The sequence below is a fragment of the Ostrea edulis genome, chromosome 3 (genome assembly GCF_947568905.1).
Source record: "Ostrea edulis chromosome 3, xbOstEdul1.1, whole genome shotgun sequence".
In the NCBI taxonomy this organism is placed as follows: Eukaryota; Metazoa; Mollusca; class Bivalvia; order Ostreida; family Ostreidae; genus Ostrea; species Ostrea edulis.
Window position 1 is genome coordinate 46,684,411 of NC_079166.1, and position 72,089 is coordinate 46,756,499.

A 72,089-nucleotide genomic window follows, 5' to 3' on the forward strand; every position below is an offset into this window, starting at 1 on the left:
AATCATCTTCCAAAAGAATATTTGGTTATTGTGTAGAATGTAAGAGGAGTTCTGGTAACCATATTTTGCAGAAAAACGTCGTTTTTTCCTTCAGTCCTGATTTTTCTTACTCACTGATTCAATATGCTAAGATTGGTTTAAAAATTCCTTTTAGTTCAGATGATCCCGTGGGGTATAGAATAAGTCCTCACTACCCTTGATTGTCGTAAGAGGCGACGAAATGAGGTGTCCATCGGATGAGACCACACAAACCGAGGCCACGTGTCAAAGTAGGTGTGACACGATAAATATCCCTCCCTGCTCAAAGGCCGTAAACGCCGAACCAAACTCCGTACAGCGTCAAATTCTCCGGGACTACTTTCCCCTATGATATTGGAGTTGTAGCGTAACGGAATATACTGAGCTGACCGGAGCTTGACGCCGAACATAGGCCTAAATTTTGAAGCCCATCACCAGCAATGGTGACGTCTTCATATGTGTGAAAAATCCTCCAGACGAACGTTAATCAATAAACAATCAATCAATAAGATGATCTGATAGGATGGAAACTTGAAAGCCATAGGACATCTATAAATTTCTTAACTAAACTAGTGTAAAATATGTGTATGAACGTCAACATGACATGTAAATTGAATTAAGGTATTCCATGTATAATGAAAGGATAATGAACAATTTTGAAGGATTTAGATCAACATAAATGTTTATTGTGAAATAATGACGAAAGTGAAGCAGATGAAATTCACATGAATGGTAAATGATTAGAAGCTGACCTTTTTGCAGTTAAGACTTTTTGAAAGAGTTGTCTGCCCTTTGTAAAAATAAGAAAAATCTAATTTTCTAAAAATGTGTGTGGTCAATGATTAATTTTATTTCATATTTTCACTAAGAGAAAGTGTTTGTAACTTTCTACCAAGAGATTTGTATGAAAATATAATTTCTTTTTAAAATATTGTAAGAAAACATGCTTTTCCCATATACTTCAATGTTAAATTCTAGGTGAAATAAATCAAGCAGTAAACAAAATTTTGAAAATTCCTATGGTGGATTATTTTTATTTGATGAACCCTTCAAAATGATATCATGATTACAAAAATTCCACCATCCATTTATTAGATATGAAATATGGTCATTATACATTGAATACCTTAATGCAAATGATTGCCACAAAAGATGCAGGGTCTTAAACGGGTGCAGCAACTCATTACAACTTTTAACAATTTTTAGAATATTGTTTAATTATTTAATATTAAATATAAATTATTACATTGTATTAATCTGATAAAGGTTTATATACATGCATCAATGAACGCTACGTCACCTTTATTCCTGTGTTTTCCCCTGAAATTACTTTTGTTTTCCCATTTCGACGAATTCGCCATCTCGTTGCCACATTTTCCTTGCATTTTCCCACCGCATTTCTTAACTTCAATCTCCATGTGCCTACCAGTGAGAACACCTGTTGAGGTATGAAGTAATAAGTACAACATTAGAACATAAATGTTTTATTCAACAAAATATAAAGCCGAAGTATATAATGATGCAGGGGGAAATTAATGAAATAATCAGCATCAATCTTAAGATAGGAATACAAAGCTGGTGACTTTTCTACCAGAGTAAAAAAAATCCTGAATGGGGTGGCAAAACAAACATTACATACGAACGACACCTACCTTGTTTACTGGGGATGCTTTCAGACGGCGATTCCAAGAATTTCCATTCTTCCTTTTGACTTTTTAATGTTTTCGCCTCATCAGAATCCGCAAAAGATGTATCTAGAATTTTTTCTTGATGGTATTTTTCCTCATCCTCAAAACAGCCCTTTCCATCATGACACACAAAATCGACATTTTCCTTATCACCTGCAGTTAATGTTACAGTCAAATTAGATTTTCATTACTATTCTGATGATAGAATGATCTGCTTCTAGATATGATATCTCATTGCAGAATATGAGTAAAATAAAATAAACATAAATTTTATAATCAACTTTTATCGTAAAATATACCAGCAAACTGTATAATAATTTTGTTGCTATTCACAAAAATCAAGCTAGATTGTTGTTAAAGACTTGACAGAGAATCCTAATATAAAGAGTAAATAGATGAAAACTAGCAACATTGTACACCAGTCGGATTTATACATGTACATGCAAGGTCATACATATTTTGTTTGTGTAATTAATAATTCTTATCAATGGTCTATACGTGTATCAATGTTCTAATGACATGGGTAAAGCAATCTAAAGCCCCACACGTACGCAGAACACCGAGTAATGATTTGTTTTTCAAAAGGCATTAACGTCGGCATGCTTCATCGAACAAAGGATCGTTTTAATATCAACTTCAGAGTACTTGTATGTAGAATCAGAATCATGTTTAACAAAGTAATTAATTGGATGATTGATTACAAGATATGAATATGTCCAAGTTCCTTATCTATTTAAAACACCAGTTGTTTGTAATGCCAAAAAGATTATTCTGTACGGATGAATGTGTGAAATATTGAAAAGTTGTACTGTTGATTTTGAAAAAAAAGTTTTACTAAAAGTTCTTTGAAATTTTGAGAAATCCACAATTGATTTACACCGCTTCTCAAATATGTTGTAGCACTATACGTCTGAAGTTTGTATTTAACATCAGTTAGGCCTAATATTTTAATGAGGATTATATGAAAGACATTTATTTAGTAAAGAGAGTAACTCTAAGTGCATTTAGAATACAATATGTGTCGTCATAATTACATACATCTAAATACATGTTTTTATGCATAAAATATTCTTACATATAGCTTCAAGTACATGTATATGACTTGGAATGGATTACTAAAGAAGTTTAGGAAACATTGACAATTACAAAATTTTTTTATACGCCGGTTGTATTTTGCATTACAACTACATGTACAATGTATATATAAACACAATCCTTTCGATGTACAATGTCTTGCGTTTTCACATATAATTTCTGTAAATATCTCATGTACATCTAATCTAGAGGTTGCATAACCAACCAACAGATGTTCGCGAATGGTAATTACATGTATATCAAATTTATTTACCCCAAGGAGATGCTCCGGTGGTCTTCAGACAGTCAGGATCCTGACTATTGATATCCAACGGTTCTTTGAAGAAAAAGTATAGAACATACATTTTTAAATATTTCTAGAATGTATCTGTCTAGATCTCCTAAAGTCCAAATGTTTTACAATACATTAGGTAAGGTGGGTGCCCATATTCATGATTGTCTGTAATAGTTTTGTTGTTTATATTTGGATCATTACTTGATCGTAACTGAGATACACATGTTTCAACTCTTTGAATCCGTCGCTTAGAATTATATCTGTAAATATATTTGTGAAGTTTTCAGGAAATTATTAGATATATAACATCACAGTAAATTTACCTTCAACTTGGAGTGTGGCACATGTAGAGACGTCGTCGTTAACAAAATTAGATCCCACACTGCAGTCCTGTTCAGTAATGTTCTGAATAAGAAAACGGAATCAGAAACTTCACGTAAACTTTAATAATTTCATGCATATTTCATAGGACATGTATTTTAAGATTGAAGAAGAAATTGTTGATACAGGCATAGATAAATTTTGATCAGAAAAGTTCAATTAAGCCTTCAGCTCAGGTGAATTGAAAATACGTACATGTACCTCTGTGGCATATCCAGTTTTCTGCTTTGCCTTAAAATCTTTCATGTGCTGGGAATCCTCGAAGATATGCCCTATGAAAATTATGCTTGTATGTCATTTTTGTAATAAATATACATCTAATTAGGAAATCACATATATGCTCTGCATATTGTAGATAATGCTTCTAATTCGCACGTGTACGTGTAAGTATATATGGAGTTCAATGTATGCAAAGATGATGTACGTAAGTGATACACCATACATATATCTGAAACCTCATAGTTCATCTATACATACATCCTCTTGTAAGCCGATCTATACATACATCCTCTTGTAAGCCGATCTGTGGGAACGTTTTCCTTCTTGTATATACACTCCAACACATCTCCATCCCCTGAATAATATAAAATGAAAGTGAAAAAATATATGAAAAGTACTTCTGTAAATTATATAAAATATCAGTGGCCATAGCTTTTTCAAAGAGTTTTCCTATTTGTCAGCATTTAAGATCAATTCTATGTAAAAATCAAAGAAATCAGATAGGGTCTGGCCACTCAATGTCACAGATTTCTTTGATTTTCACAGTATTAACTTTACTTGCACCATCTTACATAATTTCAACCCCACCACCGAATTTCTACCATCCGTTGCCATGGAAACCGACAGCAGTCTATGAGGGCTAATTGAACTGCAAAATTCAGCCCGTTTTGCCCATGTTTTGTCCTTGTGGTATATAAAAAATTGAAAAAGACAACTAATTTTCTCCATAAATCTCGATTCCCCATAAAATTCCCTCCTCATTTATGATATCTATATCCACCTATGGTAAAGAGTGTGTTACTGACCGCTGTACCAATGTATTATAATTTGGCACTTTGCCAAAAAGTGATTTTTTGTTGGATTTCATTGATGAATTTAGATAATTTGGAAAATACATACAGCATAATCAACTGCCATCAAAGGATGTCCATATCAAAGACTCTTAATATATATAAAAAGATTAATGGTGAAACGTAGTGTAATTGATCTGTAGTAGCATGAAAACTGTAGATTTGGACATTTTGCCAAAACGGGATTTTTTGTTGGATTTCGTTGATGAATTTAGATAATTTGGAAAATACATACAGCATAATCAACTGTCATCAAAGGATGTCCATATCAAAGACTCTTAATGTATATAAAAAGATTAATGGTGAAACGTAGTGCAATAGATCTATTGTAGTACGACATCTGTAGATTTGGGCATTTTGCCAAAACGGGATTTTTTGTTGGATTTTGTTGATGAATTTAGATAATTTGGAAAATACATACAGCATAATCAACTGTCATCAAAGGATGTCCATATCAAAGACTCTTAATGTATATAAAAAGATTAATGGTGAAACGTAGTGCAATAGATCTATTGTAGTACGACATCTGTAGATTTGGGCATTTTGCCAAAACGGGATTTTTTGTTGGATTTCGTTGATGAATTTAGATAATTTGGAAAACACATGCAGCATAATCAACTGTCATCAAAGGGTGTCCATATCAAAGACTCCTAATATATATAAACATATTAATGGTGAAATGTAGTACAATTGATCTATTGTAGCAGAAAACTGTAGATTTGGGCATTTTGCCAAAAATTCATACTAATGACAAATAATACAACCTACACTATTTTCAGTTAAAATGAACAATATGAGCAATTGATATTTCAAAAATAAACATATAGAAATTTAACATATTAATAAAAATCAGTTAGAGTGATTAAAAAAAAGCATGTAAACATAAACTGTAAACTGTAATCCAGTAGGACCCCCCCCCCTCCCCAAACACCAAGTAGATTTTGCAATCATTTCCATAAACGAGCTATATTACATGTACTATATTGTCATGTAAACTATTATCAATAACTATAAAAAGTCTTCTCAAGATATTGGGTAGATACCAATAAATTGTTCATTGTACTGCCTTGTATTTGTTGACCTTTGACCTGGAAATCATTAGGGTCATCTACTATTCATAACCAACCAACATATGAAATATCATAATTGAACAACAGGCCCAAGATATTGGGGGGACACCATTGCATAGAGTACTAGCTACATTGCACCTAGTCATTTTTAATTGATTGATTTATTGATATTTTCCGCCACACTCAACAATTTTTCAGTTTTCTGGTGGTGCCCAGTGTTTATTGGTGAAAGTGAGAACCCAGATACAATGTACCTGGGAAGAAACCACCGACCTTCCGAAAGTAAATTGGGAAACTTTCTCACTTAATACCAGCGCGAGCGGGATTCGAACCCGCGCCGACTGAGGCCGTGTCATTTTGAACGCTATGCTCCAACCACTCGGCCACGGAGGCCCCTGCCATTTTTAATCTTTTGACCTGAAAATCAATGGGGGTCATATACTACCAGTGACCAACCCCTGTATGAAATATCACTATCAATCAAAGGGTTCTGAAGAAACTGGTCTGACATCAATTGTACAGAGTATTGTATTGCACCTGGTGACCTTTGGACCAGAAAATCAATAGGTGTCATTTTCTACTGCAGAAACTGCATGAAACTTTAAAATTTATTGAAGTTTGTTCAGTGTTACTGTAATCTATGTTGACATACCAGTAATTAGTAAATTTATAATATTAACACAGAACAACTCATTTTTGCAAAGTTGTTTATTCAACAAACATGGATCACAATGTTATCCAAACAACACAATCATCTTTTTTTAAAAATCATTATAATAGTGATTTTCCTTCAACTGTTCAGTAATGAATCCTTATTCAGTAGGCTCACATAAGACACTTGCAGGTTAATTTTGCAATGTTTTAGTAACATTAGTCTTCTGACACCAAAACTTGATCTTAATTAAGTCATGGTGTTTCCTTAGAAGAATAGTTTACTGAATCAGGATGGACTTGTGTCGTGAGGTGTGTTCATTGACTGTAAAACTCGCAGTTTTTTTTTCCATTCTCAAGAGCTCTTCTTTGTCTTCTATATCACATAAGAGTCATGGAATACATCTTCTGCTCTTCAAGTTCTACAAAATGTGTTGAACAAATATTGAAAAGTTCATCTTATTTTTCACATTTTCATACAGTACACACCTAATTCAATTTGATTAAACTAAATTTACATGTACAAGATCATTCATGATGCTAGAATAGTAATTTTACCACTTAATTAATTACTTAGTTGATAGATTATCATGCCCACCCACCCGCCCCTCAAAAATCATCTGTGAAATAACATAGATTTATATATCTGGCATTAAATCATGCACTTCGCACTTCTGTTGACAAAAACTCGTTTGTCATCAATATATTTCTCAGAAAATAAAAATTTAAAAATAAAATCTTCCCACAGTCTGCCCCATACTTTTTGGTGACCCAGGATGATAATCTTACTAATTAAGTTGAATTGGCCTAAAGGATGTTATGTTTTGATACAGTTTGTATACATGTGTTTATGCTGTATTGAAGAGCTATTAATAGTGTTAATACTCATAAATTAACAAGATGTCCACAAACCTTATTGGTTACCTGAGTATTAATCAAATTTAAAAAAAATCAAAGTATCACTATAGCTCTATGGGCTACAAAATCCATGTTATACACTATATGACTCTTTTGGACCCGCATTCACAACCCTGTAAATATTAACTATAGTCCTCAATTTCTTTAGATCAGAATCATGATGTCCTTAGTATATCAGCAATTCTTCATTATTAATTTCTATCAATATTTTCGACAACCAAACACAACAAAACATGCAATAAGATATGCCTAAAACACATGTACAACCAATGCATACATGTATATTATCTATTTATCGTTTCACAATGAACAACACTACTTGTACACCAGATGTCAATAAACAAAGCATGTTAATTATCTTGAATTGGCATCTCTAGTGTAAAATTTTTGTTAAAATTTACTTGTTAAGAATTTTCAGGCATTATTATGAAGTCACCCCCCCCCCCCCCCTCTTATCACATGTATGCTTTCATTGTGCTCTTAATTCTAGGTGTCTGTTGTTTTAAAAACAGACTACTACTGAAATCCTCAGTATGAATTGCATAATTTGGACACAAATAAATGTCAAATACACTTATAACCCCCCCCCCCCTGTTCCCCAACTCTACAATTTAACGAAGTGTATATCTGAAAAAGTTTTCTCCATAAAATTGAAGAAATCAAACCCTGGTTCTAAAACAAAATTCTCAATTTTGGTATAGAGCATTTTTAAAAGTACCGTCAATCCAGAGTCCTTAGATTTACAATCTATGTTAATTCCCCTTGTCCCAAAGATGTTTAAAAGAAATTTGAAAAGAATTGGAAGGGTGGTTATCAAGAAAAAATATTAATGTTCAATTAACGTCTTATGATGACTGACGCACACAAATAGCAACATGTAGGTCACTTGAGTGATTCTCAACATTGACCTAATTAGAATTAATCATTTTTACAAATGATACTGAGCTCATACACATGTGTACATATATATGTGCGTCATTGACAACAAAACAATTAGTCTTTTTGAGTATGCTAATTAAGTGAAGTAATAATTTTTTTTAGGAAGTTGTGATGAAAACGTTTCAAGTCATCATGTCGCATAAAAAATGGACGGTCTCCTGTGATTATTCTAGAGAATTCAGTTTCCATGCATGCTCTATAACCAAGAAACCAAACCCAATGTACCACATTCCCCACATCAATTAATTTGTTTTAGGATTTATAATACTGGGATTCAAATTTGAATTTCAAATTATGTATTCAATGTGTATGTATTAATGCTGAATATTTACCTCTTCAAAGTCAGCAACTTGGTCAACTCCATCTTTAGGTGATTTGCACAGTATGATGCTCATACAGCTGAAACACAGAAAAGCACACATTAATTACATAAAATAGTGGTCATGTACTTTGGCCAAAATATGTGATTATTGGATGAAAAAGTAAGAATTCAAAAGTATTTGAATATTTACAATTTACATTTAATATTTTTTGATTTACTTCAGTTGACAGGACCTACATGTATTAAAATTTGAGGGCCCAGTGACAGGACCCAATTCAAAATCATCAATTTTTCATCATTTAATTTTTCCAAATCAAGTGTCCTAAAGTTCATAATTACAGAGATGAGAAAACTTTAAATCCTAATAGTATTTGTGTGATTTCTTCTGTAGATTAGAACCATCACATATTAGTGGGGGTTGCCACAGGTAAACAAACTTGAAAGTAGCCTGGCTCACCAATATATATGATTTTAACAATCTTTATCTAGAATGCACACAGGCATTCACATGTTTGTTTTTATTGTAAACTTGACAAGTCAGAGAGAGAGAGAGAGAGAGAGAGAGAGAGAGAGAGAGAGAGAGAGAGAGAGAGAGAGAGAGAGAGAGAGAGATAGAGGGGGGGTCATCACTTAGGATTACATAAATTAAGCCTTGTCCTTTTGAAAATTTCCACATGAAACATGATTTTATAAGTATTCCCAAATTTTTACAGATCCTGAACTCTGTAAATGTGATAGGAAACTCCCTGAGTGAATATTAGGTTGGGGACATACTTAACTAGTATTCTATATTGTACACCCATGCAGTAAATGACAGGACTACTTACAATGTTCAGTCTACATGTATACCACTATAGCTGAATAGCCTGGATGGCAGTATAAAATAAATTGGGGTTCTCATATTTTTACTAAAAGCCAAATTTTCTGATACATTATATTCAGCCTTTACTTTAGAATTTGGATTCTAAATCAAATAGAATACTTACGTCAATACAAGTTCCAACACGGCAACAGGCAGGGCTTTTTCATATTTTCTATGAATATGTCTGTCAGCCTTCTTTTTCCCTGGTCATGTTTTTAGTCGGATGTGATGCAATAAAGCGTTAAATTCCACAACATTTACTTTTTCTACGAATACGTAGACGATTGGATGCTAGAGTCCGGTGACTATGACAAAGATCAAACGGATTTGTATTCCATGAAATAAACCGGAATCCTTTAGCACAATTGAAGATAAAGATCGTGGTAGTGAATTAAGTGAACAAAGAGCATCTGATATTGATAAACTTCGGAAGAACAAATTGAATAAAAACTCAATTTCCACCTCCTGCCATACTGAAAACAAATGAAGGCTGTTCATATCTCCAATACAAGAGAGTGTTACAAAGGGCAATAACTCTTTCTGGTGTATTTTGGTTTGTGACCAGAGAAAACTACTGGTTAATGTGTTTACCTTTGGTTTCTCCACAAATGTGTTTCTGTACTTTTTTAAAGTAAGATTCAATACATTTTACTAGCATGTGAGTTTACACCAAATGACTGGGCAAATATATTTTATCCCTCTCTAAAAATTACATTTTTCAAACCCTTATACATCATAAAAATAATTATTTCTATTGTTTTCAAGGATTAAATAGATACAAAAAATTTCCAAAAGCTAGAACCTAGCTCAAAATAATTTTTACAATTGTTGTTTTTATAAACAATAGCGTTTAATTTTTGATTATTCAAACTATAACATACATGTGCATATCTTGTCCAGCTGCTGTTAGAGGATCGGTTTCCATGGCAACCGTTGCTAAGTCAAACCTTTGCATGTCCTTTTTGTTTTATATCTATCATAATATTGTTACACACAAAGTTTCATAAAAATCTGTGACATACCGTGGCCACTGAATTTTGATAGTTACATAGAATAGACTTTGCTCCCCTATTGTGGCCCCAACCTACCCCTGGGGATTATGAATTACATGTATACAAACTTGGATCTACACTATGTCAGAAAGCCTTCGTGAGGGTCCGGGTCCGGGTCCGGGACCCTCACTTTTCTTGCCCAGTAGTGCTTTTTAGAAGATTTTCCCTATATACTCGCATGTAAATCCTTGATCCCATATTGTAGCCCCTACCTACCCTCGGGGGCTATGATTTCTGCACTATGTCTGGAAGCTTTCATGTAAATTTCAACTTTCCTGGCCCAGTGGTTCTTGAGAAGATTTTTAAATGGTCCCACTACATTTTTGTATTTTCGTGATTATTTCCCGTTGGAGAAGGTCGTTGCCCTTCATTTGAACGAACCTGAACCCCCTTTGCCCACGGATGCTTTTTTGCCACAGTTGGTTAAAATTGGCTTAGTGGTTTTGAAGAAGTCGAAAACGTGAAAAGTTGACAGACGGACAGCGGGTGATCAGAAAAGCTCACTTGAGCTTTCAGCTCAGGTGAGCTAAAAAGTGATTCCCTCCCCCATAGAACCTTCTAATAAAATTAAATTCTTTAGGTAATTATCACAACTTTATTTGTATAGTGGTGTATTGAAGGAACAGGGATGAAAGAGACAAGTGGACAGGAGTTTTGTAATTTTGTTAATTCTTTTAATTGATTGATTGATTGAATATTGTTTTACGTCTCTCTCGAGAATAGTTCACTCATATGGATACGTCACCACTGCCGGTGAAGGGCTGCAAAATTTAGGCCTATATTCGGCGCTTATGTCCATTGAGCAGGGAGGGGTCTTTATCGTGCCACACCTGCTGCGTCACGGGACCTCGGTTTTTCCGGTCTTATCCGAAGGACCGCCCCATTTAGTCGCCTCTTACGACAAGCAAGGGGTACTGAGGACCTATTGTAACCCGGACCCTCATGGTATTATTCTTTTGAAAGTATGTTTTTTAAATTCTACACAGATAGGAAGTTATCATAAAAAGAGAGAAAATAAGGGTCATAGTGCTTGTGTAAGAGATGTATTTTTATACTATTTCTATGTATGTGTAGAACAATAAAGAAAAACTTTTTTGGCAAACCTGCGATTTGAACCAGGGTATAGTGGTCTTCTATTGTTAGCCATGCGCATTAGACCACTTGAGTATTGAAGCTTATGGTTGCATTCTTTTTACGAAATAGTTTTTAAATCTTCAAACTTTCATATTTTACACTCTCAAATAAATGCAGTTATGTAAATTATTTTTGTCTATGTTTCAGAATATTGTAATCTGTATTTTTCATCATTTACAAGTGTAAAATGCTATTGTTCAAAATTCTTCAGATTATTTTTCTTGTGTGGCACCATAGTTTTGGAAAACGAACTACGAAGCATGGTAACAGTCATGTTGCAAACAAAGATTTGTATTTAAAGTACCACTGTAAGTATCGATTGAAATCAAGATGTATATAGAGTGTGTAGTATTTGTATAATATATATTTAAGATACATGTATGATGAAAGTGTTATATGTGAAAAAGGGATTGTTTAGCAGAAATAGTGTGATACTTTGCTAGCTAGGCAAATTACTAGAGTAATGCCAATCTTTTAAAATTATTTTATTGATATTGTAAGTTATTGAGATAGAATATCATTGTTTACAGACAGATCAGCTTAGGGTGGAAAATGATAGTTCTAGGGGTATCCTTTCTTGTCTGTATATTCATTTAAATTAAGTTGTTATTAACCTCCATTATGACCCTACATGATGTAAAATCATGAACATTCCGTTCAATTGCCCTTAAAGGCCCATGTGACACTTTTTAGGGTTCTATTTGTCTAATTTCACTGCTGTCTAGTCCTTTATCTGTTTTATCTTATTCAAACACCCTTTAGTAAATCTAGAGAGGTCTGAAAAGTGGTCCACCATTTGGAGGCCCCAGGTGGTACCCCTACAGCCCCAAAATGAGGGCGGAAAATGATACCCCTAGGAGTCCCCTTCCTTGCCTGCATATTCTTTTAGCGGACTCTTCAAAAATTAAGTTGTTATTAGCCTTCATTATTACCCTACATGATGTAAAGTTAGGAACTTTCAGGTGAGCTCAATTATACTTTAAGGCCTATGTGACCTTTTTAAGGGTTCTATATGTTTAACTCGTTGTTCTCTATCCGTCTATCAGCTTTCTTTCCTTTCATCACCCAATGTGGAATTATTAGAGAGGTCTGAAAGTGGCCCTACCCTAAGGAGGCCCCTACAGCCCCAAAATGAAAGGGGGATGATAGTCCTAAGGGTCCCCTTCCTTGCCTACATACTCCTTTTGTGGACTCTTCACAGATTATTTTCTTATTAGCATTCATTATCCCCCTATACGATGTAACGTCAGGAACTTTCAAGTGAACTCAATTGCCTTTAAGTATGAAACTTGATACAAAGAATGTGAAAAACTATTATGTGCTACTTTTTAGTATTCCGTCTGAGTACTTTTAGTACTTTGATGAACTTTCTTATTGGCTGCTAGCTTCTACGGCTTTATTGGCTGCTGGTTAGTGGCTGCTAGCTTCAGCCTATTGAGGAGTGTTCATGGTTCAGAAAGCATGTTTAGCACGGTTTGGCGGGAAACCATAACAAGTTTCTTTCAGTGTGCATTCAGTGAAATAAAACGAATGGAATGGCTCAAAATATAGAAGCGCATTAATGAAACAAAACTGATATATTTGTAAAAATTAAGTCTCTGGGAAGTTTTTCAAAAATTTCTGCTACTGTGAATACTGTGTCCTACTCAGTGATTTGAAACTGTTTATATCTAATAGTTCTGGGTCTAATGCATTTTAGTAGTGAATTGTGACATTAGCAAATAGTTGTGAAAATAGTATCAGATAATATCAGCGTTATTTGTTTATCATTCATAATTGTTTCGTGTGTGGAGTGAAAGGAGTGAACGTAAATATCTTTTGTTTCATTTTGTTTAATTCAATAAATGAATCTATTTTGTTCATTCTGCAATTTATCATTTTTCCGCCTCAATCTAACAAAATCCAAAAGAACTTATTACACTATTTAAAAAAAGAATAAGCGTTCTGTTAAAAAACAAATATATCAATACAAATGTATACAACATTGGGATTATATAGTCCCAGGTCTCTACTTGTATCATAAATTGAAAACACATATATAGGAATATAAACATTGATAATACATTAGATATTAGAAATGGTAAAAATATGCATATATAAAGCGTTTTCTTCCGACACAGAATGTATTCCTTTCAAAACCAAATCTGAATTTGAACTGAAATAAAATATCAAATGAATAGGGTTAAGTAACAAATATATGATATATTTGGATCAAAGGAATATATATTAAACTAGTTTCTAAATAGTAATAGTATCTTGTATGATTTTGCTCAAAAGCTGAGGCAACACCTTTCTTAAATTCTAAAAAATGATGCATGTAACTCTCTTCCCTGCTTTCTTTTCCCTTATACAAACACAAATACCCTAATTATGAAATAGGACACATTTCGCGAGATGATTCTTGTGCTCGAATTAGGAACTTTTATCCGGCACTGAAGACTAAACAGAAATGTCTTTGAAACTGTTATCTTAGTCGTGATTTGTAAAAAAAAAAAAAAAAAGAAAGAAAAAAAAAAAAGAAAAGAAAAAGTACTTCTCTATGTTTAAGTGTCATTGTAGCGAGGAACCTTAGATTAATATGATATACAGTGTATGTACAAATGACCCATAAAATCAGTTTCTTTCAAATGACAAAAATGGGTACAAATACTAAGTGAAATGGCTGCATGCTTTAGGATATTGAATATAAAACCTTGGCATGTTAATCTTGATCTCACATATATCTTTCACTTGATGTACGTGTTATGACTATAATCTCTTTATTAAGCTTACATGTATATGTGTCAAAGTCAATTCTGTATTGAGATAAATATTGTAAACATACCTGGGTAGAAATAGCCAGCGTCTGCAATATTACGTCGTTCTTTGTTGGTGAGGTCAAAACAGAGTAAAGATTCGACTCGTTTCCTATGCTTTTTCCAAGGACAACTTTCCCCCTAAAATACATTCATTCACGGTGACTGTTCACTGATGATATTCAAATAATGAGTTGTTAAAGGACGAGAGTATAATTAAGTATAAGAAAAATACATTAGAAATGGCCATAAATATTCGTGAGTACATCTTCATTGTTAGAATATTTTGAAGTCAAAGAGAATTTTTAAAAGCAATATTTTTTCAAAACATTCACATAACAACTATTACCTTCATTTTCGATTACGTTCTGCTGGTCGATAAACTCTCAGATATCTCTGAAAATATATATCTATGCACTGAATAAGAAACCAAAAACAAGCAATGACATACGTAAGGAAAATCTTTGGATAACGTGAAACAATTTAATAACTATATAGCTCTCTCTCTCTCTCTCTCTCTCTCTCTCTCTCTCTCTCTCTCTCTCTCTCTCCAAAGACAAAAAGTCAAAAGATTCCCAAAGGCCTGTGTTGGAATTGGTACAATAGGTAATGAAATTGTTAAGTAGAAAAGTCCATGTACTTTATTATTTTCTTTAATTTTATCATCTTCAAGCTGTATGAATAATAAATACTTTTTTCATCCACTTTCATGATTATTTATTAAAGAATTATTGATACTGCCTTTGTATGAACAATATTACATGCAATCTAATTAAAATTAGCCTTCTATACTCTACTTCTCTACGATACTTGTATTGAAATGGATCGGGGAGTGGATTTTTCAATTGAATTGATAACACCCGTGAACTGGTACAACACACGCCTCAGTGGGTATTTAAATATATGAATAAACTTTTGAAGAGAGAAAAAGATAGAAATAATAAGATTTAAAGCTGAGAAAATCGCTCCATGATATTTTATATGAACACAGGTTCTACACATGTTCATATCACAGTATTTATATTTTTAATGATAATTGTTTTGCATTAAAATAAAAGCTCATAATGATATTTTGTTGTTGAAAAATTCCTGTTATATAATCATATGAAGAGGACGATATTTTACAATTTTGTTGGCAGCTGCTATGAATGATTTTTCCCCTGCATGATCCAACCATGTGTTTCTGGAAGAACATGCATCAGTAAATATGGAAACTGTGGGTAAATAAGATATCAACTTGTTATCATGCCCCTTTTCACCCATTTACACAGTGATTTGAAATACCCGGAAGTGAGCCTCAATTATATATATATATATATATATATATATATATATATATATATATATATATATATACTATTATATATAGCCAATTCATAATTACTACGGCCGACTGGATGTACATATTATGATTAATAATATTGCTATTTTTATTTCAGATCTTGAAGTATAAAATTGACAATTTGCCAAGTTTGAAAAACAGAAAGTGGATCAGCCAACAATATTCGGGAAATAAAATATGATTTATATAAAATAAAAAAGAAAACGAAGAGGGTAAAGATAATAGCAACATCGTGATCTTTAGCAAAAATTGATATAGATCTATATCTAAATATAATTTGCTCACCTACATGTATAACATCGAAGTTTGGTAGCAATAATCACAAATTGTCATCCTTTGTTTGGGATCAAAACGCACAAAACATTTACTTTTTAACAAAGTTTTATCAAACAATATTTTTCTTCAATCGAATGATCATGCTTACCTGTCTCTTTACATGTATGTACGGAATACCAGAAGGCTCTCAAATTGATTACGATATTACCTTAACGCCAAATGTTGCTTTTCTCTCATTGAAGCATTTGAAATTAGAAGGGATTTATCCCCAATATCCAATATCTATACAGAGATGCTGTATCTTGAAATTCAACAAGGAGACTGATTTTATTAATATATGGGGTTACTTACGACTCAAAATCACACGACAATTTAAGAGACATCCTTATCGTATATAGATTGGATATGAAATCAACCAAGATTTGAAACAGTTAGCAGTAACTTTTTAAAACAATATTTTGGGGTTTTGATTTTTCTCCCTGCCCAATTGGTTGGCAAGTTTAAATGTACGTTACTTCGGGTGAAAATGCAAAAGAAACATACACTGGGATAAGTATCCAATAATCCTGATTAATCCTTCTTATTATTTAAAAAATAAAATCAATTAATCTTAGGCTTTCACCGGATACTTTATCCACTTTCGTATATCATATTGATGAAAATAGTTTTAAGTTCCAGCATGAATCTCTCAAGGTTCCAGCTAACTTAAATAGATAAATGAGTGTGCTGGTACCATCCAGAAAACTTTCCGTTTCAAACACTCCCGCTCGGAAGGTTTATTATGTAGACAAACTTTCCTTGGAATGATTATATAGAGAAAACATCCCCCATGTTTGATTTAATTCTACCACATGGAAAATATTGTAGTTTCGAAAGCATAATGCTTTGTTTAAAAACAAATCTTTCAGATATCAAACGAAAATCATGATCATACACCATTGCCTGATTTTGACCCGTGTATTCATTTCAAACAGCTTATAACAACACAACAAAGTCATGTTATTATAATGTTTCCGTCCTTTCGGTTTGATCACGCACATGTTATATCGCTAACGAACTGAAAGGTAGTTATGGTGTTCCGTAAGTTCATCGCTTAAAACGGAAGTAGATATTTCGAAAAACTAGGAGTTTCAAACAGCTACGAATGGAAACATTATGGAAAAGAACAAGGTACGGTTTTAGCCAAAATCTGCCCTGTCAAGGAAATTCACCAAAATACTAAATCTGGTATTTGAGAATGTGCCATTTATGAAAATGAGCATTGCTATTCTTTATCTACAATAGTAGCTGTAATATATTCAACGGAAAACTTTATATTAACCTGACGACGTCACCAAATTTGACGTTAATTTTGACGTAATATACGAGAGTTCTCCCCAAGCGATGTTTTGAGTAGGAAAATATAAACTGTATCACACATAGAACTATTAATTCTTAATAAATGAGAAATTATTGGTTTTTGTACTGATTTGAATGGGTATTAAATGGAAATTGAAACCACATCAGATATGCCGCACAGGGGCAAAAACTGCAGGTATTCGCGGAAAGCTTTTCTGGTGCAGAAATATAATGGTTTGAACACCAAATTAATTAAAGAAACAGTTATTATGCTGGTAACAGTGATTTCTTATTTCTGTCTCCAACTTCCTTTATTGTGGAGAATTTTAAGATATTTTTTTTATATTTGTTAGAGTCTCGCGTGCATTCGGAAAAAAATGATGACATCAAAGGCAGCTCAAATTCAAATCACTGAATTTTATGCGAAGTTTGGGTTATCACCAATGTAATTCTTCACGAATCGGAACACAATAGAATTCATCGGTATTTGTTTTTAATTGGCATACGCAATATTCCATACATGTATATTCCCAATATTATATGCGTGGTATGAAGTTGGAGCAAATTGTCATTTCATAGGTATACTCAGGAAAAAACGAAGCGTTTCTGAGAAACTAGAAACACAACTTCAAAGGGAAGATAATTATGAAACGGTTAGGGTTATCAGTGATATGGCATTCGCTTTGTAACCGGGAGGTATAGTGTGTTCGAACCCCGCTCATGACATGCCACGTCGAACCTGAGACGTAGACACACATGTGCTCTTCGACAAACGCTCGACAAAAGTGAGAATCACGGGTCTTTCAGATAGGCACCTGATGCCACCTCGACTGTGTCCAGGGGTCCGTGTTTGCCCTACTCTTTATTTTGTATTCTTTATAGAAATTACGCAAATTCGAATTCATCACTATTCGATATCTTCAGCTTTTCGTGACCTTAAAAAAGGAGGTCCTATGTCACAACAGGTATTGGCACGTTAAAAAAAAAAGCAATGCTATAGCTTTAAATGCTAATCATAGGTTTTATATGTGGTACTTCACATACAGCTGATGATTTCTCAATTTGAGAGAAAAGTTCTCGAAAGGACGTAAAATAAATAAACAAACAAAACTCAAACTCTCTCTCTCTCTCTCTCTCTCTCTCTCTCTCTCTCTCTCTCTCAGGCTTGTCAATGTGTTCGGTACTGTACAACTGAGCGATACAAAGCTGGTACACCCCAACACTTGGTTTGCGCAATTTTGTGTCATTGTATCCACTTTTGCTCAAAGAAACCCTCTTAAAAGTTGTAAAATACAAACATCATTCGATAGTTTATACAAGAGAAATAAAACGTAAGACTTGCTAACCAACCCTTGTCCCATGATAAAAGAAACCCATTCAAATCTAAACTGCATTTTCTCATTATGCAAGTATATACATACATCGTATATTTATCTGGAATGGAGAAAAACAAAATTTTGACGGAATGCTCAATACTGCGAGTCTCAATATTATATTTATATATAGATCTATCCATATGTTGTGTATTCGCTTTGTGTAACCTCCCTCCCCCGGACTGCATTTTAAATAGTAGTAGAGAAAGATAGATGAAATGTAATTGTAAGTGTTACATTGGATACATGTAATGAACCCACTCCAATGATACCAAAATCCCTATTTTTGTGTTTGTCAATGTTTTCGAGAAGTCAATCCCCCCTTTTTTTTTTAAAAACCAAAAAACAACCTATGCGCCTACATGTATAGTCTATTTCAATCATTGTAAATTAAAATACATATAGTAATACGATCCGAGTAACACATTTGGAGAAAATTATCTTTCAGGCACCTCAATTTAAAAATAATTTTAATGAGTAACATATATTCCCTAGTAAAAAGTGACTTGCAAGAAATGTATATTAATCCCTATCTTAGCTACACAAACTTTTTTTGTTTTGTATTGTGTTTTCAAAAATGAAATAGTTTTGTAACCATCGCAGATTTAGTAGAACACTGAAGACCCCCAGTGCCATATTGTGACACCGATCATCCGGTGTTAAGGTCATCTCCAATGTCACATTCACACTTGATGCCGAGCATTTTGGCGATGAAACTGTCACTACCTGTTTTAACAACTTCGATCTGTCGCGGCCGGGATTCGAACCCCGGGCCTTCCGCTTGCGGGGCGAACGCTCTAACCGCTCGGTCACCGCGGTGATGTATATTTATAGATAGTGTGCTTAAAATTTTATATTTGTGAATAACCATCGTAAACTTTCTGACAATTAAATTGTTGTCTTTGAAAAATATAAAATGTTACACTCGCGCTAAATACGTCACTGATGTACGTACGTACCTAGGTGGATATTGTCGTCTGCTGTTACATGCCGTTTCCCATTTAATCAAATGAATGTGAATGGTAAAAAATAATGCTTGAATCTTCAAGGAATATATTATTTATTAAAAGAATCGTCCATCGTTATATAAACTATTTAAATGTAGTTTGGCTGGTATGTAACATGAATTCTCACGAATCGTCGGTTGGTGGTATTTATATACCGTTCTGTTTACACTATAGTCATAACAACAAAAAATGGCATCCGGTCTGTAAGATAGGCTTATATTTATCCGGATTTTTATTATTATTATGATGATTTTAATAAATGTCAATGTGTTTAAATAAATAACTATATGAGCATATATTATTTGAAAATATATTTACTACTCAAATGATTCTCGTTTCCTCTTCAACCGCCACGATCAACGCAAATTGCGTCACGATGGCGAATTTGTTAGCATCTTTCAACTGATATTTTAACCCCTCTTCCATCGTCGCCCGGGATGAAACTAAGAGGAATTGTAAGTTATTTAGTAAATTTTTAATCCATATAAAAATTATTCCGGGCGACGAGGGAAGAGATGTTCAATTTTACAAGTTTATCAATACAAAAACCATGAAAACACCACAAATAGCCTGAGAGCCCTTACTTTATTTGATTATGTACTACGCATGCGCGTAGATGAGTTGATTTCCATATGCTTTTGAGAGTTACTATAAGTTACTCTTTTAGGAATTTGACAGGAAAATATCTGCAACGCAAAATAATTTCCCTCCATAAACGCCGGGCAGAATTTGGCTAAAACCGTACCTTGTCCTTTATTTCTGAAGTGGACTTGCATTCTATTTTATTACATAGATATGTCTGACGGCAAACTGTGTACAGGGTAAGGCAAAAGAATAATTGTTATAATATCTGTGTTATATGCATTATCATATTACATACATGCCTGTTGTTAGTACTCTCTTTTTATTTGTTACCGATATCCAGCTTGAACAGATGTTGCTTTGGCTATAGATGGAATGAAAATCTACAAGACTGCATAAGTATGGATTTTCTTACTAATTCACACTTATTTTTAATGAACTAATAAAGTGTTTAAAATAAAAACTAAATACAGATAAACTATAAACATCTTGAAAATATAACACTTCTTACAAAATTGATACAGAGTGTGAGATCGGTTTCTATGGCACTACCTGTGGCAGCAAATGTAAATATCCACATTATGGGGAAGACTGTCAACACAACTGTCAATGTGACAGCGAAACTTGCGACTTCGCAATTGGATGTTCAAATTCAACTGGTAAGTCTACGCTAAACAATCATATACGTGTCATAAAAAGACCCCGAAGAGGGAAATCATCCGTATGTCTAGAGCATTTCCTACATACAATTTCATTATATAGCGCTATATTCAGGTACAGTTTAGTTAACGGTATATTTGTTCGTTTTTAATCGCATTTAGATTAAACTACTTGTATAAACTATGCTTTACGTCTATGCATAGAGAGCAACTTTTAACCATACATTAGCTTTTCGACATCATATCAATTGTAAAGGAAATCTTACAACAAACATAATCTTAATTGATTAACTTGATAGGGATAAATATAAATAAATTGACATTATTAAGATAGAAACTCTATCAAAATACAATCAATTAATTAATCCAAAAAAAAAAAGAAAAAAAAAAAGAAGATAAATAAATGTGGAGTTCTAGGTATATCAATTTAAGTTATATATTGATTGAACACGTGATAATGCAAAACCTAACCTATCAGGTGCTCAGTTTAGGTTTCATCTTTAAAAGTTGAATAAAAGCAAATTAATTTACATCCTGGTAATTATTTGTTTATCTTCAATCATGATGTGTCATTACCGCAGACAAAATCTTTCAGAAAACATTGAAATAAAAAACCAATAACTTGTTCAAAATCAAACTAATTCTTATATTCAATTCCCTACTTATTCTATCTATCTTTTTAAATTCCAGCTGCTACAACTCATTTCACCTTTGAGAGAATAAGTCAGAAACCGACTACCATAACTCCATCACAAGAACATTTCGGAGATTCCCTTTTTTGGATACCGGACTTCAAAAATTTATTCTTGATTTGTGCAAGTATTCTTGGTTTCGTGTTACTGCTGAACACCCTAGCATTAGTGATATGCTTGAGGAGAAAATATGAGAAGAAGAAAAAAGAGAAAAAAAGAGAGCAAAATTATGAAGATTTGGAGGATTTTCCTTGCAATGTTTACAGTGCTTTGAATATGGATGAAACAAATCCGTGTTTTGAAGGATCGGCGATCGGAAAAATCAGACTTTTAAACCATAGATATGACAACAAATATACTCTTGAAATTAAAACAAGACCTTTCCAACTAAATCCAACCAACTGTGGTCTCACTGAAACTGTCCCAGTCAGTAATAGTGCTCCTAGCCCTACTCCCAACGTTCAGGGGGAGACTGAAGGGAACCAGCAGCCATCCGAGTATTCATCGTTGGATGTACATGTGAGGACGTAAAGTAAATGCATCCAACAGAAAAATCTAAAAGTAATTCAAACATTATCGTCAAGACAACGGACCAGTATTTGATAGATAGTATGCAGATTATGAAGCTCTGAAAAACCTGGTTATGTGTAATGGTTAAGGTTCCTTATATAATCATATAAAATATTAATCTGAATACACACGAATTACCCTATAGCCGGTATGAATACACACGAATTACCCTATAGCCGATATGGTTGTTCGTGTCTTTGGACCTTTTAGTGTTTTGTATAATTTTTGTATTTGACCTTGTATCCTTGTTGTGGATCCGACACTTGTAGGCATTATGTTATTACACTCTAGAATAAGCCTATTGGTTTGTTTCCACAATCTCATTATTGATATACACTTGCATGTTATTAAAAATATGTTGTTTAAACTAAAATCTTTCCGTTTCGCATGCATTTTTCTGAACTTTGTTACCCAATATATGGCCAGGAAGGAAATGTCAGCTAAACGAGTCAATCAAGGACGATGTCTCTAGAATGCTCCGAGGCATTTGAACTTGATTAAAACATTAAATATTCTAATTTGAGTTCCACTTGAAGTTTGGAATTATTTTTGTAAATCAATTTATGTTGAAGTGAATGCATGCTCCATTGTTGATACAATAGTACAATCCCTTGACATACGGTGACCCGTATGGGAAAGATGTAGGTGCCTTCTTTACTGTACCATAAACAGTAATTAGTGTACCGTTATAATGATACGAGAACAATAGAGTATATGAAGAAACGTTAGGAAAAGGTTTTAAAGAACAAATCAAAATGCAGGTACAATACCACTGCTCGATTACCCAATTATAAGTCTTACATGTACGTCCCCTCCAGAATCCGTTACTCATACTTAGCTTCTTCAGTGCATAGCATTGCTACATAGCGTTTATTATCTAAACTCAATGTCTGTAGTCCCGTGAGGATCCGGGTTAGAATAGATCCTCTGTACCCCCTTGCTTGTCGTAAGAGGCTACTAAATGGGGCGGTCCTTCGGATGAGACCGCAAAATCCGAGGTCCCGTGTCACAGCAGGTGTGGCACGATAAAGATCCCTCCCTGCTCAATGGCCATAAGCGCCGAACATATGCCTACATTTTGCAGCCCTTCACCGGCAGTGGTGACGTATCCATATGAGTTAAATATTCTCGAGAAGGACGTTAAACAATATTCAATCAATGTCTGTAAACAAGAGCATATACAAATCATATAACGAAAAAAGGTCATGTTTGCAACAAAGATAAAGCAGCAATTTTCCGTATCCATATCAACTGACGTATGTATGTAGATAATACCTTCAAATTAACAATTATATTACGGTGATGTTCGACGTTTTATCTGTAGGCGCTGTGTCTTCTATACGGTGTAGTGTCGTTCCCGTTTTTTTGTCAGTCATGACTTATAAATACATGTAGTGTTTGAACTCATTTATAAGGACTTGGGTTATAAGGAAGTTTTGCTGATAAAGAGGTGGTACATGTAATCATTCATTACCCAGTATCAATTTCTTGATATCTATATTTTGTTTAGATATATTCTGACCACCCGTGTATTGCACATTTATATCTACATGTATGACGAAAGCAATGTATAAATAGATTTTTCAACGGTAAATTCTCCCTTCGATAACACGTCCTTGATGAGACAAAATATTCATTATTCAGTTATATGCATTTACATGTACTTACCGGTATTTACAACAGTAAAGAATTTTTAATAATGACATAAGGAATATCGGTTTTAAAAACATTACTTGTTTGTTTATATATATATATATATATATATATATATATATATATATATATATAAGGTGAACGGTCACTTGCTACATGTATATCGAGAAGTATAATACAATGACAATAAAAGGATTTGTGGATGGTTTGTGTTTTTGTCTGTTTTACGTCACATTCGAGATTTCTCCAATCATACAGAGACGTTACCAGCTGAAGGAGGAATAACACTTCCTCATAATGGCTGACTTCATTTTGAAACAAGAATGAAAATATAAATATCAGCAAAATTGTATATTCCTTTTAAATCTAATTGCCTAGCTGGGTAGCTCACTAGGTTAACGTGTCCACTGCTGATCTGTAGATCACGGGTTCAAGTCTAGTCAATTTCAATTCAATTGATTTCGCTCAAACCATGTTAAACGGTACATGAGGTACAATAAATATAATACAATGTACATGCAAAAAAAATCGTCAGAGGTTCATATATAGAACAATATAGCTTTCTTAGATACCAGAGGGGAACATAATATACACTGTATGTATAAATAAACATAATAGTAATACGTTTAATTAAGGGGTAGCAGAAGAACACTTACGAAGAACAACAGACAATCTCAAAAATATGAGAAATAAAAACACAGAGATTTCTTAATATTTTCATATCTTGAGTTGACAATAGATTAGAAAACTTCAAAACATTTGGTCTTTCATAAAAAAAAAAATTGTCTATGTATTTTTTCCTTAATTGTGAAAAAGTTGGACACTGTAAAATGAAATGGAATTCATCTCCTATTTCTCCATAATTACAAAATGTACATAGTTTTTCATTCAGGAGAATGCCATGCCATCTTCGTGTCTCTATGGGTAAACGTGATTTGAAGTGCGAAATTTAATAAATAATTTTCTTAATTGTACAGACAGAGTAAGTACATATTTCTCTAAACCAAAACAATGTTTGAAAAGTTTATAAACCTGGCCCTTAGGAGAGTCATCAATTTCAGAAGACCACTTCTGAATAAATTGATCTTTCAAAATCAGGTTAACTGTTGTAGATAACCATTTAACATTTACGCAATAGCCTTGCTTCATTCCAAATATTTGGAAGTCCACACATGTTTAAAATTTTTGGAACACAGTCAATCCAAGAGTTTTTATATCCAACTTTTTCATATTGGGTACAAAAATATCTATAAACAATATTAACAATTTTATTTTCTGAGTGTAACAATTTTGCCCAGTATGTAATCATTCTTGAATAAACCTTGATATACATCGGAAAACGCTCAGATTCTCCATATATCATATAATTAGGAGTTGAGCTTTTCAAATTAAAAATAGTTTTCAGAAATTTTAAATGTACACGTTCAATTATATCAAGATTTTCATAACCCCAAATTTCACATCCATAAAGTAAAACAGGTACAACCACTTTATCAAATAGACCAAGTTGACATTCTTCAGATAAATTAAATTGTCTAATTTTTCGTATCACACCATACATAGCTTTTTGTGCTTGTTCACAAGTGTTTTTTGGCTTTACAAAATGTTCTGTTCCTTGTTAGTATAATCCCTACATATTTAAATTCTTTTAGATTTTCTATACTATTTTTGTTATAATAAAACTCCTTTAGAAATGAGCCTCTGGAAAAAATCAATATTTTTGTTTTATCCACATTTACATTAAGTTTCCACTGTTTACAATAAATATCAAAAGCATTCAGAGCATTTTGTAAACCATCGGCAGACTCAGCCATGAAAACAGTATTATCAGCATAAAATAAAATCAACATTATCACGTACACCATTAATTCATCTTCAATTGCACTCTCTATACTCTTTAATTCAACTATGTCTTTTCCTAATATAGCATTTTCTAGGTCATCAATTATAAGGAAAATAAAAATGGAGATAAATTTTCTCCTTGTCTTACACCGACATTACATTCGAAGTACTCTGAAGAAGTGCCATTTATCTTTACTATTTTTTCTCAATCTACACCCGCAGTTAAAGACTACAACTGTTGAATAGCATAATTAGTAAACAATTCATTTTAATTTTCCGACAATTTCACTAAAACATGGAGATTTGATAAATCAATCTATGATAGAAACGCACTTACAATACAATTATGATTTGAAATTTTGTTTTGTTTCGAAACCCCTTTGCGACCGATCCTGAAAAACGATCCCTATCGAACAAACTTATTCTTTCATTCTTTTCACCAAATAATTCATTTTGTCTTCATCGTCCCTGGCCGAGCGCTATGTTGATCTACAATAGACTCGATAATATTAGGTGAGTTCCGAATGACCATTCGGGAACGAACAGTTTGAGGAAACAAACGCTTTATAGGGAACGAATGGTTTTAAATGAGATCAGAAGACTTTGGTTTGGGAACGGAACATTGAACGGTTGGAACGGAACTGTTTGGTTGGTTGATTGTATGTTGTTTAACATCCCTCTCGAGAATATTTCACTTATATGAAGACGCCACCATAGCCGGTGAAGGGCTTCAAAATTTAGGCCTATGCTCGGCGCTTACGACCTTTGAACAGGGAGGGATCTTTATCGTGCCACACCTGCTGTGACACGGGTCTCGGTTTCTGCAGTTGCATTCGAAGGACCGCCCCATTTAATAGCCTCTTACGACAAGAAAGGGGCATTGAGGACCATTCTAATCTTGATCCCCTCGGAACGGTTTGGGTGGGAACGATCAAACTGTTGTAGCCGAGAATGTAACGGCTCATTTGGTGTGGTAGTACGTTTCGGGGTCTGTACATATTCTAAAATTGTGAATGTTTACTTTTGGATACCTGACATTTTCATTAGTTGTTTATTCTATTGGATAAGGTAATCAATGTCAATTATATTTACAGGTATTTATGAGTACACAATTCAATATCTATTAGTATAAGTACTCATAAAGTATTCGTACTATTTAATACATACAGTGAATTGGTATCTACTGATAAATCATCAGTATTATCATGGAACGAGATAATGAGTTTTAAACTTTGTAGTCATTAGTGAATATGCTATTATAATACATGTACGTTTTCAAACACAAGTATTTGAATTTGCTTATACGTTTACTGTTGAGAATTGTTAGTAGAGTTGATATCAATTTATTGTCATTATAGAGCCACTTACTCCACTTCCTGTTTCTATCCACTCTACATTGAGTATTTTGATTTACAGATTGATTGAGATTACTGAAGAGAGTTAATACATAGTTAATATTTTATGCAGTTATATATGTACAGTGCTTACATATGCATCTTCTTACGTGTTTATGTATTATTAGTAGATACGAATTAAATTCCGTGCAGCCTAATATAGATATGTTGACATTGGTATGCTTATCTTATTTGATTAGTATATTGTCATGGATTTAATTTTAATTCAGAATTATGTAATTATGCAGAGTAAATGGATATCTTTTACAGAAGAATCCATTAACAAATGTATTCAAACAAACTACATGTATCTAGTTTCAGAAGGAGGAGTGGATGCAGTCTACCATCATCCACTGTCGTTTTGCTTTGGACAACAATTTTCAAATTCATCGGACGTGCGCCAAGATACGGGGAATTGTCATAGAGATAGTATGGAGACTTGGAAAGACATTGCGCTTGTCATTTTCTCCTATTAATGTATGTGGTGGTGTTCTCGTTTTAAGCAAGCCCTCTAATTATCCTCGTATTCCAACAACGTTTGCTAATTTGAAGCTAGCTGATGGAATCCATCCATGAATTGATGAATAGACGCTTCTACAATTACAAAAGTTGCCAGTATTAGAACTTTCCATCGTGTCATCCGAGTGCTCCGTTCATCTGCATTGTTTTACCGACAACAGGACACTGATTACAGCGTGGTATGGTGTATACCCGGTCTACGTTGTAATTACTGGGCTGGTTCGAACCTTTGGAGACCCTTAGATCTGTACCAAAGTTTTCTGATGCAAAGTGACTTGTCTTACCTTTCAATGAAGCCTATTTTCAGCACCCAAGCAAACACTGGTGAAGTCTTCTTTTTTTAATTTTATTACCTAGACCTATACTATAACAGAAAATATTTCTTAAATTAGAGAAAATAGTAGCTACCGAGGATGGGGCCCCGACTAAGCTCCATCTAATACAATATTTAATGTATACCTAATACACCACGCAGGATACATAAATACTGATAAAGATATATAAAAGGTATGCTAGATTCAGTAAATAATATTATGTAAAATTTTAATATGTACATGCATATTTCACTGCAAATATGAATCATATATATATAGTATTATTTACTGAATCTAACACTGGTGAAGTTGCTAGTGTTCTTGATAGTAAGTTAGGGTTACATGCATCATTTGGAAAAATACTCTAGTAGATGACCTCTTTATCTTTTCAAATCTATTGGTCATGGGGTTTTATAGTAATTATTGTTGTTGTCAGGCTGGTATTCGACTTATTGGCTATACTATTGTTATTTAATCATATCATTTTGTTGTAAGCTGCCTACATAAACATAACATTCTGTGATATTGTGAATCTACAAAAGCCGGCTAGGCTCATTTTGAAAGAGTAAAAAAAAACCTTATTCTCGTTAACGATTTAATTGCTAGTATATCGTTATATAACGAGTTAATTATTTCGTTATTACGTGTTAATTCTCTCGTTATAACGAGTCAATAATCTCGTTATAACGAGTTAGTATCTATGGAAATGCTATGGGCCTGTTCTTTCCAAAATTGAAACAAACGATTATACATGTAAATTATCAAAATCCGCAAATTTAGAATATCTGTCTTAAACAGGATTATTTTATGATGACTATATGGATTACGTAACAATTTTATTCGTCGTAAAGATGACAAGAAAATCTTTATTTCTACCTGTGACAATATAATTTCTTCTATTCAACAAAAATACTTATTTTCCTTTAACATACTACAATGGTTTGACAAAATTTTCGAGCTAACTCGATATTTGAGGAAAAATCAGCCAGCGTAGATGCAGATGATTCTATCGAGAATATAAATATGTTTATACTACTAATACAAGCACGTAGAACTAGAGAGCTTCTCCCTTTTTATCTCACCTGAGCTGAAAGCTCAATTGAGTTTTTCTGATCACTTTTTGTCCGGCGTCCGTCTCTCCGTCTGTGTCCATCAGTAAACTTTTAACATTTTCAACTTCCTCTCCAGAGCTGCCTTGCCAATTTCAACCAAACTTGGCACAAAGTATCCTTCGGTAAAGGATTGCAAGTTTGTTCAAATAAAGGGACATACCCAAAGGAGAGGTAATCACGAAAATACAAAATTGAATGGTGCCATTTAAAAATCTCTCAAGAACCAGTCTCCCAGAAAATTTTAATTTACATAAAAGCTTTCTGACATGGTGTAGTTTCAAGTTTACTAAGATTATGGCCCCCAGAGGTAGCGTGGGGTCACAATAGAGAATGAAAGTTTTTTCATTCTTTAAAAATCTTCTCCTGAACCACTGCGTCAGAAAAATTGAAATTTACTCGAAAGTTCCCTGATATAGAGTAGATTCTAATTTGTTCAAATCATGGTCCTCGGGGTTAGGGTGGGGTCACAATCTGGAATTAAAGTTTACATTTAGATAGACAGGCAACGCATTTAACAATCTTCTCAAGAACAACTGGGTCAGAACAATTTGTCATTTATATGAAAGTTTCCTTACATAGAGTAGATTAAAGTTTGTTCAGATCATAGTCCCCGGGGGTTAGGGTGGGGTCACAATAGGGGATCAGAGTTTTATATGTTGATATATTTTGGAACAATCTTGAACTATCTAAGCTAGGGATTTTATATTTTGTAAATACATTCTTTACAGAAAGACCTTTCATGTGATTCCATGGTGTGTTATCTTATGACATTGACCTCGAAGTTTGACCTACTTTTTATAAATGTCTGACCAATACAATGTGTCCTAAACTATTTAAGATTAATCTTTCATATCTTATATAAATTTCTGATGGCAATACCTTTCATTTCATATCATGTCCTTTGACCTCTGAGTTTGACCTACTTTTTAAAAAACAACCTATTAAGTATATCAAGAACTATTTACATGTAGGTAGGGCTTTCATATATTTTCGGCAAGACCTTGTGACGCAATGGTGTTTTTTGACCTTGGAGTTTGACCTGATTTTGAAAAAACCTTGACCTATTCAATAATTCCTTAACTATTTAAGGTAGGACTTTGATATTTTGTATATAGGCCTTGTTATACTTCGTTGTTTTACCTAATGACCTTGAACAACGACAGGGCTAAAGTGGCTCAGGTGAGCGATGTGGCTCATTGCCATTGGCCTCTTGTTTGACAGCGTACATTTCCCATTATTTCTTACATTCAAAATTATCTTTACAATCCAAAGTAAAATATATTGGGTTATACTTTCAAAGTAGTATCGAGTGTTAAGGATGTAAGCTTGAACAAGTGAAAGTAACGAGCCTTGACAGTCATATTTCGAGGTAAGCTCCTATCTTGATCAGGTAATCGGAGTAATCCGTAGTCAAAAGTAGTATGTAAAGAACATCCTCACAATTGCTTTTACTGTTACTCGTCAGACAGCATTTGACCCAATGAATTGAACCCGTGTATAGAGGAGGACGAACACTTGCTACTCCCATCCCGACACGTTACGATTTAAGGTATTCAATGTATAATGACCATATTTCATATCTAATAAATGGATGGTGGAATTTTTGTAACCATGGTATCATTTTGAAGGGTTCATCAAATAAAAATAATCCACGATAGGAATTTTCAAAATTTTGTTTACTGCTTGATTTATTTCACCTAGAATTTAACATTGAGGTATATGGGAAAAGCATGCTTTATTACAATATTTTAAGAAGAAATTATATTTTCATACAAATCTCTTGGTAGAAAGTTACATACACTTTCTCTTAATAAAAATATGAAATAAAATTAATCATTGACCACACACATATTTAGAATATTAGATTTTTCTTATTTTTACAAAGGGCAGACAACTCTTCCAAAAAGTCTTAAGTGCAAAAGGGTCAGCTTCTAATCATTTACCAGTCATGTTGATCTAAATCCTTCAAAATTGTTCATTATCCTTTCATTATACATGGAATACCTTAAGATAGTGAAGCTTGAATAAAGATCGTCGTTTAGTTTGTGTGTGTGCTTTTCCTTGCACCCCCTCCAGGATTTTGAAGTTTGGGTTTATATAGGTTTTAGATTTTTATGATTTTTTTTGCTTGTCAAAAATTATATTTATTTTACAAATCGAATTTTCCTCTATGAACCAACCAATACACGTATCAATACTTCGCGAAAGTTACGTCCCTTGTCCGCCATCTCCCGGATAAAAATCGCATTTCCCTACGTTGGCCTTTGTAATTTTCCTATCTGTAGCTTTGACATCTGTTATTTTTCCATCAATTGCAGTCAACTACAATAATACCCCAGATTGGGGCAACCCATTAACTTGTATGAAAACTTGGTAATTGGCTAAAATTCAAAGTAATAACATCTTACATTTGGTAAGGTAAAGAAGGAAAACTTGGTTTTTCACCGATTGACCTTTAGCTGACCCCGCAAAGGGACGTAACTCACGGCGAAGTGTTGATACGTGTATTTCAGCACGCGACACAATCCGTTCATATTGACTATGAACTGATTATGAACTAGTTTAAAGTACGCAAGTGAGATAGTGTAATGATTCGAAAAAATACAACATGTGTTACAAAGATCTCGCAAAATCACATCCCGGATTAAGATTATGAACTTACGTGGATCATCATCCCAATCTTGTGGTCTCCTAGCTCCAAAATACAGTGCACCGTGTGGACAATGTTGACATAAAAGACAGGGCAAAGTGTGACGTCATGTCTATGCTTTGACGTACGTCACAATACGACTGTGATATAGGTGGATCTTAGGAGCTCGTTTTATGCAACAAAATATTTCCTGACTTATTCAAGGAATGTAAGCAAATGGTGATTTAGTAAATGAATATAAATATAAGAAATGATCATGAACAGCACTTTTGAACTGTTCATGGTCAATATGAACGGATTTGGATTGGAGGCAAATTCTCTGTGAATCGCTAGCGCGATTCACAGAATTTGCCTAAATCCAAATCCGTTCGTACTGACCATAAACAGCTCAAAAGTGCTGATCATTTCTTAAATAAACAACTTTGACGGCAACTTCTCATAAGACTGTCCTCTCCCTTACTTTGAAAAAAAAAACCACCCAGGGCTATAAGCCTGTAATACCAATCCACCAATGAATGAAGCAACCATTCCTGAAGATATACCAGGTAGCAGACAGATATCGGTCTGGGACTGAAAAATATCACTAATTGTACCTCATTTTGAATTCATGCCATAATTTATTTCTTTTATAAATACAAATATGGGTTGACCAAGCTAACAGCAGCTTGGATTTATTTCTGTTGTTAAATATCACCAAAAATATTCAGATATTACCGGTAAGATATATATAAACCCACAAATATCTGCAAATTGATGATACTTTGATGATTTATTTTACAAGATATGCAGTTTTACAAACAATATACGAAGTTGACGTATGTTTTATTTTATCTTGGAAAATTCTAGATTAAGAAAACAAGAGGTCTTACAACGTACGATATATCATTTTAACGATTTTTAAAAATCTAATTCATTATAATGATATAGCTATTTCGTTATAAATTGGTTTTAGAGATCCTGTACTACTGACCACCAGAGATGTTGCTGCCCATTACAAAAGCATTACATAATATGGACATATAATATTGGTATCTAGGACAGATAATCCCTTCTGAAATAGCCTCTTATACTTAGTGTATCCTTGATTACGTATTCATATAGATATACACAAATTTACATACAATAGAATGTAATCCCTTCTATATGTCTTTATATACTCAATATTGCCAAAGCAATGCTTTGTTGATTACACACTTCCAATGTACAGAAAGAACAATTATATTCACATGAAAACTATTTGGATATGTATAAAGATTTTTTTTCTAAAACAAAAATATAACATGTTTTGAATTTAAAAATAAAAACCCAGAAAATATACATGTACACATAGGTTGACAAAACAATATGTTTTCTTTTGTCTCTTAGATGTAGGAGTCGTTAGTTCTCTATATTCATTTGCATCTCTATGTACAATTCAAAAAAGATATACTTCATTTTCTCTCGTCTAGTGATATTTTTAACTTGTCAGCTTTTATACTGCTGTGGCTTTTTGCAAATTTCCTACACTATGTAGTTGGAGAATGATTGTTCCATCATGTACACGTGATGTTACATCAGCTGAAAAAAAATCATGGCATTTTAATTGAATTAGATACGTTTCCATGAGTCTATAGGACTTCTGAAATAATGATAATAATAGTAATTAGGATAATAACAAAAGGCCCATGGGCCACAATGCTAACCCGAGTCAACCTGTTCCTGCTATTCTTCAGAACACTCTTTATTCTTCACCCGCAACATACGGATACCCTAATATATTCATGTATCATGTAAAATTTTATCCCCGATTTCAGCCTCACAATATGATCTCCATGGTCCATATTTTTTAAAAAGATTTTGAGATTGTCTCCATACATTCTCTTGAAAAGGTTTGAAAAACTTATTGTGGCCCAAACCTACCCCAGGGCATTGATTCGAAGGAACTTGAATATTAAAATCTGCAATACCCGATAATGTTTGTATATTAATATGATACATCCTGGCCATGCTGATTTTGAAAGTGATTTAAAGATTCATTCTAATGTAACACTTTGATCCCCTATTGAGGCCCCATCATACTGCCTCTCATGGAGGCCAGGACTTAATATTGAATCTCAACTACCTGATGATGCATGAATACTAATATCACTACTAATTGGCCGGCTGTTCTTGAGGAAAATATTTCAAATCCCCATCCCCTATATTCTCATGTAAAAATTCCTTTGCAACCCCCTATCGTGGTCACTCCCTATTGGGTCATATCAATATGACTTATAAAGACCTCATTGTTCTTGAGAAAATTTCAAAAGATTTTTTCCTTATATACCCCCATGTAAAACTGACCAGCTATTGTAGCCCCATACTACTCCTGGGGTCATTACTTAAACAATTTTGAATCTTCTGGCCTAGAGAAGATTTTTAAATTATGCCACCATAATTTTACCAATTCTTAATCATCTCCCTTTTGATAAGTGTGGTAATTTCTTTGGAGAATTTTAAATCCCCTTTTTGGCAAGTCTAACTGAAATCGGCCTGATTGTTTTGGAGACGAAGTAAAGAATGTAAGATTAGAAACAACATATATACAGACGGACTAATGGGCAGATATCGGACAATAGGTAATCATAAAGGCTCAATTAAGCTTATAGCTCAGCTGAGTTAATAATGATGATAATAGTAATGATATACAGAGCCTTATATAAAACAAATTACTCTAAGGCGCTTGACAAGGGTAAGAAGAGGGATGCAACGATGAAACAATTAAATAACAGTATGACATAAAATCTTATATATCTGTAAAATTATCGAAATAAAATCTATCTTCAAGATCGGCAGATAAGTTTTTTTTAGATCACTAATCAATACCTACCTGTTCATGAGGAAAATATCTTTAATTTTTCCCCTATAGATATGTTTTTGATATATTTTTCCCCCATATTGTGGCCCCTACCCCCATCTCCAAGCAAGGCTATGATTTAAGCAAGCTTGAATCTGAATCTACATTACGTGAGTATTCTTGCATATCAATACAAATAATCAAAACAAATTGTTACTTATCTCCCCTTGCAAGGGTCACGGATCATGAAATGAACAAACTTAAAAACCCTTTACCTAGTGATGTATTGAGCCAAGTTTTAATCACAGTGACCAATTGTATTTGAAGAAGATAATGAAAATGTAAATGGTTTACGGGCATACATGCAGACAGACACACAGACGGACGACGACAAAATGTGATCAGGAAAGGTCACTCGAGCTTTCAGCTCTTGTGAACAAATGACAACCCTTCAGAAGCAGGACGAAAAACTTACACTGAGTGAATGAAGGGGCCTTGAAGGCCCTGTGATGCAACCGAAAGGAAAATGATAAGCAATCGTTTCTAGTGGCTACATTATAAAGGTCATTAGTAAAATAGTCCATCTTTAGAATGATACAAATGTCAACCAAACTCACCATATTTATATAAGTGCTTCGGTCTTCGTACTTTACAGTATTTGTACAGCCCAAAGCCAAATAGCAATATACATGTACATATTGATATGTACGTTATCGCAATAGCAGAGCAGGCATCACAAGTGTATCTGCAATGTTTAACAATTGTGATTAGCAGCAGCTTGTTTAGAGGTATGAAATCTTTATCTATAAAATCATTGACATTACATTGTAAAGTCGTTTGAATTTCATTGTGAAAACTGGTATATGGATAATTTGCATAGTTACCTAGAGGTTTGAAATTTAGATGGTTGTTGGACAGTGGTAGAGTTTTCTTGGAATTTTGTTACTGCCGTAGAAATTGGAAGCTCCGAATCGGTAGAATCATAAATTTTCGATAAATTGTAACATTCAGGGTCTAAAATATATATATACAAATAAAATTATGTTAAACCGTAAATTTTACGATTATATGCAATTCATGACAGTCTACCTGTATATTCTATTCCATCCTCCATATAATATAACTACAAAAAGCTTCGATGAGGAAAAAAATAAACTAAATGATAACAATTCAGAATGAATATAATAATAATATTAATAGCGATTTATTTGAAAATTGGCACTCTTTAAACAATCGCGATTCCCTATTTGTTTTGTTTTCTTCATAGAGCGTATGACATTCAGAATTTCTCTTCGTGTTTTTCCCTTTCTGAAAATTAATCGACTCGGTGACTGTTGTCCAAACGCTCGGCATTTACAAAATGTAGTAGTGAAAATCACGGGTCTTTTGGATATGATCTTAAAAATGGAGATCCCGTGTCGCAACAGGCGTTGGCACTTAAAAAAACCCTCACTACTACGGCCCTGAGCGCTAAGCATAGGTCTAAATTTGTGGAACTTCAACTAGAGCTGGTGACGTCTCGATATGAGTGATAAATTCTCAACAGGACGCGTAAAACAAACAATCAACCAATTTTCAACCATCAAAGTTGTTTACGACTACCTGTAAAAAACGATGAAATTTCCCGATTGGAATGTGCCACAAAACGTTGTGCATTTAAACCATGGATGCTTTATAAAGCTTGGACGACTGTTACTTCAGGGGTAAATACATTTTGAACGACTCTAGGTAAGGTTTCCCCAGGGGGTTTGGCATTTTTGCAGACACCATGATGCGGGTATTAGAAACCTTGTTCAATTCTAATATCCAGTGGGACTATTTTTAAAAGGGGTTAATTTTGAGTTAGTTTGGACTTTTGGGGTATGCAAAGCATTGTTGACATGCCTCAAAAGAATAATTAAATCAACTCATGTAGATTATTCGAGGGAAGGGAGTACCTGTGGTTAAAATCGGTAGACGTTGACACGTTATAACAATATACAAACAAATAAAACACTACTCCAGTATTACATATGTAATAATGTAACATTTTTATGCTCCCTTTAAAGAAGAGGGGCATATTGCTTTGCACAAACACGGATCCCTGGACATACCAGAGGTGGGATCAGACTCCTAGGTGGAGTAAGAATACCCTGTCGACCGGTCACACCCTCCGTAAGCCCTATATCTTAATCACGTAAACGGAGTAATCCATAGTCAGATTTAGTGTGCCAAGAACGGCCCAACAATTGGAATGAAACACGACGGGCAGCATTTGACCCAATGACAGGTTGTACTGGCAAACTAGATCGTTATAACGACCATAGAATTTGCGAAATGCGGACTTTAAACGAGACTGTTGAAACCCCTGTAACATCAACTTGTTTGTCAATAGCCTGCCTCATTAAAGAACTGCTACTTTAAGGGCTAGGCTTGTTATTTTCAGGGCTAAGCTTGCTACTTTCAGGGCTATACTAGCTACTTTGGGTTAGGGTGAAAAATGGCCAAGTCTTTAAGGGCTAGGCTTGTTACTTTCAGGGCTAGGCTTGTTACAAAAATTATTACGACTCTGTTAGTGTAAACATGGCAGCCAAAAAAGGGAGTGCGAAACGGGACGACATGTCGTTTTTGGATGTTATGAGTACTTCATTTATTTTTTTCAATGAAGTTTGACCGAAAACCATTAAGTATTCATTATACCTACTGTTCCCAAGCCATAGTTTGTCGAAAAAACAAATTGCGACTACAGAAATAGAGATTTTGTAATAAAAACTTTGGACTTTGCCATTTTCAGCCAAAAGTGCCTGTTACAAGAAAGCACAGCTTAAATACAGATAGATAGTGGGACTTCTTTAAATATGAGATGATTGCATTAAAGAAACATAAATTCTGCAGCAAATATTATTACGACTCTGTTAGTATAAAAAGTGTTAAAAAAACGACCAATCTATAGTAATGTTCTACCCCCTGGGACTAGCATTTGTAGTTGTGATATTTAGAAACCTTTTCTACTGTAGATAGTTCGGACTATTTAAAATACCGGAAAAGTGTAAAAAAAAAAACGACTCGACCAAAAAAAAAAAAGTGTAAAAAACGACTCGACCAAAAAAAAAAAAAAAGTGTAAAAAACGACTCGGCCAAAAAAAAAAAAGTGTAAAAAAGGACGAAAGTTGTAAAAAGTGTTTTACGAACTTAGAATTTTTCCGGGCTCAAAAATTATCGATTTTTAAAAAAATTATTAACTAGCCTAAAACAGGTTGGTGTTAGATACCATTTGGTTTTCAAGAAGCGCAAATAGTAAAGTGTTATCCCCTGGGGATAGCATTTAGAGTTGAGATACCGGCTAAGCTTGCTACTTTCAGTGCTATACTGGCTACCTTGGGTTAGGGTGAAAAATGGCCAACTCTTTAAGGGCTAGACTTCCTATTTTAAGGGCTAGGCTTGTTATTTTCAGGGCTAGACTTGCTACTTTCAGGGCTAAGCTTGCTACTTTCAGGGTTATACTGGCTACCTTGGGTTAGGGTGAAAAATGGTAAAGTCTTTAAGGGCTAGGCTTGTTACTTTTAGGGCTAGACTTGTTACTTTAAGGGCTAGTTGTTTACTTTAATGGCTAGGTTTGCTACTTTCAGGGCTAGGCTTGCTACTTTCAGGGCTAAGCTTGCTACCTTCAGGGCTATACTGGCTACCTTGGGTTAGAGTGAAAAATGGCCAACTCTTTAAGGTCTAGACTTCCTACTTTAAGGGCTAGGCTTGTTATTTTCAGGGCTAGGCTTGCTACTTTCAGGGCTATACTGGCTACCTTGGGTTAGGGTGAAAAAATGGCCAAGGCTTTAAGGGCTAGGCTTGTTACTTTTAGGGCTAGGCTTGTTACTTTAAGGGCTAGTTGTTTACTTTAAGGGCTAGGCTTGCTACTTTCCGGACCCAAAGTTATGGCCCCTTAAAAAATTTTGACTTTCAAAAGTGGGTCTCAATCGTCTTAGAATGGTCCAAACACCTAGAAAACATGTCCCCAATTTAAGGTCCACTCACTTGGACCTTTTTTCAACCAACTACAGAGGACTCACTTTATAGACTACAGGGGTACACTCTATATACAGACTACAGGGGACTCACTCTCTATAGACAGACTACAGGGAACTCTCTCTATATACAAACTACAGGGGACTCACTCTATATACAGACTACAAGGGACTCACTCTGTATACAGACTACAGGAGACTCGCTCTATATACAGACTACAGGGGACTCACTCTGTATACAGACTACAGGGGACTCACTCTATATACAGACTACAGGGGACTCAATATGTATACGGGGGACTCACTCTATATACAGACTACAGGGGACTCACTCTGTATACAGACTACAGGGGACTCACTCTATATACAGACTACAGGGGACTCACTCTATATACATACTACAGGGGACTCACTCTGTATACAGACTACAAGGGACTCACTCTACATACAGACTACAGGGGACTCACTCTATAGACAGACTTCACCTTTTTTCAACCAACTACAGAGGCACACTCTATATACAGACTACAGGGGATTCACTCTCTATACAGACTACAGGAGACTCACTCTATAGATAGTCTACAGGGAACTCATTCTATATACAGACTACAGGGGACTCACTCTATACACAGACTACAGGGAACGCACTCTATACAGACTACAGGGGACTCACTCTATATACAGACTACAGGGGACTCACTCTGTATACAGACTACCGGGGATAGGATTTAGAGTTGAGATACCTGGAAACCATTTCTACTGTAAATTGTTCGGAGTATCTAAAGTACTGTAGCGTAAAAATATGTGTTTAGAATGCATTGAGATTAGCCTTAAAACTGGTTAGGGTTAGACTTTTTTTTTGGTCTTCAAAAAGTGTAAAAAACGACCAATCTATAGTAATGTTCTACCCCCTAGGATTAGCATTTGGAATTGAGATATTTAGAAACCTTTTCTACCGTGGATAGTTCAGACTATTTAAAGTACTGTAGACTAGAACTATATGTTTGAATTGCATTGGGGCTAGCCTTAAAACAGGTTGGGGTTAGAGACCATTTGGTCTTCAAGATGCGCTAATAGCTAAGTTCTACCCCCTGGCATTAGCATTTGGGGTCAAGATATTTAGAAACCTTTTCTACTGTAGATAGTTTGGACTATTTAAAGTACTGCAGACTAAAAATATATGTCTAGAAACCATTGGGGCTAGCCTAAAAACAGGTTGGGGTTAGATACCATTTGGTTTTCAAGAAGCGCAAATAGTAAAGTTTTTACCCCCTGGGGATAACATTTAGAGTTGAGATACCTGGAAACCTTTTCTACTGTAAATAGTTCGGAGTATTTAAAGTACTGTAGCGTAAAAATATGTGTTTAGAATGCATTGGGATTAGCCTTAAAACTGGTTAGGGTTAGACTTTTTTTTGGTCTTCAAAAAGTGTAAAAAACGACCAATCTATAGTAATGTTCTACCCCCTGGGACTAGCATTTGTAGTTGGAATATTTAGAAACCTTTTCTACTGTAGATAGTTAGGACTATTTAAAGTATTGTAGACTAAAAATATATGTTTAGAATGCATTGGGGCTAGCCTTAAAACAGGTTGGGGTTAGATACCATTTGGTCTTCAAGAAGCGCAAATATATAGTTTTACCCCCTAGGGATAGCATTTAGAGTTGATATACCTGGAAACCTTTTCTACTGTAGATAGTTCGGACTATTTAAACTACTGTACAATAGAAATATGTGTTTAGAATGCATTGGAGCTAGCCTAAAAACAGGTTGGGGTTATATAGCATTTGATTTTCAAGAAGCGCAAATAGTAAAGTTTTACCCCCGGGGATAGCATTTAGAGTTGAGATACCTGGAAACCTTTTCTACTGTAGATAGTTCGTAGTATTTAATGTACCGTAGTGTAAAAATATGTGTTTAGAATGCATTGGGATTAGCCTTAAAACAGGTTGGGGTTAGACTTTTTTTTGGTCTTCAAAAAGTGTAAAAAAAACCCGACCAATCTATAGTAATGTTCTACCCCGTAGGATTAGCATTTGGAATCGAGATATTTAGGAACCGTTTCTACCGTGGATAGTTCGGACTATTTAAAGTACTGTAGGCTAGAACTATATGTTAGGAAATCTGATTTCAAATCTGACTATATGAAATCTGAAGATCTGCATTTCTGTAGTCGCAATTGTTTTTTTTTGGTAAACTACCTATTGTGACTAATGCGAATAAAGACTACTTTATGGTTGTCAGTCCGAATTCGTTGAAAAGATGAAAAGAAGTACTCGTAAAATCCAAAAAGCAAAGTTCGTCATTTTTCACTCCCTTTTTGGCTGGCCTATTTTTACAGATAGAGTCGCAATATTTTTGTGTGGAGAATTTATGTTTATTTAATGTACTCATCTCATATTTAAAGAAAAATATATCAGTATTTCCTTATTCTATGTTTGTTGAAGAAACAACTGTCTATGATGCCAAATAGTCTAGTCTTTGATTTATCGTGAGATATAGCTATGTGAAGTGTTGAAAAGTCATACGTTTTGATGTTATTGATTTGAGAAAAGTTTTGCAATGTCAAATTTACTAAAAATCCTTTAGAATTACTAGTATTTAGAATCCACATTTGATTTACATTACTTCTGGTATATGTTGTACGTTTGAGGTTTCTCCATCACAGCTGTTAATATTTTCGTGAGGAGAAAAGATAGGACTTTGTAGAACATTTACTAGATCCAGCCATATATCTTTGTTTGTAGGGGTTTTTGTGAAGTTTAGGAATCTAGTATAGGTACGGAAACTCATATTAATCCATCCCATTGACTGTGATATTAAATGTGTCTAAAACTGAAGTACTATTTTGAATAATACCCGTTCTTAGGTCGAAATATTCTACGTGCTTGTTATGGATAAATATGTACATATATGTATGCACTGGCTGCGCTAGCCTCAACGATAGCACCGTAAAAATTTAGCCTTTATGTAGTAATTACGTATTTTAAAAGAGAAATCAAAACATCATAACATTGCACAGACTCCTAAACTTTAACACAAGGATGAGATTTTTGACATCGTATACGAGAGAAAAATTGCTACTTGCTTGACTGTCCTTTTTGTTTGTTGTTGTATTAATGACTTTTCTTGTCATAGTAAGTGGCATGGTTGATTTTCATATTGTGTGTGCATGCAAAATTAACCCTAAACCATCGGCGAGAGAAGAGATGTTACCATGTTTTTTTTTGCATCACCAGGTATGCCAGGGAATCGGAGTTGGTAACCAGAAATGAACGGTTGCAATTTGCAGATTCAGAGTAACTGTTTGTATTTTCTATTCTAAAAAAACAAACTCTTAATTTAGATCCTTCAATACTTCAATTCATTATGATGTCAAAACATAGACCATAACGTCACACATTTACGCTCTTGCCTCTGCTATGACCAATATTATATTTTGTTCTACAATAGACCTAATGCGGCGCACTTCATGGTGTAGGGGATTACAAGACTAGAATAAAAATGAAATAATTTAAATAATTTCAGATCAACGAGATGTAACTTAACGAGATCTCCGTCATCTTTATGACGAACTTATGGGATAATGTGAAAGAATTTGTCTTGATGAATGTACATATTTTTCGCACGCTTCAGTCATTAGAGCTTGCAGTACAGTCCATCGCAAACGTATTCAATCAACATGAATCTATCTATCTATCTAGTATCTTTCTATCTTATACAAATAAGAAATATTAGAAAAATTCTAAGCATGCTTTAAAGGTGTATTACACTAATACTCAAGCGAAACATATTGCTATTTGAGATAATATCTATATAATATATACTAATATATTCTTATTTTGTTTTATGTGTTATTCGAAAATATTTTACTCATATAGGAATATCACCAAATGTAGATGGAGTGTGCCACAAATTTAGACATATGCATGGCGCCCAAGACCGTGTCAGTGATGAATCTTTTTGAGCTGATACATTTTGGGTAGAGAGAGAGAGAGAGAGAGAGAGAGAGAGAGAGAGAGAGAGAGAGAGAGATTATATCGCAACAGAATCATTCAGATGATATGGCATAACCCTTTTTTGGTCTCATGAGTACTAGAATAAAAACAACTTTGTTGATGTGTGCATCTGTCTAGAAATGTAAAATGTAGTTTAAAATCAGGTCATCAAAACTTTTAAAATTATAAGTATTTAACAAAACAATGTTTTAAGAACAGGTAATACCTACATATGTTGGAGAATAATGCATTAACCCTGTTCAATAATCGTTATATCAGGAAATACACATTTTTTTCTCATAAAAAGTAGTACATAATAATTAATATGAATACTTGTATTGTTTCTACTGGTAAGTATTTAACAAGAGGTCCATGGGCCACATCGCTCACCTGAGTCACCTTGGCCCATATCTGAAGACTTTCCATATATATTTGCATGTAAAACCTTAGTCCCCATTATGGACCAAACTACCCTTTGCAAACTTGAATCTACACTATGTCAGAAAGCTTTCATGTAAATGTCAACTTCTTTGGCCCAATGGTTCTTGAGAAGAAGATTTTTAAAGCTTTTTCCTATATTTGTATGTAAAACTTTGACCCCCCCCCCACTTGTGGCCCCATCCTACCCCCCGGGGGGCATGATTTGATCAAACTTGAATCTGCACTATGTCAGTAAGTTTTCTTGTAAATATCAGCTTTTCTGACTCAGTGGTTATTGAGAAAAAGATTTTAACTATATATTTGTATGTAAAACTTTGATCCCCCCTTGTGGCCCCATCCTACCCCGGGGGCCATGATTTGAACAAACTTGAATCTGCACTATGTCAGAAAGTTTTCATGTAAAAATCAGCTTTTCTGGCTCAGTAGTTCTTGAGAAGATTTTTCCTATATATTTGTATGTAAAACTTTGATCCCCCTTGTGGCCCCGGGCATCCAACCCCCGGAGCCCATGATTTGAACAAACTTGAATCTGCATTATGTCAGGAAGCTTTCATGTAAATCTCAGCTTTTCTGGCCTAGTGGTACTTGAGAAGAAGATTTTTAAAGTTTTCCCCTATATATTTGTATGTAAAACTTTGATCCCCCCTTGTGGCCCCATCCTACCCCCGGGGGCCATGATTTGAACAAACTTGAATCTGCACTATGTCAGAAAGTTTTCATGTAAAAATCAGCTTTTCTGGCTCAGTGGTTCTTGAGAAAAAGATTTTAACTATATATTTGTATGTAAAACTTTGATCCCCCTTGTGGCCCCGGGCATCCAACCCCCGGAGCCCATGATTTGAACAAACTTGAATCTGCATTATGTCAGGAAGCTTTCATGTAAATCTCAGCTTTTCTGGCTTAGTGGTTCTTGAGAAGAAGATTTTTAAAGTTTTTCCCTATATATTTGTATGTAAAACTTTGATCCCCTCTTGTGACCCCATCCTACCCTCGGGGGCCATGATTTGAACAAACTTGAATCTGCACTATGTCAGAAAGTTTTCATGTAAATCTCAGCTTTTCTGGCTCAGTGGTTCTTGAGAAGATTTTTAAATGACCCCACCCTATTTTTGCATTTTTGAAAGGGACATGGCCCTTCATTTGAACAAACTTGAAAGCCCTTCACCCAAGGATGCTTTTGGCCATGTTTGGTTGAAATTGACCCAGTGGTTCTGGAGAAGAAGTCGAAAATATGAAAATTTAACAGACAGACGGACAGACAGATGACTGACAAAAAGCGATCAGAAAAGCTCACTTGAACCTTCGGTTCAGGTGAGCTAAAAAACGATGATTTAAGGTAGGTAATCTCTACATATGTTAGAGAGAAATGCAATCACCTTGTGCAATAATCCTTACATCAGAAAAAATTTTTTCCACAAAAAATAGCTACATAACAATTAATGTGACTATTTGTTTTGTTTTTAACATTAATGATATAAATATGTGCAGTATTGTACTACAAAGACTGCCCCCCCCCCCCCCCAAGTTTACAAACATTTTACCCCTAGCCACGCCAGTGTGATGCATGATACTTAAAATGTACACTAAACATACATACATTTAATCATATCCGTTGAATTGTAGGCAAATGGACAGATGCCTTTACAGCTTGTTCGTGTTTGTGGCTGAATACCCTCCAGACCTCTGTTGTATTCTGTACAAAATTCTGCAACAAGAATGCTTTTTAAAAGTTGGATGGTCATGACTAAACAAATTTTCTACTTCCCTTCCTTGAAAACGAAGCTATGTCTATAGTTTGTGTTTGAAATAATGTGAATAGAATGTTACAGAAATAATATTACTATTTGTTTCAAATTCAACATTTTGACTTGTTAAGGAATAAGCTATTTTCACCTTAGTATGTTATACGATATAATGTAACGCTTGAAGCGGATTATACGCAGCGTAAACTGCACCAAGTTACATTAAATAGTATAACATAATTTTGTAATACATGACGCATTTTATGCTTTCATAGGCGGTTCAAGCAATAACCAACCCCAACCCCCCAAGTAAAAATATATTTTATAATGAAATAGCAAAAGTTGCATGTACTTGATATATAATCATTTTGCACATGATATCGTTGAATCAGAGTTAGTATCGAGTGTTTACCGTTAATGTTTTGTGTACTTACAAGTAAAAAAAAAATACAACTCCAAAAAATCAAACAAAGGTATTTGCTTGTGCACGTTTATTTCGTTGATTTTCTATTTCAAAGAAGGCCTTTAATTTAACAGTGCAACGATGTCAAAATAAAAAAAAACAAGACGCCCATGGGCCACATCACTCACCTGAGTCAACTTGGTCCATATCTAAAGATTTTTCCTATATATTCACATGTAAAACTTTGGTCCCTATTGTGGCCCTAAACCTACCCCTGGGGGCCATGCTTTTTACAAACTTGAATCTGCACTATGTCAGAAAGCCTTCATGTAAATGTAAACTTCTTTGGCCCAATGGTTCTTGAGAAGAATATTCTTAAAAGATTTTCTCTATATATTAGTATGTAAAGCTTTGATCCCTATTGTGGCCCCATCCTACCCCTGGGGGCCATGATTTTAACAAACTTAAATCTGCACTATGTCAGGTAAATGTAAAACTTCTGGTCCAGTGATTCTTTAGAAGAGTTTTGATGATTTCCCATATATATTTGTACTTTGATCCCCTATTGTGTCTCCATCCTACCCCCGGGGGCCATGTTTTAACAAACTTGAATTTGCACTGTGTCAGGAAGCTTTCATGTAAATTTATACTTTCTTATTCCAGTGGTTCTTGAGAAGATTTTTAATGATTTTTCCCTATGTATTTGTATCTAAAACTTTGATCCCACATTGTGGTCCCATCATATCCCCTGGGGTTATGATTTTTAACAAACTTGAATCCGCACTATGTCAGGAAGATATAATGTAAATTTCAACTTCTCTGGCCTAGTGGGTCTTGAAAAGAAGATTTTGAAATGACCCCACCCTATTTTTGTGATTATCTCCTTGGAAAAAGGCATAGCCCTTCATTTGTACAAACTTGAAAGCCTTTACCCTACAATGCTTTGTGCCAAGTTTCGTTGAATCTGGCTCAGTGGTTCTGGAGAAGAAGATGAAAATGTGAGAAAATTTACGCCGCCGGCGACAGACAACGGACAAATTTTAATCAGAAAAACTCACTTGAGCCTTCGGCTCAGGTGAGCTAAAAATAGTGCCGTCTTGGGTTGTCCCCATACCAAGTTACATTATACAACATAAACTATTTTTTTTCAGTGTGTTCAGCCAGTCCAATTACTTGTTACAAGTGAAATTGAATTATTAAGATACAAATTAAGTAATATAAACAATATATCATCTTATGCAGCATGAGGCGTTCATCTTGTAATATATTTTTTAAAATATGTTGATTTTAGTTACATATGTTGACTTTAGTTATGTATGTACCTTGGCCAAAAATATAGGTTAGATAGTTTTATTTTCGATAAATGTGTTATAGAGTGCATCGAATCTTCACAATGAATCAATACATATCATGAGGAGGAAAACTATACTGAGTTTAACAGGAGAAAATCATAATTCTTTTAATAAATAGTATTTCAATTCAATTTTATCTTTTTTGATACAAATATATATGAAGGATGGATTATAAAATTATTCATATAGCCTACCACCCATTATCTTTCTAACTGGTGCACACAATTCAACAAAGCCTGTTCTATCGTCATTCAAAACACAATGATACTGAGGTTGTGGTTCGCTTAAATATGTTGAGCAGTCTTTGGAGGTGGAAAACTTCAGCCATTCCTCTTTGGTAGTCGGACATTGAGTCACATTTCTAGCGGATTCTTTCCAATGCAATTTTGGATCCTATATTATATGTAAAATGTATTAATTCTTATTGCATAAAGTCAGTTCACCATCTTCATCATCATGTTGTAAAGATGAAAAATTAAATTCTATCTGCAATTATCATATGCATGTGCTGTTGTTTAAACACAAATTGTGAATAAAATACGACATACTGCTGCAGTTGTAGGAAGCAACATCAGCACAACCATACACCAACATACCGGGTCTTTGAAGAAAAGGGTAAAAACAGTTACGGCATCTGCAATATATGTTATCATTTCAAAATTAAACCTTCTATAAAATCATTCGAATTAAAGTCTACATCCCATTAAATCAAAAGCTTAATACATACACGTTTTAAAGCAACTTCCTATTCCGTCCGATCCATTTGACTGCTTTCGGAAATAAAGTTTTTCGGCAAACTTTTGTTTTACCTTTGGTTTTGTGATTCTTTTTTCCTTCTGGCAGTGATCTAAGAAATGATAAAAGGTGTAGATATATAATAAAATACTGTCTTCTGCAAAAACAATGAAATATTTTATTTTTCATTTATCCTGTTGTGTTTATGTATTGTGATTCTATACATTATGCCTATGTGTACTGGAGGGTGCTTCAACTGCACCAATGCATATACCATTTGCGTTAACTTGTTGGAATCTTCTTTCGTCTTGTGTGGTTAGATTACCGCATATTCTATTGTCCAATTGCAATGCATCGATTCCAGAATCTTCCTGTAGACGTGTTTTTGTTACGTTTGATGCGTCCATTCCAGAATCTCCCTGTAGGCGCGTTTTTGTTACGTTTGATGCGTCCATTCCAGAATCTTCCTGTGGGCGTGTTTTTGTTACGTTTGATGCGTCCATTCCAGACTCTTCCTGTAGGCGTGTTCTTGTTACGTTTGATGTGTCCATTCCAGACTCTACCTGTAGGCGTGTTCTTGTTACGTTTGATGTGTCCATTCCAGAATCTTCCTGTAGATTTGTTTTTGTTACGTTTGATGCTTCCATTCCAGACTCTTCCTGTAGGCGTGTTTTTGTTACATTTGATGCTTCCATTCCAGAATCTTCGTGTAGGCGTGCTTTTGTTACATTTGATGCTTCCATTCCAGAATATCCCTGTAGGCGTGTTTTTGTTACATTTGATGCGTCAATTCCAGACTCTTCCTGTAGGCGTGTTTTTGTTACGTTTGATGCGCCCATTCCAGAATCTTCCTGTTGGCGTGTTTTTGTTACGTTTGATGCGTCCATTCCAGAATTTTCCTGTAGGCGTGTTTCTGCTATGTTTGAATTGAAATGCCAGTTACCCCTTTTCTTATCTCCAACCAAATTTCTTTCTTTTCTTTTGAAGCCACGGGATCTCTTTTCAAATCCCGCGCCAGTTTTGGGGTTGCATCCGACACCCACCACATGAGATTGATCATCTAGAGCATTGTTCTTTGTATCATTTTGGCTGCTCTTTTTTTCCGAGCGAACAGAAACATAATTTTCTTCAATGACATGACTTGGCATAATATGTATCTTTCTCGTGTCAAAATTTGGGATTGATAAGCAATTTGTATGCCCATTGCTAGCATCCATGCCTCCAAGTCCCATCTTCAATTTTCTGGTTAGTCTTGGTTGATTTCGATCGGAAACAGTCACTTTTCGTATTTCTGAGTTAGGAATTTTGCAAATTATGCTGTTTTTGAATTCATGGCCAGTTGTCCCTGAACATATGAAAGAATCAGAAAATAATTGAAGAGTTCCATTAGGGATAAACAACATGTATATTCAACAGTTTGAGCTTTATACAAGTATATGTATTGCAAATGATATGTTTGCTACATTACATAATCACATAATCAAAATAAGTCTATATTTTTTAAATCAAATGTAAAATGCACAAAAATTATAATATAAGATTCTTTAAAAATTCTTTAAAAGCCATATGCATATAATATTTTTTTTATTTACGTAATAAGATTAATTCACGTACATGTATCTATCAGAGTAATTACATGTAGTCTCACCAAAATGAGGGGAAACTATGGTTTCATAAAGTTAGGATTTCAGTAGTTCCCACAATAGCATATGTCCCCAAACACATTTACCTGTACTGGTAAAAAAAATGTTATACATTGTGTTAGATAGGCATTTTTGGGGGTCAATTTCATTTTTTGTTTGTTTTGTTTTTATAAAATAGTCTCATTCAACCAGACACCTGGTTGTTTCCTTAAACTCCAACGCGTGAGAGTGGTAAAGATTTAAATATTAGTTTGATGACTGGAGTAGAAGCATCCAATATACGATTGATTGATTGTATCTTGTTTTTTTAACGTCTCACTCCAGAATTTTTCACTCATATGGAGACGTCACCAAGACCGGTGAAGGGCTTCAAATTTAGGCCTATGCTCGGCGCTTAAGGTCATTGAACAGTGAGGGTTCTTTAGCGTGCCACACCTACTGTGACACGGGCCATCCTCCGAGGACCCGTGACATTCACACCTGATGCCGAGCGTTTGGCGATGGAACTGTCACTACCTGTTTTAACGACTTAGGTCTGTCGCGGCCGGCATTCGAACCCCGGCCTTCCACATGCGGGGCGAATGCTCTAACCTCTCGGCCACCGCAAACCCTGGCAAGGTACCGCCGGTGCTATCCGTTGTCATGACAGAAATGAACTCTACCAAATTGAAATTAGATGTTAGATCCGCTGGTATTTTCGCTACGCCATAGCTTCTGCAGTTTACTAATATACAAGTGGAACGCTGAACGGGTTGGATTGGGAGAACAAATGCTGAATAACCGAACGCGGAACGGTTTCTCGGCGAGAACGGAGCGGTTCTTATCGAGAACGGAAACTTTGAAGATGGAGGGAAAACAGCCAAGATGGGAACGAATGATTTCATCTAGATTTTAAATTCTGCATATTGGACTCTTTCGGTAGTTTCTAAATATAGATACATTGTTAGAAGAGAAAAAGAAAGGGAGGTTCTGGCTTGAATTAAATAATTCATTTGAAAATATTACCATTCTAAATTGGAAGGAATATGGATGAAAATGAATCAAACATGACTACACTCATGTGTACAAGAATTGAAAGTTTAAACAACAATATTCACACTCAACGTACGCACTATTATTCATATAAAGTGGATTTCTATATTTAAAAAAATCTCCTGAGGTTCCAATTCTAATAAATTTGTCACTATTAAAATTCAGACATGCCCGCAGTTTCTTGACATGATTGCGTGAGATATTTTCCGTTTGGGTACTGTAGAGATATAATTGTTAAAAAGAAGTTCCTTTTAGGACTTTGATTATTAACTCGTAACTGTACGATATGTAGCTCACTAGAATATTATACATTATCTTCACCTTTCAAATACATTTATCGAGCTACATGTAAAATTACATGTATCTCTTTCTTAATGTTGTGGAACTGTGAAAGTGGATGGAATTGGAAATCACCTATTGAGATAACATACTTTTTATTGTCAATTTATTCATTTGAGATGTTGGATTGTGTAAGCTTTTATTCATGAAGCATAGAATGTACGCTAGGCGACTTTGAAAATACAGAGAGAAATATTAAGGAAGCCATCTGCAGAATCGATAGAACTCGGTATTTACTCATCCGTAGCTACATATAAGGTAGGTAGCAACTCAAATATTCTTTCTTCACACCACCTGTACTTCAAGACGACCACAGTTGAAGATTAAAAGAAGTAATTCATATATTCTAATTTAATCAAAACATGAAAATTATTCAAAAATCTAAGAATTAAACACATTTACACTAGGCATATAATTTGGATTTTTGTTTGTTTTAAAACTCATTTGCCATCGATCCAAAAGAAATAACCCTTTACACAAATTTCTTGTTATTTTCACAAACAATGTTTTTTGTTTCAAAATGAAAATCCCCATTCCCAATTTTTTTCTCTCTAGTAAGTTGGCCTCTATTTTCTAGAGTACTCTAAAATATATCTGTCATCCTGAAAATACTGTCAGTGCAAAATTAAGAGCTATATTCTTTTTCAACCCCAACCAAGCACTATGTTTATCAATGACAGGTGAGTTCCCAATGACCATGCGGGAATAAGAGGTTTGAGGGAAAGAACGAACGGTTTTGATTGAGAATGGAGTGCTTTGTTCTGGGCACGGAATCCTTTAACTTGGGAACGGAACGCTGAATAGTTTGAAAATAATGGTTTTGGTGTGGGAACGGAACAATTCTAGTCGAGATGGAAACGGCAACGGACTTAATCATTTGGTGTAGTAGTATGCTTCAGGTCATCACATTCTGGTTCAATCGCAACTTCACGGGTCTTTCTGGCAAGCTCGGGAAAAGTGCCTTGAATGTATTACGTTCACCGAAGTACAAAATTTGTACAAATGAGAGCTTTCAACCAATTAATTGATCATTATGAGCACATCTTTGAAATTACTGTGAGGGATCTCATCGTTTCTAGAAAATATTTATCGTAAAAGAGACAACAGATAATTTTCACAGTCATGTTTTGATTTGATATAAAAATGGAGGTTATCATAATACATTCAAGGATGTTTTCTGCTTGTAGGAAAGGCCGGGGAATGTACAACTGATGCTGTTCAATAATTTCTGCACTAGCACCAGTATGCATGGCTTACGGTACATGTAAGTTAGGGCAATAATTTATTAACTACACCAATATGAAATACAAGTATTGGCATACAAGTGAAATATGATTTTTCATTAGTCTGTCATAATCTGACTTTGATGAATACCCTATACCCACGTTTCAGAACAAAACAAAAACTGTCCTTTACCACCAAAGCAGGGTTCATCTGTGTTCCGTGAGACGTGTGTACTCAGTATGTTTCGATTTAGAGTGTGTAGAAGCACGGGTGCCGGTTCATGTTTCAGGTAGCTGATAGATGCTTACTTCTCGCTAGTATTTGGCGTGTAGCGGATTGACGTAAAATGTTTGACGGGAAATATTCTTCTTAATGATCACATTGTCACAACACATTTTGTTCTTGATCACATAGTCTTGTAAAAATAAAAGGGATCTTTGATTTCCGTAAAGCATAATCATCTTCATACCGTAAATTAAACTTTCAGTTTTTCGCATCGTCTCATATTGAAGGGAATTACCGCCATAATTCTATGCATCTGTCTTGTATTTTTAATTCTAACTTTAATTTCATGTTACCTTATAACATTATATTTCAATTCACATTCTTAATTCTGAATTTCAGTTTGGCTATATCCTTAATTCCAAGTCACATCATTATATTTCAATTTTCCATTTACTTTTGTTTTGCTTCATTCTTACATTTTTGATTATATGACTGTGATTATAATATATGGCATCTCGGTTTTTTAATTTTATTGAAATTCAATATATCATTCCGCATTTGTCTTTCTTGTTCATCCTATTATGCATCATTCCATTTGTTATTTCATGTCTCAATGTTACACAAAAGGGTACCGCGTTCCCTATAACAACGGCTCCTAGGATAGGAAATTGAAAATCGGACGACTTCTAAAGAACTCATAACCAGGCGAACTTATATTTAAAATGTGGGTACGTGTTATCCTCGAGAAGTCGTACCCGGGTGAGACTTTTTCAGAACTCGTACGAATTTTTCTGGAGAGAAAAAACCCTTGCCGTTTTAATTAGAGAAATTTAGTGACCAGTTCTATATCTCCTCCAGAAATTATCTCGCATGTTGACATAAATAAGCCACATTTCAGCATAGTTATCTCGCATGTTGACATAGATAAGTCACATGTCAACATAATTATCTCGCATTTTGACATAAATATATTGCATGTGGACCTCAATATGTTAAATGGCAACATAAATAAGTAGCACGTCAACATCATTATGTATGTTGCATTTTGCATGTATGGTATCAGATACTGGCGTTAGTAAGTAAAACTATTTCGAAAATGTTATCAATGAGAAGTTCTACAACCACAATGTTCATTTGCTTCGACAGAGAAAGAAACGTTTCGGAATAATTATTGAATTTACCTTTGCAGTTAAGTGCTCCACTGTTCTGAAAAGAATATACTGATTGCTCAATAACTCTATCACTGTGAATTTGGGTTTCCAGCTGAAAAAGTGAGATGTCCTCAACTTCCCATCTTCTGATCACTGTAAATACATTACAACAAATTTAATCATACATGTATCTTAGCATAATCTTTCCTTTCATTCCCAGAGAGAGAGAGAGAGAGAGAGAGAGAGAGAGAGAGAGAGAGAGAGAGAGAGAGGTGTTAAATTAATGTTAACTTTTAATAATATCGTGGATAAGCAAGAGTCCTTAAAGTTCAGCAGGAATCCACCCATGTCATAAACTTTCTACTTGAATTTGAGCTTAATTGTAAACTTTCAATACACAACAATATTTTTGTGTATATATTAGTTTTGAAAAGAAAACGCGGTATTTCATACAGAATGATTTCTGCAAATATAAGCATGCATATGTACCCGTTATCTCTTCAGAAAATGAAATCCGGCGGTTGCCGAATTCAACCACTCCACGACTTTTGATTCGAAACTCCTGAAGAGAGTTCATCACCACCACATTCCCGTTTTCATCATCTGCAATATAAAAATTCAGTCATATATGTATAACGGAGGTGACCTTAAACACCGACGTCCCATGTCATAGTAGGTTTGGCACACTCAGGAACCCTCACTGTTCAATGGTCGTAAGCGACGAACAAAGGCCTAACTTTGAAGCCCTTTCACGGGTCTTGATGACGTCTTCATATGAGTGAAAACTTCTCGAGAGAGACGTTAAACAAGATACAATCAATCAACCTCCCTGTTCAAAGGTCATAAGCCTCGAGCACAGGCTTAAAGTTTGCAGCCATTCACCGGCAATGGTGACATCTCCATATGAGTGAAAGATCCCCGAGAGGGACGTTGAACAATATACAATCAATAAGAAACAAATAACAACACATGAGAGCCTTACCTTGAATACCTCCAAAGATATTTAATAATTTACGTTTCCTTAGAAGTACATCAAATTCCAAGTTCACAGGGCCAACAGTCATCGTATAAAATAAAAGGTCTTAACATAAGAAATACATATAAACAAAATAGGATAATCTACCTTAAAATAGTTCATGAAATATTGAATAGGTCAGAGTTTTTAAACGTGGATCAAACTCAAAGGTCAAAGGTAATATAATCGAACGGAATAACGAGGTCTTACCATAAAGAATCTATAAACAAAATAAAAAAAATCTTGCCATAAGAAATGTATATACAAAATATCAAATAGCTACCTTAAATGGTTCAGAATATATTTTTCATTAAATGTGGGTCAAACTTTCAGGTCAAGGTCACACACCATTGCATTACATGAAAGGTTTTACTTGGTTTTAATGACCCCTGTATTGTATATACTTTTCATCATTTACTAAATAAATGACATTTTCTATTCTCAAACTTGTTCTGATTTTTACCAGCTTTGAGCAAACGAGTGCAGTCCACTTGGCTAGTGCTTTTGAGCTAAGGATCATATATGTAATTATGATAGATTAACCACTAGGAATAAATTAAGATAAGAATGTAGGTACCAATTGAGTACATATAGTGTCTTAGTGTCCTTAATCTTTCGCACACTTCTGACTAAAGTATATATGAATTACCGTTGTACGATAGGTGTCGAGTTCTTCGATGGCGTTCTGTAGTCATGGTAACTGGACATCCATGACATACCTTCATGACGTCAAGAGTGGTTTTCTTTACTAAAGGATAGGTTGCTGTATGGGGTTTCTCTGTGAAATAAAAACATGCTTATCTAACAAATGTTATTGCATACACACCCCAAAAAAGATTAGGGAAACAAACAATTAGGGAATAACAATAACCATAGATAAACCCTGCCCATATTCAGTGATCTGTGAAGAAACCATACGATATTTTTTTTTGGAGGGGGGGTCTTTAAATGAATAGTAATTCTATAATTAGACACTTGTCAACTATTCAAAAATACAGCTACATGTATATGCAAAAGACACGAGTGCTCTCCTATGATCTGTCGAAATATAATTCTTTTGGGGCGTTTGATATGAATTTAACATATTCAACTTATGATCACCAATGTATTGTCCCATATCAAAGAGAGACGTACCTTCTTTGTCTTCTTGACAAAATTCTCTACTTTCTTCATCGTCCTTAAAAAGACAAATAAAAACGAAGCATTTGACCTCCTTGTTGGAATTCGTTTAATATAGCCTGTGGATGAGGATGTTGAATTACTGTTTTCTAAGACATACAGGAATGGCGGAGTTGAAAAGGTTACAGAGAGAAGACCAGAAAGGAAGTTAAAAGGGAAAAAAATATGAAAATGTACTTTCCATTGTTAGCGATGCATTTTGAGTTCAAACATATTTTTTAAAATTTAAGATTGCATAAATTATGACTACTTGTGTGTTTACATTTTAGAAATTATCTACTGTAAAACGCCTGCAACTGTGTGTTTGTGTGTTCTGATTTATCGAAATATGGACAATAAAAGATTTGCTTATTTGCTTGTATTGTGTAATATATTAGGAGGTGGGGTGTATGAATGAATATGTGTGCATGACACCCACACTAGACTAGTGAGTTTATAAGATTACACACTTACGTCATCCTCTTTAACCCACTGTGCTTGGATTGTCGAAATGTCCTCAGAACCTGAATAAAAAAAGGATATAAAAATAACGGAAAATATAAGAATGTATCGTGCTATTTTCTGATTAACCTACTGTCAGACTCTTAAATGCCTTAATTATCAAAGATGTTTTATTTAAGAAAGCAAACTTTATGTCATAACTAAATATTTTCTGCAAAGTATTCAACCATTGGATTTTTAAGATTTAAGTAAAAATTTATTACAGGCATTTTCTTCAATATCCGTTGATAGATTGTTGTCAACGTCACCCAATTCATCTGTCTGTGTTCCCTGTGTTAAAAATAGAAACGATGCAACGTACATGTCTTGAGACAACGCATATATAGCCTCAAATTGAAACATTCTACTGATATAGAAAAATAAATAACATTTCCCTTCAGTGTTTTCCTTTAACAATAAAGCTAAATTATGACAGGCTTCCAAATTACATGTATGTCGCGGTTTTGGTGATTTTATAATTCATTACATTACATGAATATGACACCTACCGCATTTCTTATCTGTGTTTTTGGTGGTATCCAAATGTCTCCGACTATGAATAAAAAAGAGCATAAAATCATAAAATCAGTTCAAATCTGCATAATTCTAAGTTGAAAGGAAGGAAACATATGTGAAATGTGTCTTTCAATTATTGATTAAGCATGGGGCCCGAAAAGCGGAGTATCTCCTCCCAACATGATATATCTCCAAATGAATGAAAATTAACAAGAACACACAGTGACTGCTGTGTAAGATAGCATCTCATTAGTACCGGATAAACTCAATGTTATATTCTGTACCAAAAAACGAGTGACCTTGACTTTTCACAATTGCTCTTAAATCAATAGGAACCAACATCTGTACCATTTGTGAAATTGGTAATGAATAAGGAAGACAACTAGCCCAAATCATGTACACAATAACTTCCAAAGACCGAGTACTTTATAGGAGAAGGTTGGATAAAGGCCATACATGGACCCTATTTGAGAAATCATAATAGACACAAAGGTAGATCATTATTTATTGACTCAGATTATGTCTATCTCAAGATAAGTATCAATTTTAACATACATGTAAAACATATTCCAAGTTGATAGGAAGGTCACAAAGGTAATGTGAATTCCCAATTCTTGGCAAAAAGTGACAATTTCGAGGACATTTTGCTTCGGAAAATACAAACCGCTCACTCATCTACATGCACCTCTCAAATTCATGTATTTTATATTCTTGTACCAGCTGCAAATCTAATATATAATGGTAGATCGAATACGCCAATTTATGTGTGTTCTGTTTTCAAAAGCAAAATGCCTAAACTTTTATCTTAAAAAATCCCTTCTTTCTTTCTTTTTTTTAACCCCCAAGTTTGCTCAAAGCTGTGATGAGGTTTGGCTACTACATTTATGACCGTTATCATAGATGTTTTACCATCGTATCTACCTATAGTCCTTTGCAAACCAATAGCAGGGGCGGATTAAGAAATCAAAGAGTAGCAATCCGCTACCCAAGATGATACCTTCAACGCTCACAGCCCAATCTTCCTCCCTCTTAATGCAAACAATAGAGCGAGGAATGAAAATCAATATATATAAAACTCTAAACACTTTATAGAAATAACTATTATATATATATATATATATATATATATATATATATATATATATATATAAAGCACAAACAAACAATTATAACACCCAACCTTACGTTTACCCCTAGGATCTAAACGATACATGTGAAAATCAATTAATTAATATATAAAGCACTAAATAATCACAACTAGGTACTGAAAATGTTCGCCCCAGCCCGGGGTCGAACCAGCGACCTACGGCACCCACCGCCTAGCAAGATTGTCAAACCAGTGCGCAAGTCCACTCGGCCACAACGGTCGAACCAGCGACCTACGGCACCCACCGCCTAGCAAGATTGTCAAACCAGTGCGCAAGTCCACTCGGCCACAACGTTGTGGCCGAGTGGACTTGCGCACTGGTTTGACAATCTTGCTAGGCGGTGGGTGCCGTAGGTCGCTGGTTCGACCACAACGTTGTGGCCGAGTGGACTTGCGCACTGGTTTGACAATCTTGCTAGGCGGTGGGTGCCGTAGGTCGCTGGTTCGACCCCGGGCTGGGGCGAACATTTTCAGTACCTAGTTGTGATTATTTAGTGCTTTATATATATATATATATATATATATATATATATATATATATGTCTCTGTATCAATTACAGACTTGTATAAATGAGCAGAAGTGCATTGTCAAATTATAGACTACGATGAGAATATGACATTACCTTGTTTTACAGAGGATTTGCAAACGCATAAATTTGATTTCTTGTCCCTGATCCTGGGCGTTTTCCTTCTCCTTGGCAATACACTACATGTACGTCCCAGGTCGTAAATCTGTAAAATATTGTTCAAATGCGGAATTTACCCACTATATTGCTACATTTTTGTAAAATGTATGGCTTTTGAAATGCTTGTTAAAACATCAACTACCTTTCACTACTACTTTTAATATGAAAGGGGGGATCAATCGACCTTTGCACGTAGAAAATGTGAGATTTGTATGCAAAAATAACGGGAAAAGTAAATTGTAAAAAGGGGAGAGACCAGGATCCCTGCCCACCTCTACCTCCAATTCAACATGCCTGGTATAACATTTACCAAAACAAAAAATAAGATTTCTTCAGTAGAATACAAGTACATCAGAACTATAATTTAATTTTAGATGTTTCCTTTTTGTAAATGTAATTAATAATTATCGAAAACACAGCAAATTTCATTTTGAATTCCTAGAAAATTAGATAGCAAAATAACGGTCAAATACGTATTTTGTCGTCTTTCATTATTTCGAGGCGAAAAGTCGCTCATTATCGTTTTGTCGTCATTTTGTTTCAAAACACCAAGACAGACGACAAATTACAATGTAGGTCGATAATTTGTGGGTTTTATTTGTCGTCTTTTCGTTGTTTCCACTTTTCGTTATTTCAGGGCGAAAAGTTGCTAATTATCGTTTCGTTGTCTTTTCGACTCGAAATAACGAAAAGACGACAAATTGTAAAGTGACAAAAATCAGTCACCATAGTTGGACCTTGACCTTTCAGTTCATCTTAATGAATTTCTCTAGATCTGTTATTGTATATCTATAAAAAATAATGTTTCACACAGACAAATTACCAGACAGTGGAAACACAATGTATAGATTCAATCTTCGGCCACAAAATATGTACATGTATATACAGCTTTGTTACACAAAGAGAAAGCGAAAGTGCTTGAATATAGATGTACAATCGATATTTAGATATATAAAATACTTTTGAAGATGTGAGTATTTTGACTTACCCACTGCCAGATTCTGCTCCATAAGTAAATGCCCAACAACGTGTACCAATGTTTCAGCATCACGTTAGGTCTGTATAGGTGTGTCTTGTGTGGTTATATTTAGTAGTGGGGATTTCAAAGGTCTGGTTTTTAGGTATAGAGGTGTATGATAGTCCAGGTACAGTGTACGCTTCTGATCTTATATCGTATCATATATTATTGTTGAAGGTCCATAGATTTTCTTTTTTTTCACATAGGTCCATGCAAATTTAATCTTTAATGTCACCCGACTTAAAGAAAATACCTGTTCATATATAACAGGGGCGGATCCAGAAAAAAGCATTGGAGGATGGGAGTTGCGACCAAAATTTGTATGTTTTCGCCCCCCCCCCCCTCTCTCTCTCTCCAGGGATTGAAGATTCCTAAATGGCAAAAAAATACAATATTTATTAAACATGGTCAACCACCAGCGTGCCCCTTCTAGATCCGCCAGTGTGTTACATTGTACTTTATTACATGTAGCTTGAACACTCCACAAAATATAGCTTTATTCCTCTTAATATCATAAATACATCAAACGGTTTCAATTTTTGTGTTTCACAACACAGTTCAAAATATACATAATGATATGTAGGCCTACATGTACTTTGTATAAGAATAATGAAACAACAGGCTTAGGACTTTGAGTACCACTGTTTCATTCTTCACAAATATACTACTGCAACACTAAAATAATCGAGTATAAAGAAGCTAAAAATGAAAGTTATTACCATTACTTTTATTTATCATTTCAATGTTTGAATAATGTGGATACTGCTTGAATGAATTAACGAGTAGGCATCATGCTATAGTTATATTTAGTAAAAAGATCATCATATTGTAGGTCAAAGTCACACTCCACTATCCTTTTTTATCCATAAATACACATGTAGACATTTAAATATCAGACAGGTGGAATGCGTAAGTGTGTACGGAAAAAGAGGCATCACCCATACAGGAACCCCCCACACAAAACAACGATAGACGAGTTCACTTTCCCTTATTGTGTATATGCATGCTGGGAATATACAACAGTGAGAAATTCCATATATTGCTTACATCGGGTAAATACTTGCCCATAGAATTAAGAGCAATTCTCTGTAACAACCACCATTTTGCGACACACACTGGAAAAAAATATATTGTAAATTTTATCATTCAACAGCAATACATGGAATATTTAGGAAAAATTGTTACACTTTTAAAAATATTCTGAAAGTGGCTCGTTACAAAAGGAACACGTCAGGTTATTTACAGGAAATGTGAAATATTGGGAAATTCTATACTTTAACTAAAAGTATCATACATATTTGGCAAGGAATGTTATGCTTCACGCTGAAACAAGGTCAATGTGTAAATTCATCTAAAAAAGGTATCCCTATTGTAGCACAGCTCAGATTCAATGGACAAAATACCTAGTATCGTTACTGTTTTCTTTGTCTAACTCCTGAGTAAATAACTAATAGGAGTTTCAACAGTATCGTTTAAAGTCAGCATTGCACAAAGTCTACGGTCGTTATATTCTAATTCACCTATACAACCTGTCATTGGTAAAATGTTGTATGACATATATCATACCAATTTAGGTTGTTCTTTGCATACTAATTTTGACTACGGATTACTCCGTTTATTCAATCAAGATATAGAGCTCAAGGCGGGTGTGAACGGTCGTCGGGGATGCTTACTCCTCCTAGACATCTGATTCCACCTCTGATGTGTCTAGGGGTCTGTGTTTGCCCTACTCTTAATTTTATATTCTTTATAGGAATTATGAGTTCGTTATCTTCATATTCATAAAATACTAAAAGAAATATCAAATATTCACTCACTAACGATGAATGTACAGTATTGCACACTGCATTTTGTATACTTGCATTTAAAATCATTATCTTTTATTATATTAGAATCAGTACCCCTTTTGTAATATTATTAATGATAATAGTAATAATATCCTTTATTTATACAGGATAACACAATCAGTATCAGAACTAGTTCCAATTGTGGTCCCGAAGACATATATACATACAAAAGTATCAAACAGATACAATATGAATTAGTATATGAAATTTTGTTACATACACTATCTACATACATAAAACTGAACAAAAACAGATCTGCATGTTTTTTCTTATTTCCAGGGTGAAAAAAATTCTAAGGCAAGCGCATTTAAAAGTTTTCAATGTTGGGTAATATTTTTAACATTCGGGTATATCATTCCATACATGTAACTGACAATCATAAATCGTAAACGATCCTTAGATATATTGTGTCTTAGCCTTCTGGAAATATAATGATTTAATTTGGTAGACCTATATAGCGACTACTAATGTCGTGGACATACTGAAAACCCATCTAAATGATTGAGAGCTAAACCCGATGTCAGACTTTGATTCAACGTTCAATGTTGATGTAATCATTTCATGAGATTCACTAAACGGCGGCCCGATGTAAGCAATATATGGAATTTCTCACTGTTGTATATTCCCAGCATACATGTACATAAAAATTGGTAATGGGATCATCCAAGAAATCCAAATATCTAATCGCATTAAACAAATCAGAATCTAACCACAGCTAAATATTCTCTACATATATACCTATGATTAAATTGTTTCCTCTTCCCCACCTATCGCGGCCGGCGACAATCTATTCCAAAGGACGATGATAGGTACAATGAGGGTAGGTGCATATTTTCACCAACGACAGTACATTGTATGTACGAGGGCGAGTCAATAAGTAACCAGCCTAACTTATTTCCGATTGAGACTCACCTCTTTTTCGATGTAATTGCCCTTTAGTGTGATGCACTTAGACCAACGGTGTTCAAGTGACATCAGCCCAGAACTGAAAAATTCAGGGTCCTTTCCATTGACCCTCTCCTCAACTGCCGTCACGACGTCTTCGTCTGACCGGTAATTGATGTCCACGGATATCCCTTTTCAAGTTTGGGAATAAGAAGAAGTCACTAGGAGCTAGGTCAGGCGAATAGGCAGGATGTGGTATTAAATCATACCCGTTTCGCTCTACAGTATCCATTGTAACTTTGCAAGTGTGGACTCTCGCGTTGTACTGTTGCAGCAAAATACCTTAAAGAGTTTACCTCGGCGTTTTTCACGGATGGCGGTTCTCAGCTGGTCTAGCAAGTTTGCATAATACACTCCAGTTATTGTACTTCTCTTGGGTAAAATGTCCAACATATTAACGCCTTTTGCGTCCCAATACTGTGGTCATCACCTTGCCAGCAGCTTTTTGCGTCTTGAACTTCTTTGGCTTCGGGGACCCAGGCCCTACTCACTGAGCTTTATTCGCTGGCTCATAATAATGAACCCAAGTCTCATCTACAGTTACCAAACGCAAAAGAAAATCATCTTTTGCCCTAAATCGATTCAACAAGGCGCTGCATACTGATTCTCTGGTTGTCATTGCTCATCGCTACGGGATTTGGGGACCCAAAGGGCTGTTAGCTTGCGCATACCTAAACGATCATGTAAGATTGGTGAAACGCTACCATATGAAATGCCTAATGCCTGCGCTATTTCTTTCACCTGAATTCGCCTATCATAGTATACCAGATCCCGAACTTTCTTACACATTTCTTTGTCTGTGGCATCCAGTAGGCGTCCAGACCTGGCTTCATCTTCTAAAGATGTTCTACCGCGTTTGAATCCCCCTACCAAGAATTTAACCTGAGCATAAGATGGTGCAGAAGACCCATAAACAATGGCTAACTTGCCGCGTATTCCCTTGCCTGTTTTACCTTTAAAATACAATTACCGAATAATAGCACGGTATTCAACTTAAGATGAAAAGCATGCCTTTGCATCACTATTCACTAGCCATGTTTGACATTCAATATCTTATTACAGAATGACTCGATACGCGTGCAGTTTTTTACCCAGGTATAAGATATGTATTGAAACAAGGCATGAAAATTGTGACCGTCTCGGTCAATCGGAAATGGGATAGTCTGATTACTTATTGACTCGCCCTCGTACTGTGATGTAAAACAAATATATCTTGTCTCGGCACATATTGTCGTCGGCGAAAATATGTGCCGACGGACGATGATATGTACCGTAAGAGTATGTACATATCGTCGCCTACGACTATGTGTATCGGACGACATTACAGAGGATCCATAAGGAAACAATATTGCAATCTTAGCAGGCACGCATAAAAATCCTATTAAAACATCAGCAAGCGCGTAAAGAGGTTCTCACCTGAGATTTGGATTAATATCAATTTTTTGGGAAGGGTATTTTTTATTTCTACTTTATTTCTGAATTGATACAACACACATTCTGAATAGAAAAGCCTCAAAGTGGGTCATGGTGCGCCAATCCATCTGACATGTGAACTGGTCAGTTAACATAATAAATTTTCACTGAGATTTCCACTGAGATTGAGGTTGTGACAAAATGTTGGTGCAATATCTATTTATGATGATAAAAAGTCCAGGAAACCGTTTGATCTACTTTTAGCCCTAAAGTAGGTCATGGTGCACAAATTAAGTTGAAATGTTTGAAATGTGAACTGATTATGTATTTCTCTGTTGTGACTAAAGAAAACTGTCTGACCTATCTTTAGTCCAAAAGTAGGTCAAGGATGAACCAATCCTGCTGAAATGCAAACTGAACTTGTATTCCTTCGAGAGGAAGCCTATGACTAAATGTTAGGGCAATATCTGTATCCATAATCAAAAACAGCCCGGAAAACTATTTGACTACTTTTAGTCCTAATGTAGGTCACGGACGGACGGACCAATCCAGCTGAAATGCCAACTGAACTCGTATTCCTCTGAAAGGAAGCTTATGTGTAAATTTCAGGGCAATATCTTTATCTGTAACAAAACAAGAGGCCCATGGGCCACATCACTCACCTGAGTCACCTTGGCGCATATCTGAAGACTTTCCATATATATTTGCATGTAAAACCTTAGTCCCTATTATGGCCCAAACTACCCTTTGTAAACTTGAATCTACACAATGTCAGAAAGCTTTCATGTAAATGTCAACTTCTTTGGCCCTATGGTTCTTGAGAAGAAGATTTTTAAAGCTTTTTCCTATATTTGTATGTAAAACTTTGACCCCCCATTTGTGGCCCCATCCTACCCCCCGGGGGCCATGATTTGAACAAACTTGAATCTGCACTATGTCAGAAAGTTTTCTTGTAAATATCAGCTTTTCTGACTCAGTGGTTATTGAGAAAAAGATTTTAACTATATATTTGTATGTAAAACTTTGATCCCCCTTGTGGCCCCATCCTACCCCCGGGGGCCATGATTTGAACAAACTTGAATCTGCGCTATGTCAGAAAGTTTTCATGTAAAAATCAGCTTTTCTGGCTCAGTGGTTCTTGAGAAGATTTTTCCTATATATTTGTATGTAAAACTTTGATCCCCTATTGTGGCCCCATCCAACCCCCGGAGCCCATGATTTGAAGAAACTTGAATCTGCATTATGTCAGGAAGCTTTCATGTAAATCTCAGCTTTTCTGGCTTAGTGGTTCTTGAGAAGAAGATTTTTAAAGTTTTTCCCTATATATTTGTATGTAAAACTTTCACCCCCTTGTGGTCCCATCCTACCCCGGGGGCCATGATTTGAACAAACTTGAATCTGCACTATGTCAGAAAGCTTTCATGTAAATCTCAGCTTTTCTGGCTCAGTGGTTCTTGAGAAGAAGATTTTAAAAGATTTTTCCTATATATTTGTATGTACAACTTTGATCCCCTATTGTGGCCCCATCCGACCCCCGGGGGCCAGGATTTTAACAATTTAGAATCTGAACTATATCAGGAAGTTTTCATATAGATCTCAGCTTTTCTGGCTGAGTGGTTCTTGAGAAGAAGATTTTTAAAGATTTTTTCCTATATATTTGTATGTAAAACTTTGATCCCCTATTGTGGCTCCATCCGACCCCCGGGGGCCAGGATTTTTACAATTTAAAATCTGCACTATATCAGGAAGCTTTCATATAAATCTCAGCTTTTCTGGCTCAGTGGTTCTTGAGAAGAAGATTTTTGAAGATTTTTCCTATATATTTGTATGTAAAACTTTGATCCCCTATTGTGGCCCCATCCGACCCCCGGGGGCCAGGATTTTAACAATTTAGAATCTGCTCTACCTAATAAAGCTTATCTATAAATTTCATCTTTTCTGGCCTAGTGGTTCTTGAGAAGAAGATTTTTTAATGACCCTACTCTATTTTTACCTTTTCTTGATTATCTCCGCTTGGAAGGTGGCCTGGCCCTTTATTTTAACAATTTAGAATTCCCTTTACCTAAGGATGCTTTGAGCCAACTTTGGTTGAAATTGGCTCAGGGGTTTTTGAGAAGAAGTCAAAAATGTTAAAAGTTTACAGACGGACAGACGGACGGACGCCAGAATACGGGTGATCAGAAAAGCTCACTTGAGCTTTTAGCTCAGGTGAGCTAAAAAGTCCGGAAAACTGTTTGACCTACTTATAGCCCTAAAGTAGGTCAAGGATGGACCAATCCAGCTGAAATGTAAACTCACTCTTACAATTTTTGAGGGAGATGTTGTGACCAAATTTCAAAGTTGTACATGCATCTGTTACGGAAAAAGTCTGGAAAACATTACCCGGGACGGACGGACGATCAGCCAGCCGGGCAGACTCACGGACAGCGCCATAAGTCTAATGACGGACGTATACTAAAAAGAAAAACTGGGTTCGCGATACTTGTTATTGAGCTACAGTGTTTGCACTTATAATTTATTCAATTAAATTTGATTTGTCTGTTGCTGTCAACACAACTTAAGCAACACAAACCAATCATTACATAAAATAGATACTTAATCATGTCTTTTAATAGTACATATAAAAAAATTCAATACTAGCAATGGAAATCATAATCATATTTTTGCAGTTGATATACAAAAAAATCATGACATCTTATTTGAGAGTTTAAAATGACTTATTAGGAGTAATGTTAATTTTATCATCAAAGTATCATAGCGATTCACAACTTAAAATTTTACTTTTTCTTCATAATTTTTCAACACTTTTTTAATATATGGTATGGAATGCTATCGAAGTTTGATGGATTTATTCATCTGTACTGTATACATGTATTATTCAGAACTGTTGGAGGGTTCATCATTATAGGAGCCTACTCATTTCTATTGCCCGTTGTGTTTGAGGACTTCGTTTCACATGTATTGACCCTCTCGTTATGATGTACGTCTAGATTTAAACACCGTCATTCTATGGCCTTTATGATTGACCTAACATGCTTTTACAAGACATTTTGTCAGAGTTATGAAATGTGATCTCGTGACTTAGATTACAAATACATGTACATACCTCTAACCATGGGATGACATCGACAATATTAAAACTTTCGATATTGTCCACAATGTCTTGAACGATCCTCAGCTGCTCATGAAATTGTTCATCTACATCATTGAATCTCCTACTGAGGATACACTGACATAAGACGTTGGCCACGACCCTTGCTACTTGAAACCTCGGGTCAAATGATTCATTGTCATACGAAAACGTTTTCATTTTCTCCTCCAAACTTTTCGATTCGTTCAGAATGATGTTTTTTAGTCTGTCCTTATTGGAATGAGTCTGTGATGATAAAAAAGAGTGGACAATACGTCGGTGAATCTTTAACTGAGGAAGAACATCATTCATCACAATGTCTCGGCCTTCACCCAAGAGAACTTTTACCGTCTTCCTTTTTCGCGGTCGTCCGGAGAAGATTTTTCCTTGTCGAACCAGACTAGCTACTGCTGCGTCCATATTGTTCACCATTAGAACGTTTTCACTACCCATTTTCATCTAGACTAGATTCTCGAACGTTTCGGCAAGATTTGTAAGAGCTATATGCAAGTCCTGTCCAATGATTTGAGGCAGATTTCCAACTAAAGGCCACGCCACTGGGCCTGGTGGTAAAATGATCGAATCCGCCTGTCCTTCAAGTACACTGAAGTCAAGTAAAATACAAATACCATTATCAATCCAGTAAAAGCCCAATCCAAAGATAGCAAGCTTAACAGCCACATGCTTTCGTCTTGTAAAATGTCAAGTGAATTTAACGATAAATTTTAACACTTTAAAGTTTTGTATGTAATTGTCTTCCGTTGTTTAGCTTATCATGAGCTAAACGATGTTGACATTCTGCTTTCAACGTTTTTATTTGCGAGAAATATTACACACCACAATCTTATAAGGATTTGGAAACCTCGTGTTTAGTACTTCGTCGATTTCTGATTGGTTGATTTGATCACATGGTTTTGTTTATAAACAAGGTAATTGCCCACGTGGCTTTACTATTGACAACTGACCTAAGTGTATTACCAATGTGTCCATTTACCTAAGCGGTGTTTTGACCTTGGACCCAGCATACAGATGATGGATACAACTGCATTCCATAGATTTTCTTAAAAGCGAGAAGGTTGCACAGAGAAGTAGTCATATTTATGGTTTTGTGCTTGTCACGGCTGCGATGACAACTTGGTTTAGAGCTGACTCGCCTAACTTGCTTAATCATCCAGAAGGTGCCTTGTTAAAAATAAAATTGTCTCCTGGATGTACTTTTCGAATCTAAAGAATCCCCGGTATTCTCCGTACACTTTTGTGTAATATGATTTCTATCTATAAGAGATAACCATTAATTAAACTAGGAACATCAAGTTCATAATTGTTTATTGTAACTGCTAGGGACTTGGTAGGTTTCCAAGATTTCAAAAGGTAATAGTGGTTCTCTTGCACGAGAGCAATCTCTCAGATACCTGCCTTAAACAGCGTACCTTTAACACTTTAAAAAATAATATGATATGCGACAGAACAGATCCCGACCATTCATTCTCTTCACAGTCTTGGCATAATGTTTAATGAACATACATTTAATTAATTTCAGTTTTGTTGATTGTCACTTGTGAATGCAATTATCAAAAGCCACTAAATCCGTCGCGTATTAAATATTGACAAATCAAGGTGTAGCTGTTTTGATAAGGTCGTGTGGAAGAATAAGAGAGGAGAGTGAGGGAGAGGGTTGTCGTGATTTTGTTTCTCATGGACTTTTAGAATATAGGTCCTTCACAAGTGGTTATGTATACGTAGTTGTAACGTTTGCCCAGTTATAGTAAAACCTGTTTTTTTTTCACAAGAAAATTAGACATATCAAAATATTATAATATATATCAATAGAATCTTTATTATTATATACCGATGTTATTAGTTACAAAGTTGAAAATCCGATGGAAGAAAATTTAAAGCACACTGCGTAACGAATACATCTTACTGACTGCTTTAAACTATATCTTATTAAGGCATTGTTTCTTAAATGGAATTTGTTTAATATCCTTGTGTGGAGAATTTTTAATTTCCGTATTTTTCATTGATTGAAAACAGCAAGAAAGATGTTTTTTTGTTTTGTTTTGTTTTGATGTTTTCCGCCACACTCAACAATTTTTCAGTTATATGATGGCACCCAGTTTTTATTGGTGGAAGAGAGAACCCAGGTATAATGTACCGGGGAAGAGACCACCGACCTTCTGAAAGTAAACTGGGAAACTTTCTCACTTACCGCCACGAGCGGGATTAGAACCCCGCGCCGACAGAAGTGAGAGGCCGTGTGATTTTGAGCGCGATGCTCTAACCACTCGGCCACGGAGACCCCCCAAGATGATACCCGAAAACAGTTTACACATATGAGTAAATATTTTCCCCAGGAAAGATAAAATGATTTTCAACAGCTCATAGGCCATATCGTTCACCCAGATATTGTATATTACATTGCAATTGATAGCGATTGCAGCGAACTCTAAAGATTAGGACGGAAACACTCCGAGCTACGTGTACGTAAAAAGAATTTTCGACATAAAAAAAACATACATTCCTATAACGACCGCCATTATTTATCTGACAAAGTCGAATGTTGTTGGCTTATTTGAAATTATGAACTTATGTGGATTACAACGATTTCATCCTACTTTTCATTTCCAAACAATACGCTCAAGCCCTTGTCTATCCAAAATAGCCACCGACATACCGTAATTAAGAATTTTTCGTAATACGACGCTTTCGTTAGAATCGGGAAGTTTCCGACAGAAGGTGGAGAAGCATTTTGTGGCGAATATTCACATGAAAGGTGAAGATAACGAACAGTGATCAATCTCATAACTCCTACAAGCAATACAAAATAGATAGTTGGGCAAACACAGACCCCTGGAGACACCAGAGGTGGGATCAGGTGCCTAGGAGGAGTACGCATCTTCTGTCTTCGGCCACGCCCACAGTGAGCCCAATATCTTGATCAGGTAAACAGAGTTATCCGTAGTCAAAATCAATGTGCCAAGAACAGCCTAACAATCGGCATGAAACACATCTGACAGCATTTGATTTGATTTGAACATATTTTATTGTATGAATATAAAAAAGGATTGGTTACAAGGTCTAGCAACTTAGACCTGTCCCTTATACAAAATACATTATGCTATACATGTACAAATAAAGATTATCGTACCACAGAAATATAATATTAGTTATAATGTACAATTATGATAATATACAATATATGTTTAGGTTCATGTACATGTAAGTACATAATCAGACAAAATGCAAAACATATTTTAAAATTATGGTATATAGGTCCGATTAAGATTAAGACAGCATTTGACCCAATGGTAGGTTGTAATGGCAAACTAGATCGTTATAACGACCATAGAATATGCGAAATGCTGAATTTAAACGAGACTGTTGGAACCCCTGCATCATCAACTTGTTTGTCAGTAGCCTCCTTTGATTTAAAAACTGACCAAACGCTGAACAAGCTCCACTGCATGAAAAAATAACTTTACAAAACTTTACTTCGGAAGTAAATTCTCCTAAAGGTTAACCAAAAATCAAGGTTACCTTTGCATCAACTTTACTTTAATTAAAGAAGCAATGGTTATCTTTAAGTAAGTTTACGCGAAATTAAACCTATAAAGATCATCTTTAAACTCCTTTACTTTCAACATTCGGCTAAAGATGACCTTTTACGATTTACTTCGCATTAAATATATTCTTTAAGTTCCTTTACTTCTAACAAATTAAAAAAAAATGTAGCGAAAAGGGGGGGGGGGGGCTCTTAATCTGCCATTGTTAGCACATTAAAAATTAGTTTTAACAAAAGGCATAGTGCTTCAGATATTGACTTTTTGTACAAACAAAAATGTATATGGATTGGATATCTTAAATGTTATATGTAGATATATATTGTATATGTTTAACTTGAACACATCAGATCAGAAAACAATGAACAGATTTTCTCCCATGCCCCACAAAAACACATTTTGAAGTGAGGCGAAATAAACACAACATAGGAGCTTGCAAATCTTTTCATCGCTTAAAGGGCTTTGCTCTAGAACTTGTGTAAATTATTATATTGTCTTCCGAGGTTGGATATCACCTATGGAGCACATTCCTTATTTACATAGTTTTCGATTATATTGTCTCCATTCAGTTTTGGCCTCATATTTTAATCGGAAGATCTAATTTCCATAATGAGGGTATATCCAAAGATTGTTTTCCTTGGTTATCACAGCAAAACCATTTGCAATTGTAAATTGAAATATAATGAATAAATTGTTCGTTCCTTGCACTTTCAAATTCATTTCATGATGTACAACACTTTTCTTCAAATTAATATACTTTTTAATTACAAAATAAATTTAAAAAACTGCTTCCTGTACATAATAAATACCATCTTAATGTAACACTTTACAGTCAATAAATAATTAACTACAAAAATACTTATAAGATCAGGAAAATAAACACTTCAAATTAGATTGAAAACGTATACGGTACATTGCAAGAATATTATCACCCTTCCTGAATAGTATTTGCTATGCAAACATTTTTCTGTAATGTGCAGACTAAAATGATCATAGAGTGTATGTATGTATATATGTAGACCTATGTGTCCGGTTTCACAAGTAATATGCAGACTTATGCAATCAGATAGTGGGTACATACATACATATATATGTAGACCTATGTGTCCGGCTTCACATATCAGCTGCATGTGCCCGACTTCACCAGTTTTTGTAATGTGCACACTGATGTAACCAAATAGTGGATGTACATACATGTATATGTAGACCTATGTGTCCGGCTTCACACATCAGCTGCATGTGCCCGACTTCACCTTTGTAATGTGCAGACTGATGTAATCAAATAGTTGATGTACATACATGTATATGTAGACCTATGTGTCCGGCTTCACACATCAGCTGCATGTGCCCGACTTCACAAGTTTTTGTAATGTGGCAGTGCTGACTGATGTAATCAAATAATTTATGTACATACATGTATATGTAGACCTATGTGTCCGGCTTCACACATCAGCTGCATGTGCCCGACTTCACAAGTTTTTATAATGTGCAGACTGATGTAATCAAATAGTGGATGTACATGCATGTATATGTAGACCTATGTGTCCGGCTTCACACATCAGCTGCATGTGCCCGACTTCACAAGTTTTTGTAATGTGGCAGTGCTGACTGATGTAATCAAATAATTGATGTACATACATGTATATGTAGACCTATGTGTCCGGCTTCACACATCAGCTGCATGTGCCCGACTTCACAAGTTTTTATAATGTGCAGACTGATGTAATCAAATAGTGGATGTACATGCATGTATATGTAGACCTATGTGTCCGGCTTCACACATCAGCTGCATGTGCCCGACTTCACAAGTTTTTGTAATGTGGCAGTGCAGACTGATGTAATCAAATAGTTGATGTACATACATGCAGGGTTGCAAATAATTTTAAAAATCCAGGGCCAATGTGGGCTCCTAACTTAACAAGTTTTACTAGCCCACATTGATATTTTGGGGCCCACATTTTCAATGAAATGTTGAAAGCAATAACAAAGAAGAAAAAAAACTTTTTACATGATGATCTAACATGCATTTTTGATTCCTCGTGTTTCACAATTGCGTCTATTTTATAAGATTGACAACCCTTAATAAAACTTGATTTAGGATCACTACTATGACAATGTTTACTGCACCATTTACATATCATACCCGCTTCGGTATTGAGCAGCCATGTTCTATTCTCTGTCCATTTTGCACTAAAATTTCTTGCTCTTTTCCTGTCATACTCAACGAAGTACTCCTTGCGGTCTGCTTTTCTTTTTTCTACTGGGTTAAGTACCCCCTGTATAAATTTCCACATCGTGAATCTAATCGCGCGTCTTCTTATGACGTTGATCCAATGAACAGTCTGTCTCTAGAAAACGTTTTATCGGTAGCAAATAGTGAAAACGAAAGTGCATTTAAAAGTAGAGTCAAACCCCGGTCGGGTTCCGGAAAAGTCCGACAAAATTTTTACTCGCCATGTGGG

At 34.9% G+C, this 72,089-nt stretch overlaps 3 protein-coding genes and 1 long non-coding RNA gene across 5 annotated transcripts in view; 1 reads left to right on the forward strand and 3 right to left on the reverse strand.

Annotated features, from left to right (window-relative positions):
- The window catches only part of LOC130053575 (uncharacterized), a 27,502-nt gene extending 12,730 nt beyond the window's left edge, over positions 1 to 14,772 (reverse strand). The window contains exons 1-8 of the mRNA XM_056160918.1: positions 14,619 to 14,772; positions 14,299 to 14,410; positions 3,962 to 4,030; positions 3,652 to 3,728; positions 3,399 to 3,480; positions 3,055 to 3,117; positions 1,671 to 1,859; positions 1,319 to 1,456 (exon numbers count right to left, since the gene is read on the reverse strand). Of these exons, the coding sequence (XP_056016893.1) occupies positions 1,319 to 1,456; positions 1,671 to 1,859; positions 3,055 to 3,117; positions 3,399 to 3,480; positions 3,652 to 3,728; positions 3,962 to 4,030; positions 14,299 to 14,410; positions 14,619 to 14,624 (736 nt within the window). The 5' untranslated portion in view covers positions 14,625 to 14,772. The remainder of the gene's footprint in view (positions 1 to 1,318; positions 1,457 to 1,670; positions 1,860 to 3,054; positions 3,118 to 3,398; positions 3,481 to 3,651; positions 3,729 to 3,961; positions 4,031 to 14,298; positions 14,411 to 14,618) is intronic.
- A 5,591-nt stretch (positions 14,773 to 20,363) lies between these two features.
- On the forward strand, positions 20,364 to 22,481 carry LOC130052579 (uncharacterized). The gene is made up of 4 exons (XM_056157949.1): positions 20,364 to 20,426; positions 20,531 to 20,586; positions 20,712 to 20,846; positions 21,537 to 22,481. Exons 1-4 carry the CDS (start codon positions 20,401 to 20,403, stop codon positions 22,067 to 22,069), a joined length of 750 nt encoding a protein of 249 aa, XP_056013924.1. The 5' UTR covers positions 20,364 to 20,400; the 3' UTR covers positions 22,070 to 22,481.
- A 9,864-nt stretch (positions 22,482 to 32,345) lies between these two features.
- On the reverse strand, positions 32,346 to 58,807 carry LOC125675611 (uncharacterized). 2 transcript variants are annotated; one of them, XM_056157921.1, is made up of 17 exons: positions 58,703 to 58,807; positions 57,652 to 57,760; positions 55,875 to 55,918; positions 55,590 to 55,656; positions 55,339 to 55,388; positions 54,841 to 54,883; positions 54,356 to 54,484; positions 53,181 to 53,294; positions 52,722 to 52,844; positions 47,352 to 48,422; positions 47,070 to 47,189; positions 46,891 to 46,943; positions 46,537 to 46,735; positions 44,443 to 44,550; positions 35,292 to 35,421; positions 35,025 to 35,152; positions 32,346 to 33,149 (listed from the first exon to the last, which is right to left on the reverse strand). In XM_056157921.1, exons 1-17 carry the CDS (start codon positions 58,760 to 58,762, stop codon positions 33,064 to 33,066), a joined length of 2,634 nt encoding a protein of 877 aa, XP_056013896.1. In that variant the 5' UTR covers positions 58,763 to 58,807; the 3' UTR covers positions 32,346 to 33,063. The 2 variants fall into 2 exon arrangements, with proteins under 2 accessions (XP_056013896.1, XP_048769326.2); XM_048913369.2 differs by having other exon boundaries at positions 46,891 to 46,976.
- An 11,557-nt stretch (positions 58,808 to 70,364) lies between these two features.
- LOC125654111 (uncharacterized) overlaps positions 70,365 to 72,089 on the reverse strand; it is a 4,343-nt gene continuing 2,618 nt past the window's right edge. The window contains exon 3 of the long non-coding RNA XR_008800930.1: positions 70,365 to 71,388. This is a non-coding gene — a long non-coding RNA (uncharacterized LOC125654111). The remainder of the gene's footprint in view (positions 71,389 to 72,089) is intronic.

Excerpts from the sequence above, each read along its gene's own strand:
- LOC130052579 (XM_056157949.1), top strand. The coding sequence starts at position 20,401 with ATGTCTGACGGCAAACTGTGTACAGG. Across the intron at positions 20,427-20,530 it reads GACGGCAAACTGTGTACAGG|CTTGAACAGATGTTGCTTTG; the intron begins GTAAGGCAAAAG and ends ACCGATATCCAG. Across the intron at positions 20,847-21,536 it reads TGGATGTTCAAATTCAACTG|CTGCTACAACTCATTTCACC; the intron begins GTAAGTCTACGC and ends TTTAAATTCCAG.
- LOC125675611 (XM_048913369.2), bottom strand. The coding sequence starts at position 58,762 with ATGCTGAAACATTGGTACACGTTGTTGGGCATTTACTTATGGAGCAGA. Across the intron at positions 55,919-57,651 it reads CAAATCCTCTGTAAAACAAG|TCGGAGACATTTGGATACCA; the intron begins GTAATGTCATAT and ends TTTTATTCATAG. Across the intron at positions 54,485-54,840 it reads TTGTCAAGAAGACAAAGAAG|AGAAACCCCATACAGCAACC; the intron begins GTACGTCTCTCT and ends TTTATTTCACAG.